Genomic DNA, 60948 nt, shown 5'->3' on the forward strand with positions numbered 1-60948 from the left:
GTTAGTGACTGTCTGTTAACATAAATCTCCTCATCTTCACCAGGTCAACTTTGATACCGGCAATGCCTTTGGAGAGAAGACGGTGGTGTTTTCTACAGATGATGCATTCATGGACATGACCCACAGTCACACTCTAAACATTGCCCATGATGAGGATTTATTTGTAGATGTGTCCCCTTTACCCACTAGCAGAGACAAAACAGTGATGTTCACTGCAGATGATGGCTCCATGGATATGACCGCAAGTCATACTGTGAAGATCCAAAATGAGTCTGTAACACTACCCACCGACAGAGGCGTGGATTTAAGTGTGGAGAAGAGAACCGTATCTTCGTCATTGCCTCCTTTGGATCCTGCCTTTGAAAACTTCCTTGCAACTCTCTTTAAACCCAGTGGTGGCTCCAGCGTTAATCCTGTAAACACCAGAATGGCACTTCCTGCTGGAGCCCCCTTAGGAGAAACAAACAGCTCTGCGAACCAGATGAGAACACAAAGGGCTGATGTGGGCAAAGAAAACCAGGTTCCAGCTGTGATGGAGAAGTCACTGAATACATCCAGGAAGACTGGTGAAGCATCTCATGGACGTGCACTCCATCCAAAGGATGATGTAAGTATGGACGTAAGTGAAGCTCACACAGGCCGCATTTACATTTCATCATTATAAAACACATTTAATTCAAACTTGACAGGAATAAAATCAAACTCACCAAAAATGTCTTTGCTCAACTTTCCACCAAATCTGGTTAAAATAAACCCTTACTTCACTGTGATAGATGTAAAAAGTATTTTAGTTGGTCTCGGCTTCTCTGACGTCTGAGCCCCCTTTTCACGCCTCTCCTAATATTTTCACATTTAAAGTGGTGAATTAAGGGTTTCTTCAGAGTTGATGATTGTTGGAACAGTAGAAAGACAAACTAAGACATTTATGGTGAGTTTTCTTTTGTTTCTGTCCAGTTTGAATGAAGATGTCGATGATAAAATTTCTCTGGCCTGGTAGGTTTGGCAAGAGCAATAAAACAGCTGTTTCTGGTAAATTAAAACATATCTTACTCTTTGACCAACAGGTGTCTCTCTTTAGGGATCCTTTGTTATCAGACACTTAGAATAACAATCTGAGCCTGTCAGTGGTAAAACAAGTTCTTTCAGTGGACAAACCTTAAAATTTTAAACATTACTTTGCAGCCTGTTCCACTGGCTACAGCTGTCTTGCTCAATTAGATCAATTTCAAACCAATTTTCAAAACTTATCACCATTAGTCATACAGAACAACATAACAAAAGAGTCCAGGTTGAAAAATACCAAAGTTACTCTTTAACATGCATCAATATAGTTTTCAAAATAATAACACATGAAAGTTTTATGTGGTAACATGCTTTCTTTTCCTCTTTAGGTTGGCCTTGATGTAAAAGATCAGTGCAGTGAGAAAACAATAACGTTCGCTGGCAGTGACGAGTTCATGGACATGACTCAGAGTCGTACAGTAAACATCGCCAGTGGTTCATTAGCTCCTCCTCATGGAAAAACAGACAGTGCTTCATCTCTGGAGGAGAGAAAACATGAAACTTCTGGTCCCTCCGGCTCGTCAGGAAATGGTGTGGATGCAGGATTTAAAAACTTCTTTGCAAGTCTCTCTAAAACAAGCGCTTCCAGTGGTAATCCTATGACTGCTAGAATGACACCTTCTTCTGATGCATCCTCTAAAGAAACTGCTGAACAAAACGTCTCCCTGTCCCAGCTTAAAACTGATGTTGATAAAGAAAAAAGGTCACGAAACACAACCAGGAGCTTTGGAAAAACCTTTAATGGAGGTACAGTCTGTCCTGAAAACGTTCCTCAGGGCAAGTTTGATGCTGGAGACAAGACGGTGAGGTTCACTGGTGACGATGCCTGTATGGATGTCACAAGAAATCACACTGTAAACATCGCCACCCATTTCGACCCAAGGTCACACCAAAATGTGGACTTTATACCTGCTTGTGGAGAGAAGACGGTGAGGTTCAGTGCTGATGATGCAGCAATGGATGTGACCAGAAGTCACACTGTAAAGATCACTACGCATTTAGATCCAGAGTCACGCCAAAATATGGACTTTGGAGAGAAGACAGTGAGGTTCACCACAGATGACGGCTCCATGGATATGACCTTAAGTCATACTGTGAAGATCACAAGTGGGTCAGTATCACTACCCGCGAGCGGAAGCATGGATTTAAGTGAGGAGAAGAGCCACATGTCTTCAACAGTCCTTTCCATGGATCCAGAATTTGAAAACTTACTTGCAAGTCTCTCTAAACCAAGGGGCCCCATCGTAAACACCAAAACGGCGCCTCCTGCCGGAGCATCCTCTGGAGAAACAAACAGCTCCCTGGCCAAGATGAAAACACAAAGGGCTAATGTGGATAAAGAAAATCAGGTTCCAATGTCTGCTTCAGCTGTGATGGAGAAGTCACTGAATACATCCAGGAAGACTGGTGAAGCGTCTCATGGACGTGCACTCTGTCCAAAGGATGATGTAAGCATGGACATGACTGAAGCTCACACTGGCCACATTCAGGGATTCACTGATGAAGAAATGTTCGCCCACCGTGACAGCAGAGTGTCACAGACAGCAGAGAGGACCAAACAACAGCAGAGCAGTAAAACTCAAACATCATTCAACCCTAAAGGTATTGAATCTGCTGTCAGCCAACTAATTCTTTAATCAGCTAAATATTTGTATTTCTTTCTTTTACTGACTGTATTTCTGGTGTTATTTATTTCACAACTTATGATTGAATACAATTTAATTTTTTTTTCATATTTCAATTTCTAAATTTAGATATGACCTCCTTGAAGAATCCTATGCTCCATGCTTCTCATCAAACACAGAAGGTAACTTTTATACTAAGTTTACTTTCCTGTTAGAACAAATTCTCAAAGTTTTAAGCAGAGATGTGGACCAAAGTCACCTGGCTTCAACTTGAGTCAGAATCAAGTCACAAATGTGATGACTTTAGACCACTGACATTAACTAAAAATATGACATGGATGCCGAATCAAATACTAAGTTTTGGAGAATGTTCCGTTTAAATATGTAAGAGTTGTTAACATGCACCAGTATAGTTTTCAAAATGTTGTGTTTAAATAGTTAAAGATTATACATGAAAGTAATTTTTTTAGTGAGTATGTAGTAACATGCTGTCTTTTCTTCTTCAGGTCGACCATGATACAAAAGATAAATGCAGAAACAAAACAATAATGTTCACTGCAGATGACGAGTTCATGGACATGACTCAGAGTCACACAGTCGACATCGCCAGGGATTTTGAGAAATCATTTAATAGAAGCACAATGTGTCCTGAAAATGATGTGAGCATGGACATGACTGAAGCTCACACAGGTCGCATTGTTGGACTCACCGGCTCAGATGATCGTTTTCAGTTTAATTTCCCCACAGAAGACATGAAGCGTGCAAAGATGACTTCAGGTCAGAAGAACAGTGAGGCACTGGGATCATCTAACCGTACAGGTATGTTATATCATCTTATTGTACTTAATTTTATTTATTGGGACTCAGATGTTGATCAGATATCAGCGTCAACAATAAAGCGGTGGTTCCCAAACTTTTTTCCTGATATGTTCCTCTTCAGAAAGCGCAGATAGTTCCTGCCCTTCCATCTTTATTCACCTCTATCGTGAACAATTGGGCACAAAAAGGATTCGAGCTGTTTAATAAAGGTCAGCATGATAGCATCAGCAAACTCCTCTTTTATGTATTTTCCCTACATAAATCATATTCACTTAACTTTGTTTCACTCTACATTTCTGGTCACCGACGACTATCCCCACCCCTCAGTTTGGGAACCACTGATCTTATGAAAGTCACCAAAATGAGACCTTGGGACAGTCATGAAAATGAGCAAGTGATCCAAAAATGTAACATTTGAATACGAAAGATGTCTAGATAAAAAATAGATATTTTATGACATGTTATGGACTTAAAATCAATTTTTATTTTTTTTTAATTCCCCTTCTCCACATTAGGTATGGCAACTCCATTGAAGTCATCTTTAAAGACAAAGATGCAAAGATATCAGGTGAGCTTAAATATTCACTTGTTTAATTTTTAAAAGCATGCATATTGTTTGCAGCCCACTTGCATTGAATACTGTGTATTTAAATTGAAGTAAAACTTTTAGAGGGGTCTGTCTGCACTGTGTTGTTGCATATTGTTTCACCTGAAATAAATATATTTGTCCAGTCACAGTGATTGCATGATTTATTTATTTTTTTAATTTTAGAAAACGGTAGCATACTTTCTTTATATGGTGTTTCTAATATATTTTTATGATCGTAATCCACAGGATAAGTTTGATGCTGAAGACGACTGCAGAGAGAAAACAGTGAGGTTCTCTGCTGACGATGCCTGTATGGATGTCACAAGAAGTCACACTGTAAAGATCACCACAGACATCAGCCCGCAGTCACATCAAAATGTGAATGTTTTACCTGCTTGTGGCGAGAAGACAGTGAGATTCAATGCAGAGGATGCAGCAATGGATGTGACAAGAAGTCACACTGTAAAGATCGCCACAGACATCAGCCCGCAGTCACATCAAAATGTGAATGTTTTACCTGCTTGTGGCGAGAAGACAGTGACATTCAATGCAGAGGATGCAGCAATGGATGTGACAAGAAGTCACACTGTAAAGATCGCCACAGACATCAGCCCGCAGTCACATCAAAATGTGAATGTTTTACCTGCTTGTGGAGAGAAGACAGTGAGATTCAATGCAGATGATGCAACAATGGATGTGACAAGAAGTCACACTGTAAAAATTGCCATAGATTCAGCATCAGATTCCGGTCTTCCTCACCGAGTTTCCAATGTTTTATCCTTGCATGACAACGATAATCCTTTATCTGTGAAGAAAAGACAAAGTGAGATATGTCGTCCGCGCAGAAACCGATCTTCATCAGCACTCACTTTGGATCCAGGATTTAAACACTCCCTGTCTATGACAAGTGGCCCCTGGGCTAATCCTATGATCACTAAAGCAGCTCCTGCTGCATCATCCCCTCAAGAAACTGCAGACACAAATTGCTTCCTGGACCAAATTAAGATGCAAAAGCCTGATGTTGATACTGAGAAGGAGGCTCTGGGTTTTGTTTCAGCTGTCATGGAAAATCCAGTGAATAAAACCATGCCAGACTGTCCAGAGGATGACGTAAGCATGGATATGACTGAAGCTCAAACAGGCCACATTTTGGGAGAAACAGATGAGCCACCCCAATGCCTTTCTTTCACACAGGACTTGTACCCCGATTCTGACCATTTGAATAAAACAGAAGTAACTTCACAGCAGAGTGATGGAGCACTGGGATCATCGGGTCCTGATGGTGTGCAAATCACAAACCGACCAGATTCTCCTGAAACTGACAACAAGAAAGAACCAGAACTGAGAAATCAAGCTTGCTCACCCAGTGCTGTTGACCATGATGCAGTGTCCTCACAGAATTCAAGGAAAAGGAGTTTAGCCAATCTGTGTTCAAAGATAAGACGACTGAGCCACATGATAAATACGGCTCCTGACACTGTTGACATGGACAGCTGCACGGCACCTTTACTTCAGTTGGAAGATGACATAGACAAAAACCTAACAGACAAACCCGAATCCCAACCAGCAATGGAGCCCGAACTTGAAATGGGTGAAGAAAATACACAAGCTCGATGTCTTATGGAAGGAGAACAACCCTCGTCTACTACAACGACTCCTTACAACTTGAAGACAAAGCAACTTATGTCAAGGCTTTCAATGGGAGGCTTTCAGCCGAAACTCCCCCAAAGAAGCAAACCTGATGAGCCAAAGAAGGTGAATTTGGAGGGAGAGCATACAAGGACAATCAATGTCACTAATCAACTGAGCAACTTTGATGGTGATGTGAGCGATATTTTCGATGAAGAGCTTGGTAGCTGTGAGGATATGTCAGAAATTTTGGACACGAGGAGTCTTCAGAAAGCCACTAAAAAAGTGAGTCCTTGCGAGGAGTTCTACACGGACAGACCTTTAGAGGAGGATGTATTTGAACAGGACTTTATTCCTGCTGTCCAAGGAAGAAAGAGACCTTTGTCAGAAGATGAAATTGATACGGAGAATGAGAAGAGACTGAAAGCATCCACTGAGATGGACGCTGACTTGGATATGGTAGGTCAAACTAGAGTCCCGTAAATTGTCAAATCATGGCTGGGGTCTTTATTAATCTTAAAGGAATGGTTCAGATTATTTTAAGTGGGGTCATATAAGGTGCTCATCCATAACCAATGTATTACCTGCAGTAGGTGTTGGTCAGCAGTCCCCAGTGTGGACAAACAGCAGGAGTACCTGGTGTAGTAAGATAAACAATATACTGCTGTGGACAGGGTCAGCAGCTAAATGTATTTTAGCTGCCTAAAAATGACCCACATAAAAAAATCAAGATCAGTTTTGAATGTATGCAATATTTTGAACATTTTGTCCGCTTTACCTTGCCGTGAAACAGCGTTTTCCAACTGGAAACCACCATTAAACTAAGCCAAAAATGTCAGTCTGTCTTGCTCAATCGGATTCCACTGGCAAAAACAATCTTTTTATCTCACATAACCCAGGAGTTGCTTGTCTACTGCTGCCTTGATCGTTTAGGTAGTTTATGTTATTCTGTGATTTCTGTGATAACCTGTTAAAACACAGGAGTCTCACAGTACCTCAAAAAACCAACAGATTACAGCAGCTGTGGTCCAGCAATTCCTGTGCTCTGCAAGGTGAAAGTATCGAGTTTTGCTTTGCTTTGCTTTTGAGCTATATTTGGCTTATATAAATGGTGGTTTGCCATTTGAAAAACCTGTCTGCACGGAAGGTAGAAAACCATGAAGTATATTCTAAATATAGCATACAGTTAAACTGATATGAATATTCTGGGATGTGACCAATCCTCCTGCTGCTTCTCCAAACTGGTGGCATTCCAACCGCCATCTATTGTTCCCCTCTTCAAATAATCCGGGCTATCCCTTTAACTGCAAAGGAAACCAGGTTTATGTAAGAGATATGCCTTAAATTCTACTTGTCCTTATTTTCTCAGTATTTTTGCAATAATTTGGTTAGAAACCGTGCTTCCTGATGTGCTTGTGTTAATTTCCTTAAAGCTTCTTCCATGTCTGCCTGTTGTTCTGATAATTTAGGGATAATGTAAATTTCCACAGCTCTGATCCCATAAGAACAACATAGTCATGTCAGACTCACCACCCTGCTGTTCTAGAAATGCAGAACACTAACTATTTTCTTTTTGCCATTTTTTGAATAAGGCGAAATTCAAAACTCTGTACTTGTACTTGTTTTTAAGGAGATTTGTCATTTGTGTTTCTGTTTTCTCCCTGTGTTTTTATTTGTTATCAGGGATTACAGTCTCCTGTTGTAGAGTGTGACGATAACATCACTACAGCTCCGTGCATGACGACACACACCACAGATTACTCAAACAGCAGTCACACAGCCAGCACACGGTGTGAAGCTACCTTTGAGTCGAGTAAGTTGTTAAGGATTCACGGTGTTGAGTGTGATGAAGATCCTTCCTTTGTTTTTCTGACATGTTTGTGTTTTCCTGGATTCTGAATCGATAATTTTATTTTTTCAGCTTTCAAACAAAGCCTGTTTGAATCCCAGCTTGAAGACTACGCCAGTGACATGCAGAGGGTATATATTGTTGGCATGTTTGACAAATATATCTTTGAAATATTCATTTCTCGTGTCAGTTATTTATTACTTTCATCGTTGTGATTACAGAAATTTGATGAAGGCACCGTAACAGTGTTGGAATTCTTTAAACTCTTCAACATAGACTTTGTCATCCACAATCCTCGGCAAAGTGTCCTTCCTGTCAGAGTAGGTTCATCTCCATTCGTATTAAAGAAATATCTGAAAAACAGCAGCCAAATGTAGTGATGTAACTTTTTAATGTTGTTGTTGCAGCTTTTGTCAGACTCAGATCGCACACCGATGGATTTATTGAAAGACAGGCACGTCAACCGTCCTAAACAGATGGTTTACGAGACAAACGTCCAGAACCTCACAGAAAAGGTGGAAGGGTACGTACGCTTAAGATTATATCACACATTTATGCACAAGAATAAAGGTGTACAGACAGTAGTTTGTCACATTTGACCACCTTAACCTTATGGATGAGGCTCATGTCTCATTTTTAGTTTGAACCTGAATCACCTTAAAAACCCGGAAAACTCCCACAAGGAATTTGTCAAACTTTCAATTTGATATCAGTTGGGTTAGGGATATTTTGGTTAAAGTACCAATTTTGCTTGGATATGACAAAGAGATCAAGCAGACACTCAAGTGTACAATTATTATACAGCTTGTTAAAAAAATAAAACATACAGTAGCACAAGTTCCCTGATAAATTAAAAAAAAAAAGTCCAACAATCAGGTTTGTTTATGTTTGTGTAGCTTGTAGAGATGTTTTCAAATCCAAAATGTATATTTGCATAAAAATGAAATGAAATAAACTGCTACCACTCACTGGAAACAGCTACATATATGGTACTGAGACGATATGTAGTGTATACTGACATCTAGTGGTGCATTCAGTGCATGGATAACAAAATCAGGGTGCAGGATGGTGTACATGTGTATTATGTTTAAACTGAGTAATATGTTAATGTAGTGTGGCAGGGAGTGAGATCAGGCAGTCACTGAAGTCAAACTCCAGACTGTGTATTTTACTTACAGTAGAGGACTTGTCCTCGCTTGTTGTTATTAGTTTCTGATTTTGCACACGTCTTGTGCTCCTGCAACCTGCAGAGCTTTCCTGAGTCCGGAGAGGAAACAACTTGCTTCAACCATAGAGAGTATAATTAATAGGATATCAACCTGTTTAATATGCTCTCTGTGGCTCCAACTCGTTATTTGGACTGCAAATTCAGATATTACCCCTGAAGCTGAAACACAGGCCTGTTTTGTCCTCTTCTCAGATTGAAGGAGCGAATGCAGGATCTAAACAAACCATTGAAGATTGTCAATAGACCTTTGTGGGAAGAAATGAGGAATTCTTCAGAGAAAGAGGTATTAAAGGATAGCTTTACTTTTCAGACTGCTGTTTGTTTTCCTCTTTGTTACTGTGATGGCTATGAACTCTAAAAAGAAAGTGTAAATATCTCTTTTTCTGGACTATGGACTAATTTTCAGTGTCATTGTCATCTGCTGTGTATGCAGATGTAACAGTAAGAACAGTAATGTGTGTAATATGATCTTATCACTAAACCTCACTGTGTTTGTTTGACTTCACAGCTCAAAACCTTTGGTGCAAAACTAAAAGAGAGAAACAACTTTTTCAGAAAGATGAGTAAAGCTCAGTCTCATGAAATGAAGGGAGTGTTGTACTCAGACCTTGTACAGGCTAATCTGGTAAGAGCCTTCACAGCAAAACACTCAGTGACAACATCATAGTGATATTTTGAGAGCATCATGGAAGCTTATTGACTTTTTTCATCTTTTCAGGAGGAGCAACAGAGGTTTAGGGGAACGATCGAGGAAGCAGATCAGATGATTAAAAGTCTGGACGACTGCATTTGTGAATTAGAAACGGGTATGTGGGAAAGTAACTCATGGCTTTCTGGTTTCTAAAGTCACCTTCTCTGTAGGGCTGCAGCAATTATTTTCATTGTCAGTTTATCTGGTGATTATTTTCTTGATTAATCGATTAGTTGTTTGGTCTATAAAATGTCAGAAAGCGGTGAAAAGATGTTGATCATTGATTCCAAAAGCCCAAAGTGATGTCCTCAAATCATAAAGGAGTAAAGAAAACAGAAAATATTCTCATTTGAGAAGCTGAAATCAGAGAATTTCAGCATTTTTTTAATAACTCAAATCGCTAAATCAATTATCAAAATAGTTGGTGATTAATTTAATGATCAGTTAATTTTTACAGCTCTACTTCTTTCTGTGAATGGACTAATGAAGATAGTGATGCAAAATAATTTTTAAAAAATCTGTTGGATGTGGTTGTGTTGCTATCGTGAACCGGCTGCAACAACTTATGTCTTTTCTTCCTTTAGAACTCGCTGCAGTTGAGGTTAAAGGCTACGAAGACACACCAAGTCTGAAATCGCGTCAGGAAGGTAACTTGTAACACCACTTCGATATTTTAGTTTTTATTTTTATGTGCTTAATTTGAGTAAGTTATTTTCTATTTTTATTTTATTCACAGAAATGCAGAAAGTCACTGAGGCTTTGGCGGATACTGACCGGTGAGTTGAGAATATTAAGAGGCACTGTTTTATGTTTAGTTACGATGAATATGAAATGGTTTCTTTTTGTTTCTTATTGTTTTCTTCGTTCCTTCCACAGACAAATATCTGAACTGGAGATGCAGAAGAAGCAGAACTCAAATAAACTAAACAGGCTGAGAGCCGAGACGAAGAACCTTGAGAGACACATCGCTGCGCTGCACACGTCAGTGTCTAATTTCAGATATTTTTTTTTTTTTTTAGATTAGCTTTTGTACACAAACAAATTAACATTTCTGCACATTTCCTATCTCAGGGTGAACGAATGGAAGTTTAGAGAGAAGAGCGACGACAGCACAACATACACTTTTCTCTATGAGACCTTCCATCTACAGTTGGTGTTTGAAAAACCCAGCGGTAAGATTTGTTTCTATGATGGTCTTCAACAGACAACAGAGAGCGAATAAGCAGTGAATTTTTTGTTTCTTGATTTTTTTTTGTTTTTCAAATGAAGATGTGCATCCACTCATACAGCAAAGTAAAGAAAACACATTTTTACTCCCGAAAGGCTAAAGATTTAAATTTAACAAATGATAATGTTTTCCTTTTTTATTGTTTTTGAAGGTAATCATGCTGATAACCAGTCTGAGAGGAAAATATCACACATCACATTCAAACTACAACTTGATGGTAAGAAAAAAACATTTTAAAAACTGTATCATGAGTCGTCATTTGAAGTGGATTTTCAGAATCTGTTAAACATATTGTGTGTTTGAGTTGAAGTAGGTTCAAATCTTGATTCTTATCTGTTTCTCATCTACTCATTCGTCCGACTACCTTCATGTCAAACAAATATTACTTCAGTAGTTTCTAAGTAGCTGTGATAATGAGGGTACATTTTAAGTCCATTGGCATTTTGAGCATGATGGACATTCTTGTGTTGGTCATTTATAAAAAACGACTGCTGCACATTTTGTTTTCTAACTAGATGAAATGTCGGAGGGCCACGCCTGCCTTGTTCACAAGCTGCTCTGTCAGTATATTGATGGAGAAGCTGCCTGGGAGGAGAAATATCCAACGAGCAGACATGTTCCAAAGGTAGGTGTCGGTGGACATGGACATGTGCAGCTGCATGTTGTATGTATTTTGTTTTTGGTCAGTGACACATCGAGGATGCAAATAGCCAATACTGAGCTGATATTCAATATCTTGAAGAAATTTGAATTGTACATGGCAGTTTACTCAGTTGCACTGAAACCTTCAGCTGAGGTGTTTTGTCTCCTGTCGTATGCAGTTGCTCCATGACGTGGGCCTGGTGGTGAGTCACTGCCGGCTGCTGGGAGAGGAGTTGCGTCTGCTGAAAATGTGGGGGGGTCTGAGGCTCGATATTCTCGACATCAGCTGTGTGGACACTCAGTAAGAACTCTCGCCTACAAAATATTTTAATTAACATTTTTTGAAGACTACTGTATGATTAATTTAGTCTCTATTAAGGATAAGGATTTGAAAATGCAAAATATCATCAGGCACATCTTGATTTTATTCCCCAAATATGACAAAGATGAATCCAGAAAGAGTCAATATCGTTTAGTTTAGTTAGTATAGTATAGTTTATTTTATTTAGTTTTATTTTGCATGTATAACTGCCGTTTCCCATCTGAAAAAAGGCTGTCTGACAGCAAGGTAAAGCAGTTAAAATATTCTTAATACATTACATTCTTAATATTTTAATTTAGATGGGCCTTTTTAATTGGCTAAAATACATTTTGTCGCTGACCCTGTCCTCAGCACTACATTGCTTAGTTTCCTACAGCAGTATTGTGTCCGCCGCCATCTACTGTAGGTAATACACTGACTGTGGATGAGCACCTCAGATAATCCAAACTATCCCTTTTCTCTGGAATTCTTATTGAATACCGTCAACACACAATATCTTTCTGTCTTTTTCTTCCTCCAGAGTGCACATCGTCTTCAGCAGTCTCAAGAAACTTTCCAAGTTTGAGGTGATCTTCTCCGTCAGTCTGATCAACCACCTCTATGTCCTTCAATTGCAGAGCTTCAGAAACATCATCGGGAGCACGATGTAAGTTTACCTCAAATAAAATAACTCAGGAAGTGCTTCACTGGCTTTAGGTGGAGGGAAATATGAGTTGAGGAAGCTCGATTATATTGTGGCAAAGAAAAATCAAGTCAGAGCTAGAAAAACCTTAACCCTGTAACTTTACAAACATCAATAGTTGATATGTTCGTGTTCTTGCAGGATCCAACAGATTGAAGAGATTGTGGCATCGTTCAGCCCAGCTAAGAAACTTTTGACGAAGATTGTCAAAAAGATTCATGAAGATCTGCTCCGTTGAGAACAGGAAATTTGATTCCAAATGTTTTGTACAATAGATGTTGAAAAATGAAAAACTATAAAATCTATTAACTGGCTGTTTTTGAAAATCAAAAATAAATATAGTGTACAGGTTTCCACTCTGTTCTTTTTCTTCCATAGTGTGCATGAAGTGAAGTTTTTCATTGTTTTGTTTCCTCAAAATTTAGCTGCACTTTGCATCATTGCATTTTGTTAGAAATACTTTGGGTTCAAACATAGTTCATAGAAAGGGACAACAAAAAGATTCAAAAATTGATAGAATACAGGATTAAATTAGAAATTAGATCTGTTTCTGTGTCATTTTCTTTAGAAATCTGGCCATTAAAATGCCCAACCTCTAAATAAAAATGCTGGTAATGTATTTCATGAGTTTCTCTTCTTGGATAGGGGAGAGTGAAATACTTATATCACAGTGACTTTGCTAATTTGATGTTATTTCACTGGTCTGGAGTTCAGACAGTGCAGTTATTTCTGTCACCTCCAGGTGGTGAACATAGACTGACTTTACAGTACTTTGATTTGTTTTGTTTCTGTAAAGGGGGCCCTGATTTTTATATCAGATGTTATTTGAGACGAGACTCAAAAAAGGTTGTATATTTGCCATATTCTGTTGTAGCTCTGCACAGTGCTGGACATATGTAAATATTTTTTGATGTATTTTGTTTACAATGCTATTACCACAGTTACTCTTAATCGTTTAAATGTTTAAATGTATTTTTGTCACTGGAAAGCAAAAATAAATGTAAAATAATTCCCCAAACCCTGGAAAAGATAAATGTACTCAAAGGTTTCCATTAAAAACTTCTTTCTGTGCTATGGTTTGTGTAAATGTGCTTTCTTTTTCAAGATGTATTTGCGACCAATCAAATCATGTGATAAAGTTACGTTCAAGGACCCCTGCGTTTAAAAACCACTGTTCTCTGATTAATACCTATATGACATACTGTAGTCTCAGCCTTTCTCTTACTCTACCACATGTAGCTTGGACTGTTTCAATAACATCATTAATCAATAAAGATTTTCAGAAATGTTTAGTTGGGAAATTATGATCAATGACCACAATGCATGAAAAAAAAATGCAGCTTTCTAAAACATACCTTTTACATTTTTAGCACTCATTTGTGTGTTTTTGTTTGACAAGTGAGAACAGCTGAGCCGTCAAACATCTTCGCCTGTTACTCTGCACTCAGTCTCTTCAGCTTTCTTTTTTTTCTCTGTTCTGCATGTCATCAGTTTTTTCCTACTATTTATTATCACAATAACTAAGCCAACATAATTCTCTTGGATAGCATTTAATTATTTCAGGGAGTGTCTCTTCATCAATCAAATCCTGAACCTAAAGGTGAGACCAGCAAAATCTCTGTGAAGCTGCAACACAAACAGATTTATTCACTATTACCTGAGACATTTGATGTATTTTTATTGTTATTTACATGCATGCATCATCAGTGTTGACTGCTGTTCCTGTTATACCACGGTTATGCTTTAGAGGGCGCTATAAGCCTGTAACATATATAATGTTTCTAACGCCCACTGCCAGTCCTGAGTGAACGTATCCTGCTGTTAAGTTCTCATCACAGTGTGTCACTAATGTTAAACTTGAAATGGAGGAAAGAGCTTTTAAGGAGTCATGTTTTCAAAAGACCTCTGCAGAGTTTAGTGGTGTGTTCAAAGACCACCCTTTTTGTCTTGTAACCTTGTGACAACAAAGCAATGTCTACTTTTGTCCCTACACCACAGAGAATTGCTTAAATGTGGGTCTGAGCGCTGAGCAGTGATCATTTTCTGCTCAGATTGTTTCATCTGAAGGATATTTAGAGGACTGAAGTGTGCAGTATTTACGTCCGGTGGATAATGCCCAACGAGGTGTTCAGGTGTTCCATTAATTCCTGATAACAAACACCTTGAAGGGCATTATCCTGCTTATACCATGGTGACGTTAAAGTACGACCATTAAATTGTATTTTCATGCGTTTTGCAACAGAAATTTTAAGTTTTTCACAAGCCATCATTGTTTCCCTGTTAACACCTGAAGGTTTGACTGATGGTGAGTTCCATCTCAACTGGAAAGTCAGAATTTTGGTGGAACCTCATCGACCTCAATCTGAAAATCCAAGATGGCTGCTACGTGCAACGTTATGCCCCAAGTACAAATAACAAAGATACTAAATCAAGATGATACTGAGTCAAGCCAAACATGATCAGGACTAAAAAAAACAGCACAATGTTTGATACAACACAACTATGCTGAGACACAGGAACAGCAGGGGTCCCCACGCTACAACCCTCCGCCTTCTGCTTCCTGCACAGGTGCTTTGAAGCGCCTGCCTCGGGCCAGGTGCACCTCATGGAGCAATCGTCGGGGGTGGGTGGAGCTGGAGAGGGCAGAACAGCAAAAGAAACAGCAGCATACAGCTGTAACATGTATCAACAGTAGTAAGAGCTGCGCATTAACATTTCTGTCTTTTGTGCCTCATTAAAGGCAGAATCGGTAGGATTTGTCCAAGCTGTTCATAAGAGGACATCAGATACCAGAGTTTTGGGTTGGTGAAACGTCCCGAGCACAGCAAAACAATGAGAAAAAATACAGAAATACAGGCAGAGATCAGAGAGTCTCTGCAGATACAGTCTCATTAGTGATAATCAAAAGGGATTATGTTTAAATTAGTCTATAAATTGTTATCTTTAGAGAAATTATCACAGATTATATCTTTAAATCAGTCATACACAAATAACGGTTCAAGCTATATTGTGTTTGTACGTGCAACATACCACTTTTTTTTTTCAGTTTCATTTTTATTTTATTACTCTACACCATTTTTCATGGGCAGCCACATGAGAAATTGATCAGGCTGCTGTGAGCCAGACACAAATGATATAAGGTCATAATAATCTCCAAATGTTTAATAATGGAATAGTCAGAAGTGTTATAGTGCTATATAGGGCACTTCTACTGTTGGTCACCCTTTCTGAATTGCCTTGTGATGAACTGTGGGATAATATTTTGTTGTCAGGGTCCTAAACTTGATGTTTTACAGTGTACCATGTATGCTGTACACAGGTTGCAATGACAGTAGCAGCAAAAGTAGAAGAAGAACAACATGGATAAAAATACAGTTTTATGTAAAAGATAGAGTTCTTTATCATTACCAATGATCGCAGTACTGACCCCTTTCAAAATAAAGGTCTGATAACAGCTTGATGATAAGCAAAATGCTATTTATTGATTTGCTAGATATTTAACATTTGGTATTTGATGATATCCTTACATAAAGTACCTTTCCAGATCTTTGTATATTCCTATTATCTCGGGGATTCTGCTCACAGAGTAGATACTTTAAGTCTTCTTTGAATTCTTTTAACAATGTTTGATCCAATTGAAGGCTCATAAACAGGCTTATAATCCTCCAACCTACATTCAAGTATGAACACAGTGTCCCCTCAGCACTGACCAGAGAGCAGCTGCACCTCGACTTCAAACAAAGAAAACTCATCTGTGCGCGCTCTCTTTCTTTTGTCGCACTGAGATAAACCTGATGTTAGTATTTAGCTGCAGATCTCGCTGTTGTTCAAAGCCAAACAGCCCAAACATGACTGACATGGACAGTGTCCAGAGGTCACTGGAAAGGTCGAGCAGCCAGAGACGAGCCTCTGAGGGGGGCGAGGAGGAGGGGAGGGGGGGGGACGGTGACTGTCCAGTCCTGAAGCCCTGACGTCAAAGGTCAAAGTGGACTTTCCAAACCGTCACCCTCGAGTGAGCTGTCAGGGGACACGAGTCCCCCCACCCCCCCCACCCCCCGAGACAACGGCTGCTGTCAGAGCAGATAGAGGACGCGCGGGGCGTTCAGGCCGGGGTTAAGTTTGGCTGAAGCCACATTCAGGTCTCCTGACCTCAGCCTGGAGGTCAACTCAATTTCATTTCAATTGATCCACTGAAGGATTTTTCATTATTCACACGTGTGAAACTGCATCATTCATTAGATCATAATACGACAAAACAAATAGGTATCAGTCTTTTTACTCCACTTGAGTAAATTTAATTCCATTTAAATGATTTTCTGTCTCATTTTCTGTTTGTTAATTGAATTTCTATAACTTGTTTCTTTGCAAATTGGTAGCATGTGGCTGAGTCATTGTCCTTCCCATTTTTAAAAACACTTTGTTGTTGGTCTGGTAAGAGAATAGCTCAATCCTATTAGACTGAAAAAAATAATAAAATAAAATATATTTTTGTAAGCATTTCCTTTGGGGCTATTTAAAGGAAAAGTCTGTAATATATTTACTGTAATAAATCATTAAGGGACCACTGTATGTTATCGTAGATTAAAGAAACAAGGATGTGATTAATGCAGAATGTTCACCTAATGAGTAAATGTCTGTAAATGAGTCATAAGAAATCATTAATAATGTTGTAGAAGGAGAAGATTTTTATAACAGTTAAATTGAGCAAAATGTTAATGGAGTCTGGCAGGCAGTGAGACTCACTGAACTCAAACTCCAGAGTGTGTATTTTCAGAGCAGTGGGCTTTTGTTTTCAGGATAATAGTCTTAACTTTACATTACCAGACAGCTGACATTTATAAACAGCTGATCAATTACAGTGGAGGACTCGTCCTCACTTGTTATTGTCAGTTTAGGTTTTTGACCACATCTTATGCTCCTGCAGTGTTCCTGCAGCCTGCCTGAGCTTCCTTGAGTCTAGAAATGAGGGTGGACAGTAATAAAGTATATTTACTTGAGTACTATACTTAAGTACACTTTTTGAGTATCTGTACTTTACTTGAATATTAATTTTTTTGTTTTGTTTTTTGTTTTTTGTTTTTTGGAAGCTGTCACACGCTGTGTTCCTCACAGAAGGAAACCAATCACAGTGGGATTGATGTCAAAGTAGAAATAAGTCATCCAGGCACTCTGTAACAAGAGCAAGCAAGCTCTCCCTCTGTCATTCAAACAAAACTCAGGAGAAAGACAAAATTAAATCACAAAATGTTATTATAAAAGAGAAATAATTCCAGGTAGGCTTTTAATGTTGGATTGTTTTTATCGGCGTGAAAAATATCACAAAATTAATGTATATACAATAAAAACAATACAGAAAATTGATATTATACAATGTACTTTGTAATTTGGAATATTTAATTATTTTTAAAAGCAAGTACTCTAGTACTTTAACTCAAGTAAAAATTTGACTGAGCAACTTTTACTCGTAGTTGAGTAATATTTGACCAGGAGTATCTATACTTTGACTCAAGTACTGGGGTTGAGTACTTTGTCCACCACTGGTTCCAGAGGAAACAACTCATTATTTGGACTGCTGTAGTCATTTTTGCTTCTTGCAGTTTCTACGCATTGCTCCTTTAATGTCTTTCGCTCACTCTCTGCGGTATGCAGATGACAGGATCTTAGCTTGAATAAACAAGAAAAAGAAACACTTATGATGTAGCTCAACCTCGCCCAGGTAATATTCATATTTTTCAGATCAAACAGGCTCATAAAATGATCTGTGATGATAATCGTAGTAATTATCTCCATCTGCAATCACTGTAATTTCAGTGTTGTCTCAATAGTAAATACTGGGTATAAAATGTGAGACCGGCATTTTGGCAAATTGGACTGAAAAGAGACTGAAAGTTAATTAAATCACCTGAAAGAAAAAATTATGAAATCTGTTGTTAAATAGCTACACATTGAAAACCAGACTTCAGAATCTACAACCATGCAAGGTCGCTGCTTTAAAAGACTGCTGCTGCCTTCAACTGAGGTTGTGTTCACCATGTTCAATTGTAATTTTAGTCATATAGAGTTTATCTTAACTCAGACTAAATGCATTTATTTCTCATTTATAAAGTATTCAACATATATTTATTTTCAATAACCAACCCAGTCCCCCTGAGTTGCAATAACATGTTACGATGATATGAGGTGATACAGAAAAGTCAGTAAAAATGTTCATTTATGCACAAAGAACCCCTTCACAAGATCTACTGATAATGCCTGTAGTGTGAATTGAGTCATCCTGGGTTTATTCATTTTTAAAAAGCGGGTCTCCAGAAAAAAACAGTCGGGGAAATACAGGTCTAAACCATAGATTCATTATGGTGACCTAGATAATGAATGTAAAGATGGCGCCGATTCTCTCCAATGAGAGTTGCTCACCTGACACATAGGCCAATTTTTCTGGTTATACAGCCCACTGAATATGTGTAGTCGTGTTTTTGTCCTGCTGCCCCCGTCCTTGAGTTCCAACTGGGCTCGTAGACTTCATGTCGTGATGACGTTACGCTATTTTAAATCACTTTTTTCAGCTCAAGGAAAGTTTTACAAATATAAAACCTCCATGCATCAAAAAATCCCAGTGGAAAGAGTCATAACTGACCTTGTTTGCAGTTCAAGGTGTCCTGTCAACAGTTTTACAGATGTCTCTTTTATAATGGTGCCCATACCCATGAACGTCTGTACAAAACTTCATCGTCACCTATTCAGTAATTGTTAGAATATGTCTGCCTGGACCTACATGGTGGACCAATGTTCAACCCTGGATGTGTCTGTGTTTGAATCAGCTGATCTTTTTTGGATCAGACGATTGGATCCAAAATAGTCAGAACACGAAGTTACAAACAAAACATTTAGAACCAAAAAACATGACAAAACAAGTAAAAAAAAAATGCATGCAAGTTTATTAGAATACACACTGGTGAGTTTCATATTTAGCTTTGTGTTTAATAATTTGTTTTGCAATAATGTGCATATCATTTCCACTTGACATTAAATGCATCATCACGTGTGATAAGTGCAATGAAACACCTTTCTGCAGGTCAAATGTAACAGTTTATTGTGATTTAGATGAAGGTTGATGGCAACATGTTGTCAACTCTCCAAATGTCTAATTCTGTAAAGAGGAGCATTTGGCCTCGAGCGTCCTGGTTCAAATCTGTTTATCCACTGATCCAGGAGCAGTATTTCACCTTAATGACCCCATCAGTGTCCTCCTCTGACATCAGCAGGGAGGCAGGTTCAAGGTGGTATAGTGGAATTGGTTTTGGAAGATGGAAAAGTGCTTTAACCCTCTGAGGTTTGAATTAAATTCAAAACATGACCACCTGCCAGACACACTGGTGCTTAATCCATGAAAGAAAAGATGAGGAAATGAAGAGCATATGTGCTGTTCTCTAGTAGGATTATTTTCTATTTGTGATTCTAGAAATACAAGTATAAACCTAGAATACGGTGTGCAGCATGTCAGCATTTTAAACCAGAAGGATTGGGCGATCTGGCCCCCCAAAATTATTATGACTTATTTCTTTCTCTCAGTTTTTAAATCAGAATCAGAATTAGATGTATGAGCCTAGAAAAGTACAAGAATTGGAATAAGAAATATGTAAAAAATATGTACAATCTACTGCAATATATAAATGAGATATAACAATAACAACAAATATATACAATAAAAAGTACATAAAGTTGCGTGCGCCTTATGTACAATATATAACAGCAAAATAAAAATATAAAACTGCAATATGCTGAAAATATAAGATGACTAGAAATACAAAAATGGATGTAAGAATTATGCAAAGATGTGCATCAAGCTATAATCATCTATAACAGTGTAATAACAGTTTTGTGTACATTGCACAGTGAGTTATTGTACAAGTTATTGGCCTGTAGTCTGAATTTCTCAATTTTCTCGACATTGCATTAAAAATACTAGTTAAGACATTAATTCCAACAGAAGACAAACAAAAAATAACATAATCATTAAAAAATTACAAATACTTGAAACTCAAAATCATTACAATGCCATGATATCCTTCATACTTTTGCCCTTATGTCTGTTAAGTTGGCATTAAATTTAGTTTTAAATGGCACTTAAAGGGTCTTCAAAGGTCTTAAATTTAAGGTATAATTCATTGAAAGCACAAGCAGACAGGACTGGCTTTCTTGCTGCTGGTTTACATGAAGTTTTCTGCAGAAAATCACAGTGAAAACTTGTTAGCTGCGTGCTGCAAAAGTCTTCAGGTTTCCTCTTAACGGTTCACATCCACTTAAAATCCATCAAGACAAGCAACAATACAACAGAGCACTGTCCACCCTTCAAAATAGAAGCACTGCTATTTTTGCTAAATAAAATAATCCTTTGAAGGGAAAACACAACTTCAATTAATCTTAATTGACTTAATCTGATCGTAGAAAAGGTAAACAAGTTGTACAAATTATGCACAACACCATGGCAACAATTACACTTGGAAACCACAAAAATAGTGAGGTACCGGTGCTCAGCTGGGTGATGAACAAATATTTGCACCAGATATTTGAGCAAGAAATTAAATATGTGACTGTGCGGAAGCTCGTCAGCAGCGTTTCATTCATGGTCACTATTTAAAGGTCAACACAAAGCTCATTTGCAGTAAACCAACAGCCACTGCTGTAACTGAAATGACTAACTGCTAACACCTCCAGCCTGCTGTAATTCACCTCCATTGTTCCTCCCTTCCTCTGGCCTCGGTGGCCATGTTTGTTCAAAGAACAGCTTAGTCACGTCTTATCGAAATCATCTCGCCGCGCTGCTGGAGTCCAGCTGTGACGGCTTCACTCGTACACTTAGAAAAAAAGATAAAGGCAGCGCAGCTTAAACAAAGTGTCGGGTTTTACAGCCGGTCCAGAGGAAAGGACTGTATTGACGCCATAACACAATGGATTTATTCTTAAGGCATTACTGTACATTCACAACACATAATGCTTTCACTGAGAGGTATATGGTCTGAGAATAAGAGTGAAACGGTCAAGTCCCCTGGAGCTCTGCAGCTGGTGGAGTGTGGAGGCCTGAACTGTGATCCTGCTGCTGATTTTGATGAAATTGAAGACATTATTGAAAAAGTAGACATGTTTACTTTGTTTGGCTTTTGAACATTATCAAGCAGAATGTGGGTGAATGCACACATTTGAACAATGGAGACTTTCTGCTGTGATGACGGCTCCCAAATTGTGTTGTTACTGAAAAATGGGGAGCCATGACTCCACGCAGCTGACTTCAAATGTCACCGTCCTGCACCCGTCAGTCCCTCCCCACGTCCCACTACTGTAAGCCCTGTGTTTATTATCTGGTCAGGGGTCATTAGAGGACGTCTTAATTGGTCCTTCCAGGCAGGTAATTAGCTCTGATGGCATGTGCTTCCATAGAGATGCGAATGACAGGACCACAGCCATGTCTCACATCCTGTCCCAATCACCAAGACACACACACACACACACACACACACACACACACACACACACAAATAAAAACTATGTGACCACATTCTGTGGTCATTCTTGGGAAAAGACAATGGGTCTGGCTTGTTAAAATAGGCTCCGTCTCAGCAGGGGGACGGAGGAGCCGCAGCAGCTGTCCCATAGTATCAAGCTTCAATGGACCCAGCAGCCTCAGAAGACATCCAGTCCAGAGGTTTTTTTTTAAACTTCAGTGGGGACATATTTACATCTCATTAGCAGGGAAATACAAAAGTGGTATTAATTTAAATTTTCCCATAATCCCTGTGCAGTTCTTCTTATGAAGAGAAAATGTGGCACAGCATCCAGGGCCTGTTGAAAACTATAAAATACACAACATTAAAATCTATAGTAAAACAGTCCCTGTGGGAAGTTGCAATGTTGCAACGGCAACAATTCACACAAATTCAACAAATTTTGTCCAATCACTGCAAAATGTTCCTTATTAAATAATAAACCTGGTGTGTGCAGCATTGTTGTTCACATAAAAGTGTTTCAGCTTTCCTTCTTTGATAAAATAAAATGAAATTAGCAAGCCATGACTGAAGCATGTGCAAAAGTAATAGAATAATTATCTGTGTAATATCAGAGTATAAGTCATTGTTATAGACATTTATCAATCCTCTTTGCACTTTTGTATTTTATAATTTTGTCCTTGCTGTTTTCACTTAGTTTGAGCTCCAAAAACATTTTGCTTCTTTTACAAATAAAGCATTTTTTTGAGATCTCGAAGCCTTTTTGATGAAGTTACTTAGAACAGGGTGCAGTTTTATTCCTACTGAAACAAGTTTCCTCTGATTTTTAATGATTTATATAAAAAAATCACTTGTTCCTGCAACTTCATTGCAAACTAGAAGACGTCAGTTAGGAAAGTGCAGATCTGCGCCAAGCAACAGCTGGTGAAGCACCCTCTGCAATGCCACCAGAGCTGCCAGATGCAACCAGCAGATATTTGTGAAGTTCTGCCAACACACACATATGCTGTCTCTAGCTTTAACAAGATTTCAAACTGAAGCAGTTGTTCATATCTTGTGGCTCCTATTGGTCGGTTAAGAACAATGAGAAGTCAGACATCAATGGTCGTATAAAACAGAGCAGTCAAAAAATAGAATTACTGCCTCGCAGTTGTTTGTCTCCACTGTTCTGAATACTCAGAAAATATTACAGCGCTTTGTTGGCATCTAGTCAAGAATTTCTCAGATCAGTAGGGTCCTGCTGGGAGACTTTAAACACCAAAATCTATAAGGCTGCGGCTCCATATAAAGGAGGTTCAGCATGAAATAAGTATGGAATAAACCAGCTGTAAAGGAGACAGTGTGCCGGAGATTTATTACTGTATCATTGGGTCTTGCGAGGTTTTAAGGATAAATTAAGAACTTTCTTTTTGTCTCTTGGTCCGTCTATAGCGAGTGACTTCAGTGTAACTTCCGTCTGAGTTAGACTGAATTCAAACTATTCTCTGCCACAATAGCTTCTCTTCGCTTCGGCCGAATGCCATCTCAGGTCTATTTGTATCCATGGAAGACAAACAAGTACCAGGAACCCCAGCTAACAGAGAGCATTGTGGGTGAGTCACCTATTCTCTGGTAGAATAATGACGACAAAACAGGAATTCTGACCTTGTTCTGGGGAGCACATCCTGGGGCACGACGGCAACAAGGGAGCAGAACAATAATAGCTTTTCCTAAAAATATAAGGGCCTGACAAGAGGAGGGTCTCCATTACAATGGCAGTGAGAGGAGGAGGAGGAGGAGGAGGAGGAGGAGGAGGAGGGGTTTTCTCCTGACGAGACAGGAGCTCAGTACAGATCAGATTCATTTATTTAAGGCCCTGTCCTCCTGCCATGTGTCACACATCTGGCCTGATTGTTTCACTGGTTTTTATGTGCAGTATCAAGATTTTAATGAAATGTATTAAATCAGTCTTTGCACAATATCAGTATTCCCCCTGTGAGACGGTGTCAATTCAACTGTTAAGTCTATTACTGTTTATATTATATATACTGTTCCTGTTTTTCAATTTCCTCTTGTTCAAATTGTTAATATTTTTTATATTTGCTATTGCTTATATTTTTATGTTTTATTTTACATTTTTATTGATGGTTCTTTATATTTTTGCTATCCACTTTGCTGCGGTAACACTGAAAATTTCCATGTTGTGGGACTGATAAAGGAAAATCTTATCTCATCTTTTGTGCAGCTCTATCGGTCGATTTTTCGTGATCATTGCTAGTAAACATTTTAATGGAGATAAAGTTGATATATACTACAAGTCAAATTGCAGACAATATCTGCAGGGCTGTTTTTAGTTCTTGTGCACCTCAGTTGAAAGTCTTTCGGGTTTCTGGGTGCTGAAAGTGGTAGAAACTGTTCTTACATGGCTGATACTGAGTCATTTCAGTGCATGTGCTGAAATATTAATGGTTAGTGGTGTTTAAAATGCCTGTCACTGTTATGTTTGTAACATTTTTCTAGAATCAAAGTCAAGTCAGTAATACTTGTTCTTTCAGACATAAGTCAAGTCGGTTCTTTTCAATTATTCAATTCAATCCATAGATGACTCAAGTCCAATTCAAATCCTAATTTTTGTGATTTGAACTGCCGTTGATTGCCATTTATGATTTTGGACACTCGGGGGCAGACACAAAGCAAAACACAGAGCAACATCAGCATTAATTTGGAGTCATGTTTCTGGCCTCGTGGTGAATGTTAGTCTCTTCTTTTAACTCTGTTTTATTCTCCACCAACACCTGAGAAAAACTGACCCAATGTTTCACTGTTTTCACCAGCTAGTCACTGACTTCATCAGTCTGCTGTGGTGAGCGCGTGAAGCAGACAGTGAGCTGGAGACAGCGTTCATGAGAGCAGTGATGGTGAACCAAAACAGTGAAGCTGCACACCATGACAATGTTCTGAAAGAAAACTCAAACACTATACATGTAAATAATGTAAAAACATTGACTGGTGCCACTGAGTCTGAGTCACCAGATGCACGCTGCAGGTATAAGTCCTGTCATTGGTCACTTGCTTCAAGTAGCATTGCAGCACCTGCTAACTACATTTTCAAAGTCCCTGAGAACCAAGAGCAACGTCCATGCTGCAAGTGGCAAATTAGCCCCTGGGACATTAATGCTGGTTCAATTGTAAACATGCTAACAGCTGTTAACTTTTCTTTTGCTGTGATGTAGTCATTTTAATACCACAGCTCGCCTCACGACGTGCAAATATTCTACCGATACAATTTCTCCCCCAGTATTTTGCAGCGGCACCGTCGTTGCAGTGCAGTGCAGTACAGTTGCACAGAACAGGGCGTTCAATGCGCCACCGTTTCTGTTTAAATAAACATTTTGCTACCTTTCGTCGAGGCTGAATGCAGTCCTAGTCTTGGCTGATAACGTGTCTGGAGATATACTTGCTTTTAATTACGTTTGCATATGTGTGGTTAAACAGAAAGTACATCTATATTGATATATTTATATTGTTTGCCTCAAGTCTTTTTTCAGTCTGACTCTGATGAAGACACAGTAGTGTTGAAATGTTAAATGCTGTAAATTAATCAGTGTGTTCCAGTCTCTTTTGTTCCATAAAATTCATAACGCTAGATCCATTGGAGTCTTTATAAGCTCCAAAAATGGTAATGGCTTATGACATGAACCACAGAAGCCCAGAGAGCCGTTTGTTGTTGTGGAAACTTTGGACTAACCCTCATTTTAAAGGGAAAAATTCTCCAGTAGTCTATCCATAGCGTAGTTTATCAGCCGGGGTCAAGCAGGGATTTGGGCCACAGGCTCGGGGAATGCACTTAGCCAAGGTGGCTGCTGCGCCTCTGTTAGCGGGCTCAGGGTGTGGGTCAAGACGGCCGGCATCCACCCGTCCAGCAGTCTGGACGTTCAGCCGCCACTCGCCTTGTCCTGGAGACGCTCCTATATCCTCCCATGTGAGCCTGGATTTCAAAATAGCGTCCTGAGTCAAAAGGGCAGCCCGATAATGCCGCGCAGACGTGTGTGTGTGTGTGTGTGTTGTGTGTTTGAGGTGTGTGAGGAGCTGATGGAGGTGAGGACAGTCAGACATGATGGTGACAGGACGGCATTTATCAAGTTCCACACAGACTGATCAGGATGGCTTTTTGCATTGTAGAACATAAACAATGTAAATACTTTTAATTGCTATTAAAAGAGAAGAGGCTTTTAAGAGAACAAAAATAAATTCAATTCCCATTTGGAGCCACAGTTGCAGTGTAACCTTTGCTTATTATTTTGCATTCACAGTTTAGCTCGTAACCACTGGTAATCATGGACGACATATGCAAACGCTACATGCCTGATTGAGACTGTAACAAGTTGATACTGAAACAAAAATACAAACTTATTTTAATGTATATATCAGTTATCTCCTGTTTTGCATATTTTCATTAGAATTTTTGCAGTATTTTTATAGTATTATATATATTTGAAATGATTTATCTAATTTTTACGAAAATATTTCTGCTATTGATGAACAGACAGAGCAGGATGAACTTCACAGACAGACAGGAAGAGAAGGTTTGGTGCCTTCGGGAGGCTCCAGGTTTGGCGCTGAGCTAAGCCCTGGGGAAGTCTGGCCTGCATCAGTCGCCTGCAGGCCGTAACTGGTTGTGACTGCGAGGATCCTGGACCCGCATGTTTGTGGAAGGATGGGATTAACACGTTATGGGCGCCTCACGACCCGGCTGAGGAGCTGATAAGATTTTTGGAGGCCTTTTCGTGGACGATGCTCAAATGAGGCCCCAGAGAGGAAACAGTGCGAGGAAAGTCCACCTCGTAGAAGAACAAAATACTGATGTATTTCTAAATTCACAAAGAAGTGAGGAGAATCACTACAGAGACTGTTTACATACGATATGTAATATAACAACAATAATAGTAACAAGTAACATGCTAAGGGTCCAAGAAGTCCAGTAAAATATGACGTGCTTGGATGCACCATTTGCATCATGTAGGGATGATAAGAATTGATCAGTAATGGAAGAATTTGATCAATCATGTAAAATTTAATCTACTATAAAATTAAGATCTGAAATATTGCGCTGATTATTTTTATGAGCATGTTATCTGATATTCATTTATATGTGTTTAATATGTAGCCCTTTATATGTTTCATGGGCTAGGTGACAAAATATTTAAGATTTTGTCAGGACGATTAATCGATTAATTGAGCTTTAATATTTACCAATGATTGATTATGGAAAGAGCTTATAATTTGCAACCTTAGCATCATGTGTAGGTGTCAGCGTTTATGTTAAGTGGTTTTATTAACAGGGACGTCTTTGGTGTTCACGGCAGCTTAAAGGAGTGTTATGTCAAGTTTTATTTTACTTTTTTCTCTCTCTTTCTTTCCTTTACTTCTTGTGTTTTCTGCTCCCATAAGTAAGAGTGAATCACTTCTTGCTTCCCCCTGATGAAATTCTTTTCCATTCTTGCTTGATATATGATTGCAGGTGTTCAACAGTCTGGGGTCTCTGTTGTTGTAATTGTGCTTCATAATGCACCACATTCTGGACTGCAGGCAGGTCAGTCCAGTACCTGAACTCTTTTACTACTTTGACGGGTCTCGCTGAAATAAACAGGGACGTTTCTGACATAGATGTCGTCCGGATGGCAGTATGTGTCGCTCAAAAACCTTTCCACTTTGCGTCAGTCCATCTCAGATGAGCTCGGGTTCAGAGAAGTCTGCAGCGTGAATGTTGTTGATATACTGTATTTCTTTCTCTTTGCATGGTAGAGTCAACAGTTGTGTTCCTGAGCCCATGCACTATCCTTTATACAATTATGTTGGTTTATAATGCAGTTTTTAATGCAGTACCACCTGCAGGGTCAAAGGTCAAAGGCATTCAATGCTGGTTTTCAGCCTTGACCCTTTATTGTACTGTAGTCAGTTGAATACAAGTTGCAAATCATTGCATTCTGTTTTTATTTATGTTTTACACAGTGCCTCGACTTTTTTTGGAGTTGGGTTGTAAACAAACAAACAGTTCATGGAAGTAACGGATACCTGTTGCCAGTTTGGATCAGTGCTGACTCAAAGCTGAAAACAACTTTTCCAACTCAGCGATAAGAATGCATTCTGTTGTAAAAAACAGACTCCTGGTCATTTAAAAAAAAAGAACATTTTACAACCACAACTAAAGGCACTGGCACAGTGAATTGGCTGTGAAGAGTCATAAAACAACACCCGTTACACTAACTGGTGACAAACACTTTTTCAACAGCGGGGAATACTGTGTGCTTATGTATTTTCACTTCTTCATGCCTTACTCTCATTCTTCTGCCACAGTTTTTTTTTTCTGAGTGTGGCAGCAGACCAGAGCAGGGTGACTCCTGCACAATGCTTCGACTCGGCAGTCCCCTCCGTCTTATCGTGCCCTGCAGCTTGGCTGGATCGGGCAATATAAATTGGACGTGCCCAGAGGAGAGACGCCGGTTCCTCTTTTGGGTCCGCACATTGTTTCGTCTAGGCCTGTATTTATTTAGATGTAAATCAGCTCGCAAAAGAGTGTTACGTCCTGTCCTTGTGTAGTGGGCGGTGGACTGGGGCTCATTTGTTGGAGGAAGTCAGCCCGATCGAGATTGGAGCTCTGCAGATTGTTTTCCATTATAAGGCTGTTATTGATGTGAGAGGGGGGTGACATCATGCAGCCTCACCCTTCGAGGCAGGGTTGGTGAGAAAGAGCTCCCACACCCATTTCTTAGTCATTACTCAGCACGGTGAGGATGCTGGACCTCACATCAGGTTTCCACTAATATGAAGCAGGTTCTTTAAAGGTGCACTGCAAATATGAACTCATATCACAGGATGGGAACATGCTGTCAGTCTCAGATTGATTGACAGCGCTGGACAATCATTAAATTATAGCATGTTTTAATTGAAATATTATATACACACATCCAATCGTGGTCACCTGACGCATCACGTGATCACACATCATGGATATGCACAATAAGGATACAATACAGTACAGAAATACTGTACAGTACAACAATAATACAAAAAAATAAAGCCAGTAAAAGACCTGCAATGCCTAGAGCCTCACCTTTAATATTACATGGCTAACATTAGGTAAAACTGTCATAATGACATGAAAATTAAAGATGAAAATATTGCGGAAAATACTGAAAAATAGTGAAATATACCACAGCAAAATACCAAACATATCTATAATAGATTTATTAAAATATTAAAATGGCATTTTGGGAGATAACGTTGTTGAAGCTACAGACAGCAGTTGGTTAGTGATGGTTCCCTTTATGAGAACGGTTCAAAAGAAGAGCTCATTCTTCCTTTTTTCTTTCTTTAAAAGGGGGTGGGGGTTTCTAGGTTTATCTGTGAAATAATCACAATGTTAATTATAACTCTGCATCATACCTGCAGCACGTTTGGAAAAAGAGAGGATGGGGTCAACAAAAGACCAGGAAAGACAAAACTCACCTGTCTGAAATGTTCATCAGGTAAACAGGTTAATTAGTAACAGGTGACATTATCATGATTGGGTATTAAAGGGGAATCTTCAAAAGGCTCATTTGTTCACAAGCATAGAAAGAGTGAGGTTCAACACTTTGTGGAAAATTGCGTGGGAAAAAAAACAAAGTTTCTCAACATAAAATTGCAGGAATTTTGGGATTTCACCCAATACAATCCATAATATTAAAAGATTCAAAGAATCCAGAGAAATCTCTGTGACCTCTGACCCACCAGACAACACTGCAATAAAAACCCACATAAATATATAAAGAGCTCAGGGAAACTTTGGAAATCTGTTGTCAGTAAATATACTTTATCGCTCCATCTACAAATGCAAGTTTGTAAAGAACAAGACAAAATTTCACTTTTAAAACGTCAAAAATGAGGGACCTCGGTTCAAAATAATAAAAAATAGAGTTTAATATGCAGCAAAAATGCTTGAAAACTTACATATTTAAAGCTTGTTACATTGCATTGAGAAAAAGGTTCAGTTCTGGTTTACAGTTTGTTCTAACAGAAGAACACTAAACACACTGCCCTTGATGAATAATGCAGCTTCTCCTTTAGGGCCAGTTAGTAACAGTTACGTCACCTTTATCTGACCTGTGACTGGTGGCTCCCCTCAGCCAATCAGAATAAAGTCAAAAACACAAAAAACACAATGGTCAGAAACAAACGGTGAGATGAAGCACCAGTTGACTGTCCTTGTCTTCATTTCCTATCACCACCATTGTTGTGATTTCAGACTTTCTTTACTTTATTTATTTATATATATTTAATATATTTGATGCAGAGTAAGTTCAATTACAGAGGAACAATACAATAGTATTAATGGAGGTATCCTCAGTATGTAACTAACATTTAATTCCAACTCCTGTTTTCCTTGATATTCCACGTATTTTATGAAATATCAGTTGACTTTCTCTGTTTTAAATAATGTTTATAGGACACTACACCAAGCTAAATATGATACACACATAAAACTGTGGCGGTGGTCCAGTGGTTAACACTATCAGCAAGACAGATTCTAGGTGCAAAATCCACCTGCTCACCCTGCGTCTGTGTGGCTCTAAATCACCCGCAGGTGTGAGTGTGAGTGTGAATGGTTGTCTGTCGATAGTGCCAGCCCTCTAATAGACTGGAGACACGTCCATGACATGGTGTACCCATCATTATACCCGTCCTTATACCCAATGAGAGACTGGCTCAGGATAAGCAGGTAAAAACTGGAGGATGGACAGAAGACATTGTAATAGTTTGTGATTTAATCTTGTCGAGGTGAAACGACTCTTATTCTCTTATTCTTTCTTTTTCTCACATTAATAAACATGCAACTTGGCAGTTTCTACACTCCACATACATGTTTGTGCCAATTCACACACTTGGTTGATGGATAAAAGCAAAGAATCCGACACACTGTCCATCACACCTGAAACCGTCATCAGGTAAATCTCAAACAGGAAGTTTACCTCAAGAACATTGAGTAAAAGTGATTAACAGTGTGTGTGATTCTCTGGTCCATTCAAGTCAGGAGTTTTTGATTATATGTACCTGTCAAAAAACTTTATTAAAACAGAAACTAAGGATGCATAGCCCTTCAAATACAGTGCCTCCAAAGCATTTGGGGATATTTAATTTAATTTAATTTAACTTAATTTAATTATTTTATTTATTATTGTTTATATTCTTCATTTTTATTTTATATAATTTTGTTATTTTTATTTTATTTCATTTTATTGTTTGAAGTTTGTATGCATTTCAGTAAGTTTCTTTCGATTTAATTAAATCTAAGTCCCCTTAAAAAATATTTATGATCTGAATAAAGGATTTGACATAAAGCACATTAAACTGCAGTGTATGAATGAATGTATGTATGCGAATGAATTATTATTTATTTTATTTTTGGATGTTGGTATGTGTTCCAGGATTTTTATTATATTTTTATTATAAACATCTAAATCCAAAAAAAAAGCTTATTATCTGTATTATTGTTCCATGGAATACAAAATAAATCAGTGTCCGTATCATAAAAATAACTGCCCTCCATCGTCCCTTTAACCTGTATTGCCATCCTGACAGTTGGTTGGTCTCATGTCCTCTCCCGGCTGCCGTAGACATTCCTCCGCTGTCAGTTAGTGTGCGGTGACAGACAACCATCGGTGAGCCTCCAATCCAGCTCCGAGTGTTAAACTATGGAAGAGATAAACAACATTGAAGTGACTCCGTGCACAGAGTCGGACTACCTGAAACCGTTCAGGGTGCACTACAACCAGGTGAGTTATGTCTGTCTAACGACCGCTCATAGAGGAGGCTGGATGCTGCTGTAGGCTAGCCCAACCCCCCATTCATTCTGCAGCTAGCAGGCTAGCACAACATGAAGGCTAAACTGACCTTAAACACACACGGTGACAACAACAGATGACATTAATTTAAATACAGTGATGAAAACCACCGTGTTGTCCGTGCGGTCACAGACGGTGGTTCAACTGTTCTCCTCTGTGTGAGACCTGAACCACAGACACATATAAGCTAGCATGCTAACGTTAGCTTCGTGGGGAGGTTTTTGGTCGTTAGCACATGCTTCATATTAGTATAAGGAGGTGTAGATAACGTGGTTTAGCAGAGCTATGTGACAAGGACAGATGTGAGGTCTGGTGAGACTTGTTGATCTCTTCACTGTGAATGCAGTCTGTCTGTCTGTCTGTCTGTCTGTCTGTGTGGTGTCTGCCTGTCTGTCTGCAGGTCAGAGGTCCTGACAGTTCAGGTTTACACTGAGCTAAATTGCCCATTTATTGCAGAACATTTCCTGTTAAAATTCAGTGGGAACGCACAGACAAAACTGCTCTAAATGTCTGTTTTTTGTTTTTTTTTATACCACACTACAGTCAAAGTACAGGTCCAGGGTACACTGCGGGGAGATAATGCACACAGCCCACCACAACTGCAGTCATTTACATAAATGTCAAATTATTTAAAGGTGCAGATATAGCAAGTGTTTTTGTCCTGTAGTGTCTTACAAAGCAGCTCATGTTGACAGACTACAACCTTTTGTTATTTGTATTTGTTCATTGATTGTGGTGAAAATAATGATAATTAATAAAGTCGGCGGATTATGTACTTCTACATCTCCAGGCAACCTTGTCAGTGTGGCTGCTGTGGAATAACAATATGTTGAAGTTTTCCAGTATGGGCGTACCATATTGTATTGTATTTTTTTTATGATAAAAAAAAACATATTGTGATAATGGTAATACTACAATATTTTAAATTAATATTGTTATAATGGTTATATTATGGTGGAGGAGTTTGTTCCAAAAAGGGGAGTGACTTCAGTAGTGTGGAAGAGGTTTGATTACAAAACATCAGATGTACAGGACAACAAACTATGGTAATATGTAAGAAGACTGGAACAACAAAAGGAACAAACCAGTGTCACCATCTAAAAGCAGAAGCTCCCAGTTTAGGATGAGTGGTGCCAAAAATCCAGTGAGGAGAACTCAAGAGCAATCGTGAGTTCTAAACCAAAATATTCTTTGGTATTTCGTCATATAATCAAGAATCATAGAAAACCCTGAAATATTGGGATGTTATTTTAGGGCCACTGACAGTCCATCAACCAGCAGCTGCTGGCATATTGCATTATGTTTATGTTCTAAGCTCGACTACTTCTTGAGTTTTTTTCTTGAGATATTTTAGACTAGTCTGTAGTGTTAGACTTGTCTTAATTTGACTTGTAGATTAGTCTGCTGTAAGTTAGACCATTTCACAAAAATAAAGACTGGCTAAGTGTAAGCCAAAAAAAATTAGTCACATTACCCCCAGGCTGAGGCCCGTGTTACCATAGTAACAATCAGTGCCACCAACTCATCAGTAGCACCCAAAAACAAAAAAGAGGAAAACATGGCTTATAATTTGTGGGTTGCTAACATTGTTATAGAGAGAGCAATGATTTCTTTGTGTCTCGTACTGTATTTTTCTGTCTTCTTTTGAACATCTTTGATGCTCCTCTCAACAGAGGGATTAACACAGTTTGCTGTCACTGTAACTGTTTAATTCCTCCAAAAGACATATTTTCTGCTGGGGTAAATGGAGCTGAATGGTTGGATACAGTCACTCTGTTCATTTTTTTAATTTTGCAAAAGTTAATTATTACCCAGAATTCATTGTGCTTAAACTGCTTTGTGCAACAGATGAATTTGACTATGTGATATAACTCAGCCAGTGTCAATGTCTATCTTTGTGCAAACTGCCCCTGGTTTAAAAGCTTTTGGGTTCTATACAGTTGAAGGGAAAAGAGACGAGGACAAGAGCCACACCGTTTGCAAGTTGTGTCTAACTACACTAATAATGGATCATGACAAATATGTCAAAAATATGTCATAAGTCACATAGTGTGAAAAATAAAATGTGTATATCAGTCAAAAACCTCAAGATGCAAATATAATCATTTTAGAATCACATTGTGGCCCTCTTAATTGGAATCAAGTCAGTTCGTGAGGTGCTGAGAGATTCCCACCCCTAATCTGAGCTGGGAGGTGATGGCGTGCAGCGAGTTACGTACGCAACATCTCAAAAATAAAATAAGTGTCAAGACAGGAAATATTTTTGCACCTATTTTTCTTTTCTCTCACTAAACTTATGGTAAAACACACTTCATTCAGACTCAACAGAAAAAGAAAAATCTTCCACACCATTATGACGGTGTGTAAAGGTGTGTTTAACAGATAGATTGCTAAAGTAATAGCATCAGATAGTCAGACATAATAAGGATTCTTACCCCATATGCTGCATTTTGTTGGCTCTGTGCATGATAAAAACCATTGTTATGTTCCTCTAAACATGAAGCATCTTGGACGCTGCCCCTTCAAACCCGACCACCTGAATGAAGCTTTAAACTATTGCCCTTTGCTGGATGAGAAGGTTGTATGATATGTCTATCTTTGCAGGATTTGTTGATCTCGTTAAGATGGTATTATTTAGAGATGGGTGCTGAGAGTGACCATATTAAGCAGACTAGGTGTCAGCCATGATGTGAAAGATTAGTTGGTCAATGCCAGTGGTCAGTTATTAAATTTAGTGTTGTTTCTGCCATCAGTTGCATACATTTATTCACTGTCACTCAGTTTTTGATGCCACAGCAACCAATGCATCGATGCCTCTAGGGCTGCAACTTATTATTTTTATCATTGATCTTTTGAATCTATTAATAGTTGTTTGTTTCAGAGTCTCAGAAAATGGTGAGCCAAAGCCTAGACTGACATCCTTAAATGTCTTGTTTTGTCCACAACCCAAGGATGTTCAGTTTATTTGATTAATTGTTGCAGCTCAAGATGCATCCCTATTGTTAACTGTTATTCTTACTGTGTTTTTATGCAGACGTGTTGGCGGATATTCTAAATGTATGTTCTGTGGGATTAATTTTGTATATATGGACAAAAGGACTAATTTATATTGTCTCATGGTATTTATCATCAATTATGACAGGTTACATTAAGAGGCATTCATGCATCTCCTCTTATATGTTTTGCAGTGCTCTTTGTATAGATTCAGTAGATCTGTACACCTACTTTGGCACATCCACACCTGTATATACTGTTAGTGTCCTCTAAAGGGCTTGTGGGTGCAGGTCAATCAATTTTCTGTGTGGAAAAAATAGGGGCGTACACAAGTTTCCAACGTCAACAAAGCTGTTATAATCTGAATCTTAACACGGTGTAGAGACTTCTTCTCTGACATGACTCCTCCTTGTTACAAGTTTCCGGCAGCGTGGATACAGGAGTTTGACGTCATTGTTTTGCAGTGTGCAACTCTTAAAAAAACAAAAAACAAAAAACAAAAACATACTGGCATCAATAAAATGCATTGATAAGCTTTCAGGCATACGATTCTGATGTATGACAAAGTGAAACAGGTTCTTGATTCTCCTCCCTACAATCCATTCATTCATCTATCCATTTTTAGCTGCCTATCCAGGTCACTGTGGCAGTCAGGGTGGGCAGAGTGGATCGTCTCTGACCGAAATCTTGTTAACTGTACATTTTGTCTCAGGAGTTCAGAAGCTGTCAGATTTAATATTAGCTACCTCTGTGTTTTGCGGTGAATGCCTAATATTTTTACCTGCATACTACAGGAAATTGAAAGGCATCAGATTGTGATCTTGAAGTATGACTCAGAGTCAGTATTACTAGATTTATGGAAAAAAAAGATTTCTTTTTTCTTTTCTTTTTTTTTTTTTTTTACCAGGTCTTCGTGCTAAAAGAAAACGTGTGATGACTGTGTGTCCTGATGGTCTTCAGCAAAGTGAGAAATGCTTCCTCACCCAAACATAGGCTGCAGTCCAGGATGAGTTTATTTTTAGGTTTCAAAATATTTGTGCAGTTTCTCTGTTCCTGGCTTCTGTTGTGTCAAATCTGGATGGTGACAGTGGTGCAGAATAAGTTACTTACACCGTATGATGATGTTATTTAAAGGGACAGGTAGGATTATTTGAAGTGGGGTTGTATGAGGTACTCATCCATGCTCAGTTTATTACTTAGAGTAGATGGTGGTCAACACACTCCCAGTTTGGAAAACGGAGAGGAGTTATAAACACGGAAGCTAAGCAGTGAACTGCTGTGAACAGGGTCAGCACAAAATTGTGTTTTAGCCACTTGGGGTGGCTGATATGGCCCTGATAGCATGATATTTTAATATTGCACAATACTGAAAAAATAGTTTGGTTAAAAACTTGCAATAGCTGCAGAACTCTCCTCGTACACAACCAGGTGCTTCTAGGACTTCTTACTGTGGTTTATTGTACATCTGATCTTTTGTAACCAAACCACTTCCACACCACTTAAATTGCTCTTCTTTTTGGAACAAACTACCCCACTGTAATTTTGCAATTATCATGATATGAATCTATAATATTATGATAATGCCATTATCATAATGTGCTTTTTTTATATGTATATATATTTTTGGGGCTTTTATGCCTTTAATTTGATAGGACAGCTGAAGGGAGGACAGGAAGTGTGGGACAGAGCTGGGGGATGACAACGTGCAAAGGGCTGCAGGTGGAGGTCAAACCCATGGCCACTGCTGAGGACTCACAGCCTCGACACATGGGCCACACGCTGTAACAACCGAGCTACCGTGATGATAACGATATATCAATATGATATGGCACACCTAAAAAAGTCAATATCCGTTTAAGTTAACACTGTATTTAGAATGTTTTCACCTCTTTACCTTGCTGTCAGAAAGCCTTCTCCAACAAGAAACGGCCATTATATGAGCCAATAACGCTCTCTCTCAGTCAACCAAACTAAATTGGCGAAATAAGTAATTTTACCTTGCAGAACATGAGAGTTGCTGGTCTGCTGCCGCCTCTGTCTGTTAGTGTATTTGAAATTGTGTGAACTGGAAGAATCCGAACTAACCGTTTAAAACACTGAAGTCTCACAATGACACAAACAAACTAACAGATCGAGGCAGCAGTAGACCAGCAGCTCACATGTTCTGCACTGTAGAATTACTGATTTTGCCAATGAAGTTTGGTTGAGTGCGAGAGAACGATGTTTGGCTTATATAAGGGCGGTTTTGTGTTTGAAAAAAGGCTGTGTGATGGCAAGGTAAAGCGGTGAAAATATTCTAAATACTGCATACACTTAAACTGATACTGTTTTCTTTTTTTAAGTGGACCCTTTTTCAGGTGGCTAAAATACAGTACATTGCTTGGCTTCAGTGCTGCTACTCTTGTCTGCCTCTCCAAACTGGGGGCATGTTGACCACCATCTATTGTAGGTAATACACTTGCTATTGATAAGTGCCTCATACAACCACATGTCAAATAATCCAAGCTCTCCCTTTAACCCAGTTTTACTGAAGAAGTACAGTTCATGTCATTAGCACATGCAAGATAAAGGAGACTTTTTAAATGGCTCTTGCAGCATATGTTGTAAAGTGGCAGACAACGTGAAGAAAGTGCAACTGTTGCACATGTATGATTTGAAGGTGCTCTTTTGTCGTGCTGCTTTCAATTTAATCAGAAAACTCGAGTACCGAGGCACTCATGTAGAGGAGGGCTGAGTGAGGGGGGGGGGGGGTCACACCTGTGACAGCAGAGGGGGAGGGGGTTAAGCTTGTCAAGAGAATGGCGGAACGGCTAAGACAGCAGATGGACGACAAAGGAGATGATGGTGGACTCCCTCTCCATCCTGTCCTCCCTTTCATCTTCGTCATCTCTCCTGTGCAGCGGCTCGGTCAGGAGGGGGCTGCTCAGGGACTCCCCCCACAAAGGCTTTTCAGTCACACCGAGGGAGCATCTCTTCCCCAAACCTTTTATGTTCATCTGTACATCTGCAGCTTAGCCACTGGTCACTAAGCGAAACCTATTCACACACACGCAGAAACACACACTCTAAAAGTAGATAATGTCATGCGTGAGAGGCTCTCCTCATCATTAGTGTTTACTGGTGTTTTGTCTCCTCTCCCTCGCCTCTCTCTACAAAGCAGGTGATTGTCCCTCGTTGACTCCGGGAAACCCCTCTTATCTCTGTTGCCTCGTGCTTACGTTGAATCACGGGCAGCTACTTAGAGCAGGATAATTACCTTCCATTTATTCATTATAATGATTTTGAATTATTCATCTGGAATTATTTATCTTGTATAGCTTACAGCCCCGGTGCCCCCCGCACTCCTTCAATGAATATGAGATCCATTATTATCTTAAAACACACATTTTCTCACATGAAGAGTTATTCATAGGTTTGAGCTTGAATAATGGCAACAACATGGTCCAAATGTTGAGTGTGTGTATTAGGGCTGCAACTAGACTTTCCTATTTGATTAAGTGGTCGATTATTTTCTCAATTAATCGATTAATAGTTGTTTGCCTACAAAACATCACAAAATGGTGATCAGTGTTTCCCAGAGCCCAAGATGATGTTCTCAGATGTCTTGTTTTACCCACAACCTGAAGTTATTCGGTTTACTGTCAACGAGGAGTAAAGAAAACAGAAAGTATTCACTTATAAGAAGGTGTAATCAGAGAAATTGCACATTTTTTCTTGATAAGTTGCTCAGATCGATTAACAATTAATTGATTAAACAATTAATCGATTCATCATTGCAGCTTTAACATGTATGTTATGAAGGTGGAGAGAGGACCGTCATGTTTAAAACTTTGATTTAGGACAGGGCAATAATTCATTGTGGTCATTTATAGGGCTGCACGATTAATCTCAATATTATCGAAACTGCAGTTTCCAAATCGCTGAACCAAATCACATAAAAAGGAAAAATGTGTGAACAAACAGCTTTATGAGGTACTGTAGTGCTGCATAGATGCAGATCTTAATACTTTTTCTTCTAAAAGAATTAAAATTGCGATGCAAAGATGATCATTCGCACAAAAAGTATTGCATATTGCGATTTCAGTCAAACTAATCATCATAGCATGATGACAACATGAATTACCCAATGTGAATAAACTAAAATAAAATAGTTCAAATCTGTTTTGTTGCACTGACCAGCTTTCAGTCAGAAATTGCTTTCCACTTAAATTTTCTCATTTTGAGTCAGTCCTCCTTTTGACAGAAAGAACTTGCAGCTGTGGTCGCACCAAGGTTAATAAAAAGGCAACATGCAAGGTTGCTCCCAGGTCCAAGATACAACTGGAGATTTATTTGTTATTATAAAACTCACTGTTGTGTAACGAGATTAAGTTGTAGTTCCATTTTGCTACTCATGGAAAACAATGTTAAAATTACACACAGTAGACTGGTTGAATAAATAAGTCATAGAAATAAAACAATATAAACTATGTTTTATGGAGGAGTGCTGAGGATGAGTTAAGGAGGGTTCCTCTCATTACTCAGTGGATACCTCTGTGTCTCCTGCCTGACAGCAGCAGGGTGGACAGGCTGTGTTTTGGGGGGGGTTTTGTCTTTTAATGTCCTCTTGGCTCTGCAGTCACCTCTCCTCCCTGATATCACTGATTGTTATGTGCCACAGTGTCTCCTGTACCCAGGTTCAGTTACTCTGCTATCGAGATCTGGTGGTTTAAAGCCTGGAGAGTGCAGCCAGTCAGGGCCGTTCAGCAGACTACAGTCTGCAAGTCTGTAGTCTAATCCTGCAGCTGCAGGTTAGACTACTCGTGGCGGTTGACAAGTTTGCTAACCCCGCCAGCTCGTTGTCTTCAGTGTTTGTGTTCTTGTTAGCCTCCCTGGCTAGCATGGACACTTGTTATCTTTTGTGTGTGTGTTGTTGTTGTTTAATTTAGTTTAGTAGGTTAAGTTAACCCTTGTGTTTTATTTAATTTGTCAACTTACCTTTGAAACTTTTTTTTTTTTACATTTTTGTCTCAGTTTTCCTTCATTCCTTTTTCTCCCAGTTAAATTTATTTACCGTTACACGCCTCATCCCTTAGCCCAACATGGGGGCTGTAACACTGATGCTCGGGAGATGGGTACCAATGATGTTCTGGATGATTTAAATCACTACACTATTCCCATCCCAGTTTGTGATGTTTCCAGTCAGGATGCTTTCTAATGATCCTTTGTAGAAGGTAACAAATGTTGGCGTGGGATTTTTGCCTTCTTAAGAAATAGAGCCGCTTCTGAGCCTTCTTCACCAGGGTGGAGATGTGTCAACCCATGTTTCTTTTAAACTAAATTTCATGGGTTGAACAGTCCAAGTCCAGTGTTCGCTGTAGAGCCTTGTTTCTCGATAAGTGACTTCAGCGATTGATCCATGGTTGATAAATCAAAGATTCACTACAATGGTCAGAAATGATTTGAAATAAAAAACGCCTCAAAGCATTTTGGCAAATGTTTTTTACCAAGGTTAAAACAGAAATAGGCTGCAGTGAATTCCTCCAAGTAGTCGGAGTGCTGAGGAGGGACACAAACATGTAAACAGATTTGATTTGATTTGAGCTTTAGATGCTTTGCTTTCTGTGGATTTGGCCGGAGGACACGGTCACATGGGTGTGTGTGCACTTGAAGAGTGCGCGTCCTTGACACTGGATTTGACACTCGTGGCTAAAGGAACCACTTACCAGGTTGTTTTAATGCCGCAGATCCGCTCTATCACTTCACGCAGGTGCAGGTTCTTTTGTCGTTGGCATTTTTAAACTCTGCTGATCATTAGTTCACTGGTCGTAATGTGTGTGTGATAGCCCCGCCGCCTTTGTTGAGAAGACAGAGACTGAAGCTAAAACCAGAAAAAAACACTGGAGAGCACATGTTGAGATTCAAAGAGTGCTTTTGTATTTGAGGACGGTAGTTGATTTTTTTTTTTCTTTCTGCTGCAGCTGCCGGCTTTATAGTGCAGTCAGCAGAGGAGGTGTGTGTGTGTGTGTGTGTATGTGTGTGTGTTAGACTTTAAGCACCTAAAAGATCAAGACCATACATCCCCTCCCACAATAGCCATTCACACAGGAGTCTGTCATTTCTGATGCCCAAAGCCAGAGGGACCACATTAATTTCAAGGTCCTGTGTAGCCTGTTCCTGCTTCCCTTCCTCTCTCTCTCTCTCTCTCTCTCTCTGTCTCTCTCTCTCTCTGTCTCTCTCCCCATGGGCTAATCTCTCTGTCGTAATCCATGTCGGCCATGATTCTAGGTCTCCCCTGGGCCATTCAAGCTGTCCCCGCCCCCCTTCTCTCAGCAAGTGGCCCGAGTAATGAGGGGAACCCCGCCATCTGTGAGCGGTGACAGGACACTAGAGAGGGAGTGTGAGTGTGTGTGTCGGTGTCGGGGTGTGTGTGTGTGTGATGCATTCATGGTGAGTAGTTTTACAGTAAACGAATGCTGGAGAAGAAACATGTTAAATTTTTAGTTGTTTAGTTGTTTGGTGTCATCAATCATTACCTAATTAATTGAGACATTTTATATGACAATTGTAAATAAACTAGACCATAATTAAGATGGTTCTTAGTCTCTTGGAAATACATTCTTCATTCTTCATTTCTCTGCTACCAGAAATCTCTGAAATGTGTAGCTCGCATGTACACTGGAAGGACACTGCACTCTCTGTTTGTAATGTAAAGCAACCTCTGTCTATATCTAAGATGGCCAAATTGGAAAATTCATCTATTTCTCTCAGTTAAGGCCATTCATCAGACATATGTTTTCACATATACATCTGAACTATGTCCTGAGATTCAGGTGCAGGCGTCCTCTGAATGTGCCTTTTCACACATGTCACGTGCATCGGGAGATTGCTCAAGTCAAACGTGTTCACGCATGTTAGAAATAATCCTAATGGTTTAGGTGAGGGGACGCATGCAGAGCAAGGAAGAGGACTCGTCCGTAACGATGACTGTTATTGCACTGATATCAACAGAGAGTCACGAAATTAACAAACTGCGATGGGAGCGGAGGATGATAGATGCAGAGATCAGCTGAATTCAGTGTGCCGACTTGGCAGCAATGCTTTTTTGATAGCTGGTAGCTGCCCAGCATGAGAGACATTTCGTGTTGTGCTGCTTTTCTGACTGTATTCTCATGTTCTCACGTGACATGAGCTCAAAAAATATAAACCAGGCTTATACTGATGGACTTGTAGTTCAAACATACAGCTCCTCTGGGTAGTTTCTAGATAAGTGCAGAGTTGCAGTTAATGTGTGAAAGGGGTTTAAGCTAGATTTTTTTTTTACTCTAAACAATGAATATTTTTGAAAACAGTGGCTAAGTCTCATGTTTGGAGCTGGTCCGTGTCCCTGGTGACTAATTTCCCTGTTGATTAAAAATAAGTTTTAATTTAGACTAGTTGACTGGTTTAAAAGTAAAATAACAAACTTGAGCACAGCTTATTAATCGATATGGTTAAACATTGTCCAAAAAATATTGGGAGCGGAGCCATTTGAAGCATTTAATCTGATTCTTCCACCAAATTGTATTTTAAATGTTGCTGAAATTTGTGGCACTTTGCTCAGTGAATTGAAAACATTGCGCATTATCATACAGAACATGACAACAACCCACTAAATTCGTTATCTTTTCAGACTGAGCAAGATCGCAGTGTGTGCAGGTAAAGAGTGTTTGCAGAGTGTTGTAGCAGTGCTAGCATCGCCAGCCTGGTCTCCTTGCAGGTTAATGTCCACATGCCCATTTTTGCTGAGCAGCAATATTATGTAGGAAAATAAAGACATCAGTTTGACATATGCTGAGTATTTAATAACTTGGATTTGATTCTGAGGCAGGACAGCTCTAGGATGCATCAGTGGTAATAAGCCACATTTACCCATGCAAATAACCCACAATTTACCTGTAAAAGGTTCATTGACAGGAAAAATGCCTTGTCTCATACATTATTCAATAAGCACACTTTACAAGCCAAGAGAAGTGTGTCTCCGCTTCAGTCACGACAGGTGATTTATCACAGGCACACGTCTTCACACCAGTTTGGCTTTCACCGAGGAAAAGTGAGCGGGGTGCGGCTTGCTTGGCCTCAAGGAGGAATGATGGCGTGTAAGACACTTGCGCACTTTGTTGACATGACAGGTTTTTGGTGAGAGTAATTACACTTGGAGGGTGTCTGCAGGGCAGGCAGAGCATCTTTCATGACACGACTCCACAGTGAAGAGTGGGGATGATGTCAGTGCTTTACTAATGGCTGACAGCAAGAGAAAAGATGAATGGTATCACTTTTGTCCTCAGGTCTTACGGGGCTTAGTGTATGAATTCCTGCAGTATGAGCAGGCAGCGTTGGTTTATTTAAAACTTAAAAAAACATGGGCAGACTAAATGCAAAATGGTGTGTCTCTTATAGGGCCGCACAATACGGTAAACCCTGTGGTTTCATATGAAAAATGTGCATACAGTCAGCCCCTTTCCTGACCTGACCTGACACAATAGCTGTTCCAGTATGTAAAGGTGAAACCATAGCAATACCATAGCTAAACCTACACAAACTTCAGCTTCATGCTCTCATTTCACGCCACAACATGATAGTTAATGATGCATGAACAGCATTATGCTAGCTTGGCTTCACATCGAGGCCCTGTGGCCGTGACCTGTTAGGTCATGCACCGGTTGACCATTTGTTCAGATGATTATGACTTTTTATATGCTTTTTTGTTTCATTAAACTCTTAAACTTTATTGTACAATAGAAATTCTGTTGAAAGTATGATTTAAAGTTGTTTGTATGGATGAATGATTGAGTTTGTTGCTGTATTTTCTGAACTACTGTAGGTGAAACAGCAGTATGATGTTGTTATCACCTCTGTCTCATAGAGGTAATAATTATGATATCCAGTAAACAAAGCCACCTGGTGAACCAGTTAATTGTTATAGGTGCAGGTTAGCCTGTAGCTGATAGAAGGACCTGGTCAAAGGTCTGTCTTGTCAAATGTATCAGAGGTTCAGAAAAGGTAAAAACCCTGAAATAAACTCTGTATTAAAAAAAAAATCTACTTGCCCCAAGTCCATTCTTACTTGCCCCTATACAAATAGTTTTTTTGTTTTTTTTTCCAATGACGAGTAAAGTTAAATGACGTTTCATTTTGGGCTGCATGGTCTAAAAAAATCAGAAAATAGTGAAACATCCCAAGATTATGTCTTTAAACGTCTCGTTTGTCAGTCTAAAATCCAAAAATATTCAGTTTAATGTGATGATGAATGAAGAAAATTGTGAAATCTCCACGTTTGAGAGGCTGAAAGCAGCATTTTTTGCCATGTTGTGTGAAAAAAATAATCAATTATTAAATTTATTCTTTTTTAACACTTACCTGGTCGGATAACTGAGATGCCAGATTTACTTGCAGTGTTTTTTGCCCCAGTGGGCAATCTTTATTGTTGAGCCCTGGAAACTCGCTTGATCTACCACCTTTTGTTTAGTCTTCTTCTGACTTGAGTTTATTCAACTTTAGCAATAGTGCACTCAATCAAAAGCTGTGTGTATGTGAGTTTACTCCCTTTAGATATAAATCTTAAAAGTTACACATTGCAGCTTTTAGTCTCTGGCACAGCAGCACATCCTAACTCAAATCCTGTTGCCACAACAGTAGTTTTATTATGTCTGATTCTATCAGTGCAATTAGCTTGCCAGTTCACCTCCTCCCATTTCTTGGGTGGTACTGAAACTGCACCACCACACTCCCACAGAAGAAAGCACATCTATTGTAGCTGGAATAAGGCTGTTCTAGTAAAGCTGTCATCCCTGCATCTGAGCGAGCTTGTGGGTGGAGAGGAGGTGTAGCCTGAATTTGAATCAAGGCCATATTTCCTCAGGCGTAGAAAATGTAGGCCAACTTTACCATATTTATACAGCATGTAATGTGGAGAGAAGAAGAATAAATGCTGAGTTTATGTTTCAGTTCAATTCATATAGCTTTGCTGATGTGTAGTTTGTAGCAAATGTTATTCAAACAGGAGTAATTTTTCAGGGATTGTTATCAGGGTTCAGATGTATCTTTTAACCCTGCTGTTACGGTGCACAGAGGCGGTGAAATATCTGCAGGGAAACAAGGTTCAGATTATTGACCAGTTAGCATTGGGTTATGTTAATAGGACTTGCACAAAACAGCGTAGGTCAGCCAGCAAGTTGACCCGGATGCAGGTCCACATGCAGTTAGCTTTAATAACCATTCCAACTGTTAACTGTTGGTGGGAATCAGAGACAAGTGTTTGCAATGATTTGTGCAGTTATCATGTTTGTTTGGAAAGCTGTAGGAGGCTTGTGCAGCCTCCCCTGATATATATAGACAGAGTTTTACATGAGTCATTGTTTCCCTGAATTTCTACAACGAGGTGGCGATTGCAAAGTTAGCATGACCCTTAGAGCCACAGTGGTCATGTTTATGGATAATAATAATAAAAATAATACACCGGGTTGAAATTATAGCCGGCTGATGCTGGATTTTTGAGGCAGATACCAAAATTGATATTTTTGAGATAAAAAAAATCTGATAATGCTTTGTTTGTTTTGTTTTTTAAATAGTTTTTCTCAAAATACATACTGAACGGGACATTTTATAGTTGCACCAGTTGGTCTGGCTCGCTTTAGCCCCACTCCAGAGAAGGTCCGTCTTGGGCGCGACTCGGCACAGCTTGTAATGGAGATGGAAATCAGTGGGGCATGGTTTGATTCTGTGCAGACAGAAGTGCCAATGGGGTCAACATTTAAATGATAAGATATTGTAATTTCTAAATTACTTCACACATATTTTGACATTTTTTGTACTGCAGTTTCTTGTTAAGGATACCAGTATATCCAATGGGCCAATATTGTTCAATATATTTGCAGGCTAATGTAGCTCTAGTTGAGATACACCAGAATTTTCCTTGCAGACTTTATGCATTTTCCTTAACCGATTGTTGAAAATGCTATGATGATTAATAATTAATGAGGTACAAAACACCTTATTCAATAAATAGCTCCTTCAGACAAAACGAATAGGTGAAAGTCTTAATGGCAATTGACCAATTAATGATTAATCATGAACATCCCTAAAAAATACCAATGATGCAGCAACTGGACCGTTAGCAGTTTAGAGCCTGTAGTAGGTATGGATGCACAGCATAAGGTGTTACTAACTTTAATGACTTTGCCTACAGCTTTTTATGTGATCTGTTCACTGAGGCTACTGCTTAATTTACAATTTCTGTTTTACAAAACTCCTGCTCATTTTTCTAGTGACCAGACTTTGCAGGCTCACTAAGGCCATATTTATTATATATTGATCTTTTAAACTAACAACCACCAGGGCTAAAGTCTCTTGTCAGTTGAAACTTCATTTTGGCTTCACATTATGAGTAAATTGAAATGAAGATATGAAACCCTTATAATTTTGAATTCCCTTCATACAGTTTGGCACCCTGAACTGCAGATACCTTTCCTCGCTTCAGCGGGTATGAATCAAAGTGACCTCGGCTGTCAGGCTCGTTACCTCGTTGTCCCTTCATGGTGACTGCAAAGTGACGAGACAACATTCAGACAATGTGTGTGTGTGTGTGTGTGTGTGTGTGTGTCACTGCCCACATATTTAAGATCTCTGACTGTCAGAGCATTTCTGCCTTTCTCTTTTGCGCTGGCCGCACACCTGCCTCGTCGGTTTGATTGCAACTGCGCTGGTGGAAATTTACTGAAGGAGTGTTCAGCTGCACATCCTGTTGATGTGATGATGTGACCACAGGGCATATAAACAGTTAAGTACAACAACTCCAGTCACTGAAGTTGAATAACTACAGGAGATGTTTTAGCACTTAGTCATCAGGAATCTCTCCCTGCAACTCGATCCAGCTTGTAAAGACTCTTTTTTTATATATACTCCCATCATTGTGTGGACTGTGCATCCTCTTCTGACTCAGGATGCCGCATTTTACTCCCACAGGAACGCCCACAGTAGTCTGTGGGGGTCGGTGAATAAAAATCAATAAATATTTGGACATCAAAATGACAGAAAATGCATAATAAGACGTTTTTTTCCACATGAAGCTCCTGACATTTTTCCACAAGCTGCTAATTTTTGACTCTGATGATGTTTGCTGTAAGTTATGCATTGGATTTAACATGTTACCCTTTTAGCCACTTCACCTGTGTATTATTATTAGATAAGTACTAGAATTATTATTATATTATCTAGCATTTTTCTCTCTCATGCTTTTTGTTGAACTACAGTTGATAAAGTTCAACAATGCTGTGATTCTTGTTTGGTGCAGGCACAGAGCCTTTTGCTCTGCATCTGCAGATGTTTTTGTTAGGTGTGGTTTGTGATATTATTTTTACATGCCTAAGCAAGCATCTGTTGTGGGGCAGGTGGTTCCCTCTGCAGTAACCAGATAAAAAAAAAAAAAAGTCAGAGGTGATTTGACATCCTGCCATATGTGCAGCAAAGGGAGTGAGAAGTTGTTCTACTTGTTTGTCGAACTTCAGGGTTTGAGGAAATCCAACAATGATGTTTTTTGCTCAAATGGAGTAATGGGTCAAGAATCCCTCAGGTAAAACAAAATTTCCTTTGGCCCTGATTAAAATTCAGACTAAAATTGACATGTTACTAAGCAGAGGTGCAAATCACAAGATACAGTGATGATGATACGATATTATATTGATTCTTTGGATACAGTCTGCCACAATACGATTTCAATTCAATTCAGGGGTCTGTGATCTATATCAGATGACATCATATGTACAATTAACACAATCAGTTACATTCATCTAAACTCAGAAAAGGCAGCTAAATTATGATCTACCACTTTTATGACAATGTACATTGACAATACAGATCAATATTTTGATTTTGCATCCATCATATTAGATCGTTCAACATTGAATTGATATATCAATTCAAGTACTGTACTTAAGTACAAATTCAAGGTACTTAGATACTTTAGGTCCAACTTTCCACTTCTACGTATGGGAGATTTAGACTTACACTACTTTTTCATACCCTTTTTTCCACAGAGCAAAATTTGCTGGCTTTTCTTCCGACTTTCAAGCAACTGTTTCCTTTCAAAAACAGCCCTGACTTGTCAGACCTCCGACAAACCCAACCATGCAGTTTCCTCGATGGTTGAATGAATCACTGTTGAATGATTGTTCTTTTGCATTTTGACTTGTACGTAGTTTTATGATTGGCTGCCAGGTCATCTGTGCAGGAAACAAGCTGTCCGTCTGTCTGTCTACTCACATTTGCGCAAGGACAAACTCAGGTAGAACGGTCCAAATTCTTGGATAAGGAAGCAGACATAGTAACGTCGCCTGCAATGCAACGTCTGGCACATCATTTGAATGAAACAAGCAGGCAACTGACTGATTGAATTTACTGACCCGACTTAACTTTTTATCTTGACCCCTAGTTTGTGGATTAAATAAGTGTTGATTTTATTATATTTCATCCTGCTTATGCTGTTTTTTTTTTTGTCTTATTCCTTCACAGAATGGCACAAAGAAATCCTGGGACTTCATGCGAACTCATGACAGGTAAAACACATTTTATTCTCTAATGCTGATGGAGGCGGTGCCCCTATCCTTTCATTTCGTGTGTGCTCACTGAAATACACACAAGCACAAACAGATGATACGGCTTGCTGGTGAAGTGTCAAGCCTTTTTTTTTTTCAGAATGGGCCAACACATAAAACCAGCTCGGAGTGGGCTGGAAACACTGATGTGGAAAAGGCCTAAAACAGAGCCGAGTTTGGTTTGCACAGTCAGAACTTCACCTCTGAAGAATCCCTGCCAGTGAAATGGCTTTGAAATATTAAAAAAAACAAGCTGCATGTTCATGTCAAGTTGACATTTTGCAATCCGAGGAACATGTTGCTTAAGCATCTGAATCTGATGTAGCTCTCGGGGATCAACAAACAAGGATGAATTTGGTGATCCGAGTGGCAAGGAGCTTGACTGGCACCAGTTCTGATGAATACTAAGTCAAAATCTTATATCTCCTCTCTGTCTGTTGCTTTCTTTCTTTCTTTTTTTTTTTTTTTTGCTTGCAGGATATTTTTTCATTTAACTGTTGTGCAGATTTCAAAGGAAGTAGTGTCTTTCTAAACAAACAGATGGAAACAGACCCACAAACATGCAGTAATTCTTTATTTTTGTGGACTTTCTGGTGTACCTTCAAATATATAGATGCAATAATGTGCTGCATGTGTATTGTGACTGAAATCCAGTAAAAGAAATAAGTTGTGTGAGTTTTTCTCCTTTTACTTGTAGCCATCCCGATTAATTCATTAGTTGTTTGGTCTATAAATTGTCAGAAAATGGTGAAAAATGTCAATCAGTGTTTCCCAAACCCCCTGATAGCATCCTCTATGCTCTTGTTTTGTGCACAACTCAAAGATCTTCAGTTACTGTCTGTACTGTCATAGAGGAATAAAGAAACCAGAAAATATTCACATGTAATGGTTGACAATTTCTTAATTATTGCAGATCTATTAGTATCTTTCCCTCATGGTATTTGTATACCTTTTATTCTCTGGTGGACTGACAGTCAAACCAAAACAGACTTTGTTTTTTGGGAACTGGCGCCCTGTTATTCTGCTTGGCAGTGGTTATAAATGTCTGTGCTTCACAGGGGGGCACTGTAAGAGAAATATCACACATTTGTGTCAAAACCCCAGTTCCTATTCCCTGTTTTGCCCAGGGTACCGTAAGGCCTTGAGGTAGGTTTTGGGTCATTTAAACCCTTTTTCCTCCACTCCTGTCCTGACCCCAAAGAGAAGTCCCTGTGAAAAATAGTACCGCTGAGACAAAACCAGTAAACCTCAGACCCGCACTTCCAACAGAAGACATCCCATGGGGACATCCAGCTCTCCCTCAAGTGGAAACTCTGACAAAGTGTTATTCCCCCTTCAGCGTGTATTGAATGGACCCAGGGTTGTTTTGCATTTTTGTTTAAGTGTGCATAACATTTTCTTCTCAGCGGGACACTTGTTGTCACGTTTCAGGTGCACTAGAAAAATGTGGAAGACTCATTTGTGGGTAACATCCTGTGAAATATCTAAATGAAGAGTTCAGTCCTTTGCTTGTTCCCAAAATGCCTCCACAGATCAGTTTCTTGCTGCTGTTGTACACATGTATCCAGGCTGCAACAATCAATCGATTAGGAATTCATTATTAAATGAATCACCTACTGTTCTGATAATCAATTGATCAGTTTTAGTAAAGCGATAAAGGTGAATATTTTCTAGTTTCTTTACTCCTCTATGACAGTAAACAGAACATCCTCCCCTATCATTGTTAACGACTGAGTAAAAACTGTGCTGTGGGGGGTGTGAACTTTTTTCTGCCTCTTCAGGGGGGCATGACAGGAAAAGTTTGAGAACCACTAGGGCAGGGGTCTTCACATTTTTCAGGCCATGGACCCTTTAGCTGGTAGAGAGAGAGCAGGAACCTCCTACTACATACAGTTATTGCACTGAATATTTTTCGGTCCTCTCTCATTTGCGTTTACCTGTAGCTTCTGAGCCAGCAGCAGTTGAAGCATGGCTGATGTTAGGTGTGGTTGCCTCGCCCTCTGCACTTTCGCCGGTGTACGTCAGAGTTTCCTCACCTTGAGGTTTCAAAATGATCTATCATGGCTCATGTCTGCATCTACGTTTTTAAAGTCCCTGGGAAACAACCAAAAACCTCTGAGCTGCAACCTATTTGCTGAAAATGGCAAATTAGCACCGGGGACGCGAATGGTTCAAATGAAAGCCGATACCAGTGATGTAGTCATTTTAATTTCAGAACTCACCTCCCGATGTGCAAATGTTAATTTCCCTCTCAACACTACTTTGCAGCAGCGCCATCGCTGTATCCTAGGGTTAGCGCTGCCCATGACGTTTGTGATTGGTTTAAGGAAATGCAAACAAAGCATAGCAGAATGTGCATGTGTGGAGACCTTTCTCCAGCACTGAATACTGTGGAGAAAGGTCTGGCTTTGTGAGACTTATACTTGGGATAATAGCTGAGTTAAGTGGCCAATATGCTTAAATCATATGCAGCAAACTAGTTTGTGGTTATGGACAGGTGTTGCATGGTGATTTATTAGGTTAGCTAGATCACGTGAGGATTCATGAGGAGGTTTTTGTCATGTTGTGTAAATTTGGCTAAATGTTTGGGGGATTTTTTTTTAGCAAATAGCCTGATTTATCTTTTCTAATACTATGTTAGATTCATGTGAATGTGTATTTTCAGACAAGTTATGAATTTTGAAAATGGAAAACTTAAAAAAAAAATGATCAAAACAATAATTTGACGTCCCCCCTGCAGAAACTCTGAGGTCGCCCTAGGGGTCGTGGACCCCCTGTTGAAAACCCATGCTCCAGGGTGAACCGTGGGTCACAGCCTCATGAAGCCAAGAGTACTGCTTCGCTGGCAAAAAGCAGAGATGTTGAAGTCTTTATTCTGGACACTGAGCGCTGCACCTTGATATGCTGAATCGATAAAACAAGCAAAACTTCCCAGAACCTTTTTCTATAACTCCCACTAAATGTGCAGAGGTACAGAACCCAAATCTGTCTCTACAAAAACACATGAGGACTGGGTGGACAAACTCCCACTGCTTTGTTGTTTTGACACCTATGTGTTTATGGGAGTGTTTGCGTACTTGTTCTTGTTTATTAGTGCTGGAAGTGACTTTTAATGACAACAGGTATTTTTAGCTCAGGACATTTAAGAGACCACAGGCAACAGAGAGATGAAGTCATTTGCTCTTATTGTAGTCCTGCTCATATGTCTCCATTCGCTTCAATCACTTTCACTTACTTTGAAGAGTTGGATTATTATTTTTGCATTGGATTATTATTGTTGCGTATTTAATAAGATGATTTAAGAAAATAAGATGGATCTGTCCGCAATTAAGTTTGTTCTAGCGAGCGATGTTGTATGTTCATGAAGAATTTCTGTCTTTCAGTTCATTAAATTAAAGAAAGATTCTAAAACTGTTTCATGTGTATAAAAAATGATCTCAACCACTTTTTCTAAGTGGGTTTATCTTTAAAAACTAAAAGAAAATTTGTCTCTAAAGTTGTCGGCCCTGTCTGAAGTCATTGCCCCTGGTGTCTGAAGATGGATTATATAGCACACAACCCAGATTTCTTTTTATGTCAAGGGCCTGATGATAATGTCTTGACACCATAAGCTTTGCAGCGCAGCCACTAGTCACCTTAGTCCTGCTCCTCATGTGTCTGCCTGCCATAACCCAGTTTTTCCCGCTGTCCAGCCAGAAGCCCCGCAGAGAAAGCTTAACGGTGCATGAAAAGTCCTGAGCGTCCGTTTAGCCTGCTTCTTGGTTTAACCATTAGAGCATTTTTTTTTTTCCAGCGGGAAGCTGTAGAACAGCAGTAATGGTGTGGAACAGCACTACAAGACCCAGACCTCCCTCAGGGCACAGCTTCTATGCCCCAGGCCTGTGTGTCCCACTTTTGGACCACATTATCTTATCCACACTTGTACACTTTAGCGGTGATATTCACCCACAAGACTAAACTATCCTTTGCTGCTGTAGGCTGTCACAAATATCAGACTGAGTTTTCATCGCCCGGATGTTTATGATAGACATCGGACTTTCACTTTAAATATCTGTATTGCAAACGGATATTAAATCAGCCGCTATAGTGAGAAACAAGTTGTAATACCAACGTCCCGGTTCCCTTTCACCATGGGAAAGACAGGGCAGGGCTTCCTGCCGCCTGAGACACATCCGCTTTCCCAACACGGAGCCCAGGCCTCAAGTCTCCACTGGCAGCGACAGTCGCGCTCAGTAAACCACCTGTGTGAGCACAAATCACCGGATGCCACTGGTGAAGCATGTCACTGACCTTCCTTCTTAAGAGGCATCGTTTAATAGAACGATGTGGTCCTTTTATTTCAGAATATTTATTCATGTTTAAATTAACAGGCGAACAAACAGACCCACGCTTATCGACTCTTTCAGGATCATCGATGAAGATTATGTGCCTGTGCTTGAAGAATTCATTTCCAGTGCTGTCTTTTTTGTGTGTGTGTGTGTGTGTGTGTGCCTTAACCTGCCTCACTAAAGAGCACCTGTTGAACCAGCCATCAGCCACGCAGAGCTTCCTTCTTCTATCATGAACCAGTTTTTAGGTTCATTTTCGGTGTTATTGTTTCAGCTTGTCACGTTTCAAACTTACTTGAATGAGATTCTAATTGCATTGTAATGCAGCATTTCCCAATCCCGATCCTGAGGGCCCACTGCTCTGCACGTTTTAGATGTTTCCCTGTTCCAAGACACGTGGTTTAGGTCGTTATCAGGCAGAGTTTTAACTTTAAGCATGACGCTGTATCACACAGCGCACAGACGACAGCTGTTGTCGAGGTACAGTAGCGGTGATGTGCCAGACCTCGGAGCAAATGTGATCAAAATTGCTATGGCAAAGAAAAAACGTATAACAAGCACACTGACTCCAGGCCACAAAAGTTAAATAATGACAGCGTTCTTCTTCTGTTCTTTGTCAGGTCAGAATTATGGAAAATGGAAACCACACCCATATTTATACTTCATGTACCACAATAAGCTGAGAAGAGCTATGATGGCAGGTGTATCCGTCCAAACTACCTAAACATCCAAAAAACATCCATTAAAATTACATAGAAAAAGGTTCATTCCGATCATTACGACGAGTTTGTGAAGAACGAGAAACTGAAACAGACACCAGTGAAGAATACCTGCCTTGTTTTTCCCAGTGTATGTGTGCGTTTTGATAAGCATTGTATTTTTCTGTCTGCATCTGCCATGGGCCATCACGATAAGGGTAGGCGGGTAGGAGAGACTCGATGTCCTCTGCAATTTCATGGAAAAAATATGTGCGTGTATTGGTACCAGGCCTGGATCTGACATCGCTTTTAATCCAGTGACCTTTCACTCCCACTCCCTCCCCTCTCCTGGAGCCAGATTCTCATATATGCTGACAGAGATCACCTGACCAGAGATAGATCATGTAAAGAAATGGATTTTTATTAAACGTAACCTTTTCTCTTCTCTTTCCCCTTTAGTGTATCAGTGCTGATCTTCAACACCACCTCACACTGTTTCGTCCTCGTCAAGCAGTTCCGTCCAGGTAAGGTTTCATGATAAAAAAGCAGGAGAGTGATTCTGCTGTGGAATCTATTTAATTCAAGCTGTTTTCTCATATGAAAGTTTTGTCAAATTGCTCTTTCACACACGTAGCACGCAACAGGAGTTTGTCCATGTCAGATGCAAGTGCAGGACATGATGCCAGAAGATTGCTACAGAAATCTACTGCACATGAATCACCCTCAGATGTTTGTATTCCTCCAGTTTTACACCAGTAGCATGATAGAAATATCACCAATTTGCCCACAAGTTCTCTGTGAAATCTCTAGGCAGTGACTTAGTCTATTCACTAGGGCTGCAAATAAATGTTTAGTTTCATTCTTGATTATTTTCTTGATTAGTCGATTAGTTGTTTGGTCCATAAAATTCCCAAAGCCCAAGATGACGTCCTCAAATGTCTTGTTTTGTCCTCAACCTAAAGATATTCAGTTTATTGTCATAAAGAACAAAATAAACCAGAAAATATTCACATCTGTTGATTATCAAAATATTTGGTGATTTATTTAATAAGCAATTCATAGTCAGTTAATCTTTGCAGCTCTACTATTAACTCAGGAGTTGACAGGGTAAAGTCCATTTATTCTTTTATTTTCATGTAATAATTCGTACACTCTCACATGCATCTCCTCTGTGATGTCTTTGTAAGTTCAAGGCTGCAGTGCATGAGTGAAAGAGACTTCATTTTCTTCTTGTCACGGAGCTCAATCTAGATTGTTATATATCCTGTGGGCACTTTCACTAAAAAGGCAGTACATTACAGTCCCTGTTTATTCTACGGGATCTTAGTAACAATGCAGACTCATAAATAGACCGTAAGAGGCCTCGTTACAAAGCAGCCTAACCTCCTTTGTTAGGAGTCGCCAGGGACTGTTCCACACCACAGTGTGCTAAATTCAAGGAAGTCTGGGCATTGATATATTTATTTCCTTTTCTCTCTCATTGCTGTAGGGAAAAACACTGTCCTTTATCTGAAAGAAATCAGTTTGTCTGCAACCTAGAATGACATTTGTTTTTAAACAGGGTGTGTACAATATTGGTCAGCAGCGTTTCCCCTATAATTGTCCAGGCCATCAGGTTAATGTGAACCCCCGCCAGGCCAAAAAAATCAGTTTTTATGCCAAAAATAACACAGAATAACCTTTCATTCGGTAATCAATAATTTGCCTTTGATCTGCGTTTCATGCACATTGTTGTTATGATGTGCTAAGGTCAGAAGGTACACAGCTTTTTAACACAGCATATACAGCTTATTAAGTCGTCCTCTTCATGTGATAAAGTTTTTAATATAATGAGTGAGCAAAAATTTGATATGCAAATAAAAATTGCAGACCGCCTGCTTTGCAATCTGGCCGAAGTCAACCACATCAAGATGCCGCCTTGCACACCTTGTCTGTTACGGGAGAAACACTGGTCAGCTTATTGATTTCAGACAATAAATGCATAGAAATAAGTTCTTGGCACAAAACCAGTCCTTTTTATATTCAGGGTTTTACCCAGGAAATTACTTGTATAGGTAATAAGCACTACAATTGCTTCGACTATAAAACACTGCTGAAACCTGTGATATTGTACTGATTTGACATCTGGATGATTTTATCCGAATATTATACTGCAGGTGCTTAACATTTGGCAAAGTAAGGTATACTTTATTGTCCCAAAGATACATCAAAGATACACTTGCATATTTAACTTCACATGTTTCTTTGAAATAGTAAGTCATAACAAAGTTAATAGTTTTTAGTTTTTAGTAAATAGTTTCAAACAATAAAATCAGGTGTAAACAAGCCAGATAACAAAGTCAGGCTGCAATATTCTAGCAACTAAATCAGAGTCGAGTACTGTTACTTGTTGCTATTAAGTATTTTTATTGAGGATGGGATGAATTTTTGTACCAGTTTAAAAAAATAAAATAAAATCATTCATCCCGTCCTAAAATTGGAGCAACGGTGTTAGAGTCATCATTTTATCTGTACAGGGAAGCTCTCAAAGGTTCTCATGCCTCCTGAAAAACAGAGCTGCAATCAGTGTTCTCTGTTTTTTGTCATATTAAACTGAATTTATTATATTAAACTAATTTGGGGTTTTGGACTGACTGTAGAGTACACAAGTACACAAAGATGTGTGCAAATATATAATGGGAATATTTTTTTATTTGCATGTAGACATGACAGTATTTTCTCTGTGTTCCACCTCCAGCTGTGTACATGTGTGAGTGGGAGAGGAACAAGACGCAGCCGCCTCAGTCTGCTGAGAAAACCGAGGAGGGCGCCGCGGAAGCCGCCGCCCCCGCCGCCGAGTCTCAGGAGGGCCAGTCGGCCTCAGAGGGGGAGGGCTCTTCTCAGTGGCCCCCGGCCTCAGCGGGGGTCACCTACGAGCTCTGCGCTGGGCTGGTGGACAAACCCAACCTGTCCCTGGAGGAGATCGCCCGGCAGGAGGTGCTGGAGGAGTGTGGCTACGATGTGCCTGCCTCTAAACTGAAGAGGATTACTTCTTACAGGTTAGCTGATTGCATATTTACCTGAACCGAACCTGTAGGACATAACTTAGATGAAGTTATTGTGCGTCAACTTAACAGAGGCGTTGAAAGTATTTTTTCAGTTTTAGGACGAGCCTTTTCTTTGTCTTTTGAATATTGACTTTAGTCCCTTAACAATTAATTTCCTGTTGTCCCATATTTTCATTTTCATTTTGAATTTCTGAGTCTCCTTGGGCTATGTTCACTCAGAAATAACCTACATTCGCATCTTTTTTCCTTTAATTTGACTTATTCTTACAAAATTCACTTCTAGACAGCATTAAAAACTTCTTTAAAAAGTTTATGCGTGATACTTAAACCAAAAACCATGCATGCATCAAACACTTTCACCTCTGTAGGCATTTAAGGATGAAAAAAAACCTGCCACAGATGAGTTTCACGGGAGCCATATTGATATGAACTAACAGGGTAAACACAGGTGTTACCAATGATATTATTTAAGGTCCCATTCATTTTAGTGTAACACAGCCTTTCCAGTGAGCCAACATGCACAATAGCAGCACCCTGACTCTGAATGGAGCAGAACCTTCATTATTATCATTTGTAACACCTGTGTTTATCGCACTATTTCACATCAGAATAGCTGCTGTGATAAAAATCCATCCATGGTTTCATTGTCAACCTCTGTGCTCAGGATGTAGGCTGGTTTCAACACCTCTGAATCACTACTACAACACTACATCTCCAGCTTCATCGTCTTCCTGTATCAAAGCCAGAAAAACGGCAACATCAGCAACAACACGAGAAAATAAACAGAAAAATGCTCACAAAAACAGTAGCTGGTGTAGATATAAGTAAATAAATAAGATAAGGCTGATATGTCACTTGCTGCTGATTGTTTAGGGCAAAATAAAACTTAATAACAAGGACTTCTGTTATTTGATCGGGGTCAACATTTGAGCCAAGACAGCCTAATAATGCTGTTTGACATAACTTCAGACTACAACAAATTCACAAAAAAAGGTCTACCAGAGGTATTTATTAGTTTCAGACTCCGGGAAAGTGGGAAAAACAGTCGAATTCACCAATGCTGATTCACTAATTCACACACATTTATCCAATCTATTGCATCTCCTAACCATAACCATAACTAATGTCCTCCTCTGAATCTGTTTAGAGAGGAAGACCCACCTCCCATTTTGAAAACCTCTGTTCTAATCAAGACCAAGAAAAACAGTCAATTCTAACATTTGCTCATTAATATCTGGGGCTGAACAATTCTGAAAAAATATGCAATTGCAATTATTTTGACTGATATTGCAACTGTGATATGATTTGCGATATTAGAGGTAATGATAATTTTACAACATTATTCTTATTTTGATTAAAAAACATGTTTAAATGACTATGGCATGATTTTTTTGCAGGAATCTGTACCAAATGAAGATGTTTCTTAAGTTCTTAAGTCAATTTAAAGGTTTTTTGGCACACATTTTAATAAAAATTGCACCTTCTGCAGTTTGAAAATTGCAGAAGGCCGTATCGCAATTTTGATAAAATTTTGATTAATTGTGCAGCCCCGTAAATATCTCTCTAGCTCTAGTTTGATGCATGTTAACATGAACATAAAGACAGGAAAATGGGCTGAAACACAATGGTACACAACACAATGTTTCAGTAATATGAATTCTTTTTCAGTAATATAAATTCAGTAATTCAGACCAGTGAAAGAGCCAGAAACAGATTAACTAGTGATGCTACCTGAGCCCTGAGTTTGTGATACTACAAAAATACATTTTGGGTGGAGTATCGCTTTAAATTTAGCTCTATGGAAGTCCACATAAACTGCCGCACCCAAAAGGAAAGCGTGCGTTTTCATGAATCCAGATCGAATGTGACCGTGGTGGAAATAAGTCAAGAGAATTTTAGAGGAACTAAAGAACAGAAACTATAAGTGCTGGGGTTATGTAAGTGAGTGAACTGGGAAGAGGCTTCAGGGAACCATCTGTCTCTGTCAAAGTATTATTAGCTCACAATAACTCGATACAGAAAGTTGAAAGTTCCAGGAAAAGAACAGTCCCACATTAAACAGCAGCACCTGGACAGCTGTGACTGACAGCTCTCAGAACTGTGCTTTGGATCTGACTCGAACACCTCCTCTGGTTTTGTTGGTGTTGTCTTTGACCGCTGTTATGTGTTGGCTGCTTCCATTAAATACATAGGTATCATCTTAACCCTCATGACCCCTATGAGGGTGTTTGACAGAAAAACACTCTGTGATGACAGTCAGCAAACCGAGGTCACTCTGGTTTAAAATGGTGTTTATGTATGGTGCATTCAAAGACTGAGCTCTACAGTCTTCATGTGTATCTGTATCAGGTTTGGGTACAGCAGTATCTTTTCAGACTCTTTTTGCAACGTTACTTCTAAGAAGCGAGTAGTGACAAATTTGATAACAGTCCAGTCCACACATGCGTCATCAGAAATACTTTTTATCCACTCAGCTCTTGGGCTCTTTGAGGCTGGTTGCCGATTGTGCTGCTACTCTGACATGGTGTAAAGTTGTTTGGAGCCAGAAAATGTTTGGTAAATTACTTAATAATTGATTAAGAAGTGCTCCTCTCCTCATTAAAGTAACGCCAGCGACTGTCCAACCAATGACAATTTGGTCAGACATGAGCATAATGACCAACCAATCAACCAGTAAGTAATTATGAAGCTAAAGACTGGTTAAAAAATTATGCTCGTCTAAAAGTTATTAATCAATTAAGTTGCCTCTTTCTGTTTATATTTTTGTTTGTGTAAACATTGTGTCAATAGGTGAGCTTAACACATGCTGGCAGGTCAGTTTTGTGACGTTGGACAGAACCATGGTAGCTGTTTCCCCATCATTCTTCATGCTAAGGGAAGCTAATCACACCCCGACTCCAGTTCTGTACATAACGATTAGACATGAGAGTGGTATCGATCTTCTTATCTAGCTCTCACCAAGCACATTTAGCCCTGGTGTTAACCAGAGATCTATGGAAAGACAGACAGTTGCATTATGGGAAGTGTAGGATCTAGTTTTAGAACTTTGACCCATAATAGGGACTTAACATTAGGATATTTTGGTCTCTGTTGAACCAAATTTGACCATTCTTTTCATAACAATCGAATGTCCTGTTTTATTTTCCTTGAAACACTGATGCATTTGCATTCTCTTAAATATGAGAAAAAAAGAAATGATAATGTTTTAGCATAGGTACTGAGAATCAGTTGTCATTTTGGACCCAATTTCGAACATTTCAAAAGATACTGAGCTCTGTGTAAAAACCTTGTCCTTTCTTTCCCTTATTCCCCTCACACAGGTCAGGCGTAGGTGTAACAGGCGCCAAGCAGACCATGTTTTACGCCGAGGTGTCCGACGACAACTGCGTGAGCGCCGGCGGAGGTGAGCCACGGGAGGGAGAGCTCATCGAGGTGGTCAAAGTCCCGCTGCACGAGGCCATGACGTTCGCCTACGACGAGCGTATACCCAAAACCATGGGCGTCATTTTTAGTTTCATCTGGTTCCACAATAACATGTCTCCCAAGTACAAGATCTCCACCAATGTGTAACTAGTATTAACCAACCCTCTTTATACCATTTATTCCAAAATCAATCAGACACCGGCCCAGCACATCCACGCCTCCCCTCATCATGGCTCTTCATCCTGTATTGCCTTTTTGCTTATTGGTACATGATGACAGGTGGGCTCCTTTGTCTTGTTGCCAACAGGTATCTTTACGTTTTGTCCTGTTTACCTTTTAAATTTTATGTGGTCTTAATATTTTTCCTGCAAACATATTTGCCATAGCTGGTTGTCACTGGCACTTTCGTCTCTTCTTAATGATTTTTTATTTTCACTTTCTGTGCCATCTGTTATAAATGGCTGCATATCACTGATTTTATTTGCCTGCCCTTGATTAAAGGAATACTCCACTGCTTTTAGAGTAGGCACTTGAATGTTACCAGCATTTTTAAAAGCATGATAATATTTTATAAACCAGATATCGGCTGAAAAAAGCCTTTTAGTGTTCAAATTCCAACTTGTTTCAACCTTCTGCAACACCCACTATTCATTGCAAGATAAGCCATGATACTAAGCCATGGTTAGCCTCGGTTTGCTAACATTTTAGCATGCTAATATTTTCATTAGAGTTCATGCAAACCTTTCTAAGTATGCCAGAGGATCTTCTCATTAAATATGACAGTACAAAACATAAACAACATCTACCTTTGAAAAAAACAACCAAAATAAAACAGTGGAGTATTCCTTTAAGCCATCATCCAGTAATGCAAAAACTATGCTAGTCAATGGTGGGGCCTTGTAACGACCGAGGTGTTAGATGTGTTTTAACCACCACTTGTTCGAGCATGCCTCAGTTAATTTCTCTGACCCACAGCCTTTAAGCAATACCTATCATATAACCCAACGATCAATCAATCAATCAATCACTCAATACAATCACTCAATTCTTCAAATTCACTCTGTTAGAAAGTCTTCATAAAGTCAAACCAGTGGACACTTTAGGTATTATTTCACGTAA

General features: G+C 39.3%; 2 protein-coding genes across 2 annotated transcripts in view; both read left to right on the top strand.

The window, feature by feature from the left end:
• Nucleotides 1–13440, top strand: part of knl1 (kinetochore scaffold 1) — a 14684-nt gene extending 1244 nt beyond the window's left edge. The window contains exons 9-30 of the mRNA XM_084737089.1: nt 44–607; nt 1392–2664; nt 2817–2869; nt 3194–3506; nt 4022–4074; nt 4342–6183; nt 7408–7537; nt 7646–7704; nt 7795–7893; nt 7981–8096; nt 8994–9084; nt 9310–9426; nt 9520–9607; nt 10077–10139; nt 10229–10268; nt 10369–10473; nt 10564–10664; nt 10872–10937; nt 11236–11345; nt 11542–11663; nt 12205–12330; nt 12508–13440. Coding sequence (XP_084593215.1) covers nt 44–607; nt 1392–2664; nt 2817–2869; nt 3194–3506; nt 4022–4074; nt 4342–6183; nt 7408–7537; nt 7646–7704; nt 7795–7893; nt 7981–8096; nt 8994–9084; nt 9310–9426; nt 9520–9607; nt 10077–10139; nt 10229–10268; nt 10369–10473; nt 10564–10664; nt 10872–10937; nt 11236–11345; nt 11542–11663; nt 12205–12330; nt 12508–12604 — 5628 coding nt within the window. The 3' untranslated portion in view covers nt 12605–13440. The remainder of the gene's footprint in view (nt 1–43; nt 608–1391; nt 2665–2816; nt 2870–3193; nt 3507–4021; nt 4075–4341; nt 6184–7407; nt 7538–7645; nt 7705–7794; nt 7894–7980; nt 8097–8993; nt 9085–9309; nt 9427–9519; nt 9608–10076; nt 10140–10228; nt 10269–10368; nt 10474–10563; nt 10665–10871; nt 10938–11235; nt 11346–11541; nt 11664–12204; nt 12331–12507) is intronic.
• A 17925-nt stretch (nt 13441–31365) lies between these two features.
• nudt14 (nudix (nucleoside diphosphate linked moiety X)-type motif 14) lies at nt 31366–60609 on the top strand. Its single transcript, XM_084737679.1, has 5 exons — nt 31366–31660; nt 48251–48294; nt 53819–53883; nt 56097–56397; nt 59727–60609. The coding sequence occupies exons 1-5, from the start codon at nt 31580–31582 to the stop codon at nt 59974–59976; spliced, it is 741 nt and encodes a 246-aa protein (XP_084593805.1). The 5' UTR covers nt 31366–31579; the 3' UTR covers nt 59977–60609.
• Nucleotides 60610–60948: the final 339 nt, after the last annotated feature.

The sequence above is a fragment of the Lutjanus erythropterus genome, chromosome 15, assembly GCF_056507025.1.
Source record: "Lutjanus erythropterus isolate fLutEry1 chromosome 15, fLutEry1.hap2, whole genome shotgun sequence".
Taxonomy (NCBI): domain Eukaryota; kingdom Metazoa; phylum Chordata; class Actinopteri; order Lutjaniformes; family Lutjanidae; genus Lutjanus; species Lutjanus erythropterus.

Excerpts from the sequence above, each read along its gene's own strand:
- nudt14 (XM_084737679.1), top strand. The coding sequence starts at position 31,580 with ATGGAAGAGATAAACAACATTGAAGTGACTCCGTGCACAGAGTCGGAC. Across the intron at positions 31,661-48,250 it reads TCAGGGTGCACTACAACCAG|AATGGCACAAAGAAATCCTG; the intron begins GTGAGTTATGTC and ends ATTCCTTCACAG. Across the intron at positions 56,398-59,726 it reads AAGAGGATTACTTCTTACAG|GTCAGGCGTAGGTGTAACAG; the intron begins GTTAGCTGATTG and ends CCCCTCACACAG.